Consider the following 72089-nt stretch of genomic DNA (forward strand, 5'->3'; position numbering starts at 1 on the left):
TTAAAAACCTGAAAAGTATAAAGCGTTACAAACGCGAAACGATTTTATAATTTGTAGAGTTTTGTTGTTATCGTTATATTTTGTGACATTACGAAGATTGATTATATAATGTATAAAAAACACGAATCACTATGTGAACACGGATGGCCGATTGGTGTTAGTGTTAGACTTTTACTCCAATAATCAGTGGTTCAAGCCTAGTTGAGGTATACTTTTTTCTTTCCTTATTTTATTCTTGTTTTATACTTAAGCTATTTAGTGTAAATATTAACATGTATCAGTTTCAAGCATTTAATGACAAACTTCAATACAAGCCCTTAGTCTGTGAAAAGGTCCCTCTAATCTGTGAAAAGATCGCTGTAAGATCATTGATATCATGTACAGAAGTGCCGGCTAAAGATTTAGGCCACACTCAATGGTTATTTTTTGAGCTTCCTGTTCTATGTCAGCTCTTTCTCTTATGTATTTTGAAACATTTTAAAGCAAAAATAAGTCAATTAGAAAATGTGCTAAACGCATGTGTCAGTAACGCTGGTTCAATGTCAAAGTCACATCTTTTAAAAACATCTGTATCGGTATGTGATAGTGTTATTGGTCCGTGTCGCGTGCTTTTGTGTTGTGCTAAAAATATTTTGCAATTGGTCACTTGCAACAAAGAACGGAAATCGTGTTGATTTTTATCATTAAATATCTCTTTTTTTCTGCATATTGAACTTCGTGTTGTGTAGATTGGCTTAAAATTTAACAATATCTAAAATGTTGATGTAATTGTTTGGGAATTCTTAAAATATTCACAGGACGCCGACGTTTTTAGAGTGTCCATTTCAAAGAATGCTTTGTTCAAAATGTACATTAACGGTAACATGAATCGAAAACAGAATCACAAACAATATAAAGTATTTATTGTGTCATATGTATATAGTATATATTATGAGAATGTAACTTGTATGGAAATAGATTTAACTATTAAACATGGGCTTCAAATTTAATTGAAATTTTGGTTACAAACAAAGGCTACTAAAACGAATGAAGATAAGTATGTATGTACACAATTTAGCGAGCCATTGATATTTACAATTCTGACTTGATATTTGTACTTCCTTACCATTTTATTTTGCCATAGGAAATAACACTTACTTATGCACTCATAAAATGGTAAAGTGCTTATTTCCAAACTACTATCAAATTGTGTACTCAATTTCTAAATACGATTCGACATGATACAATATGATACATATACACGAGCATGAACTGCACTAGTTTTTTAACACGTTACAAAACCATACATTTACATCCATGCGTGCACGATAATAACTTCACAACGGTTACAACGTAGCTGCTTACAACACTTAAACGCCAACGCTAGTATTACTTGTTTTAGTTCATGTTTTACATGCCAAGTACTACAAGTTTATTATGCTATGGAAAGCAGTAACAAGCATAAATATTTTGATTATAGTCTTTGAACAACATAAACAGGAAATTTTATACAATACTAATGGTATACATAAAGCACTATATCAATATTCACAATATTTCCTAATTTCACAGACGTAATATGTAATTTACGTAAAACACTTCTCGATGATATTTTGAAACTAAAACTGTCAAAATGAGGTTTCTGTATCAGAGATCAACATCAGTGTATTTCGACTCTCTAAATCTTCATTTGAACTTTTGTAATCTTCAAATATGCACTAACAGCCACATCTAAGATGAATACCGTATACAATTTACAATAGCATTTTAACTTTTACCTTTTTCAATCATTTATTATCGGGCTTTTCTTATCAAAAATGTCCCAAATCCCAACTTCACATATTCTAGCGTGATTTTGTTATCACGATCTTGCACATTCGCAATGTTCAGGCGTTGTTTAATCTGCCTTCAGATTCACTTTAATAATAATAGTTGCCTCGTATGGATAAGACGTCTTTTTCCTCAGTACTTTTATGCATGCTCAAAATTCAAAATGTCAGCCACGTTATAGTAACGTCGCGTTGCCTTACGTTAACATGTATCTCTCTAGCTGCGTCGATATTGTCCGGCTGTTATTCATGTGGTAATGAGAGATGAAGGTTCGTCTTGTACCCCAAGATTCATTCAAATACCATCACACAGGATTTATGACGTCATCTTGCTCAAACAGAAGTGTTGGCGTCCATTTCAACGGTAATTAGCGGCGGAGGACTGCTAGGGACTGGGTCATAACTGAACTAAAAACATACAGACACAAGTTAAGTAGATTATTTCTGATTAGACATGCATTTCAGTGTAAACAGCAGACGGAGAATGATAAAAAGGAATACATTCTACGCAAAGCAGACTTTTATGGTGATTTTGTTTTCCCAATTATATACATGTTTTAATAATTTTAATTTTAACAGATAATACATACAATTACTATCGGCAATAACGAAAAGAAAAGGTTATTATATTTGCAAATATTTAACATGAAACATCTAGACAAAGCTAGTTTAATGATAAAAATTGCAATTGGCAAACTCTCGATAGTTTGTTATCTTTAGAACACCAAATTATATTGAATGAAGTCCAAAATCTAAAATACAATTCATAACATGACATAAACGATATGCTCAATTGTTCTTTGTTACAAACAAAACAAATCAGCAGACTAAATTGCAAAATATCGGCAATTTAAATCACACAGTTTAAACAAATATCATAGTTATTATAACAACTTACACAAAAAAACGAAAATAAACAATTCAATAATATATCGAACTTAAACTTACATCCCGACAAAAAGACTTTACAAAGTTGTGACTACACCTACATCAACTTTAACATGGCGTTAAATGTGTGTTTTCTACATTGTATATATACACATTTAAAAAACCATTTGATATACTGTATATACGTATGCCTACATAGCTTACAGTCTATGCATTTCCATTGTATTGCTCTTATTAAAGTTTGCAATATGTGCATTGCTATTAGCTATACTGTATATAATTATGCCTACAAAGCTGACAGTATATGAATTGCAAATTGCTATAATGTAAATACTAATGCCTACATAGCCGGCGGCCTGTGCATTGCCATTTGCTGGAGAAGACGGTCCATTCTGTGTCTTGTGATTTCCTGTTTCGTCATCTGTGGCGTCATCAGTTTGCTCAAGCGTGTCAGTTCCAGACATCATAAATACCATCTGCAGAATTGAAAAATTGCCACTTACATTAACACTATACTTTAAGATGTGAATAGTAAATAGTATCATATTTAAAGATAAGAATAGTGCGGCTGATATAATCAAGTACTTTGTAATGATCTAATTTTACATTAATTTATACATATTTTATTGAGATCATGCATGAAACGATAACAACGCTAAAACTTCAACAATGAAATATGTACTACTGAAAGGTTAACATGCAAATGTTAATACTTTTGGCCGTGTGTTTGCGTTTATTCAAATATAGGTAAAACACACACACTAAAATAACGTCATGAAACTGACAAGTCCATCCATGTATATGTATGGTTCATGTACTTAATACAACCTATATTATCAATTAAATCGCCAGAAGTATAATGCTGCACAAACATACAATAAAACAAAACTGAGTAACATTTATTGTTTAAGTTGAAATAACAACTAAACGTGTGTTTACGTAATATTAATGTGGCTCTTCCTTATTTTCTCTATGGAAAGTGCGCATGCGTCAAGGAACACACCTGACATTTTTCGAAGGGTACATTTTTTATGTTTTATAAACTGTTAAGTGTTTTTAAATGGAAATGTTAATTGAAATCATAACTAAAAGCTGTAGAATGTGCGTGTGGTGTGAACTGGATACTTTTTACCGAGGAATTTCTTAAACTTTGAATTTTAACTGTGTCGCGGTGTTAAAAACAGGGTAGCCTTGTTTACATTTTAGAGGATAAAAATATGTGGACTTATGTGTTATTTCAAAAGTTTTATTAACTATAAACAGTGGAGATACAATATATAAAGTGTGTGTGAGATATATGGATTGTCTAGAAGGTAAAACTTTTGACTTTTGAAGTTTTTATGAGTTTAAAACCTACCTGTGCTAACTGAATCGTAGCTATTTATAGTAAAGGTCACGGAAATGCTATATATAAGAAAAAAAGATGTTTAATAAGTATTTAAGAAACAAAAATGCTGTAAATTGGGAAAACTCTTGAAAAGCAAGAAATTTTGTAACTAAAATTAAGAAACAATCTGTTAAAAATTATTTTCTGGATAGATGTGCAGGAGGTTGTAAGCAGTCTGATTTTTGGAAGACTATAAAGCCTTTTTTAACAAATAAGGGTTCTACTTTGTAAAAGAATTTTGTACTTAGTGAGAATGATGTTTTGATATCTGACCAGGAAGAGATAAGCAATGTTTTCAATGACTTTAACATAAATGTTGCAAAAATATAGGTGATAGCAATGTATCATGTGATGAAAATCATATTAGTGTAAACAAAATAAAGGAAAATACCAGTACATGTATTACAGATGATAAGTTAGTTTTTAAGCCTGTTTCTGAAAATTTTGTTAGTAAACAAATAGAAAAAATGAGTACTAAAAAGGCAACAGGGTGTGATTATATCTCAGTTAAAATGCTTAAAATAGCTTCACCTGTTGTCACCCAACCACTTACAGATATGATAAATAGATGTTTAGATCAATCAATTTTCCCAGATAACATGAAAAAGCTCAAGTTGTACATATTCATAAGAAAAACAGTATTTTAGATAAAACTAACTACAGACCAGTGAGTCTTTTACCTGTAATGTCAAAAGTATTCGAGAGAGCCATCTTTGAGCAATGATGTCACATTTTGATAATGTTTTAACCCTTTTCTTAGTGCATTTAGGCCCGGTTATGGGTGCAATACTGCTCTATTAAAATTGTTGAAGACTGGAAATACTTCTTGGACAAAAATCAGTATCTGGCAGCAATTCTGATGGATATCTCAAAAACCTTTGACTGTTTGCCTCATGATTTATTGTTTTTAAAAATGAAATACTATGGTATTTCTGATCAGTCTTTAAATCTTATTGAAATTTATTTATCAAATAGGAAACAATGTGTTAAGATAGGAAATATATGTAGTAACTATAAAGGTATCATAAAAGGTGTTCCACAAGGTTCCATACTTGGACCTATTCTTTTCAACATAGTCAGTAATGACATATTTTATTTTATTAACAAAAGCCAATTATACAACTATGCAGATGACAATACTCTTTCTTACTCTAGTTCCTGTGTTACAGATTTAGTTAGTACATTAGTAACAGATAGCTTAACTCTTATAGACTGGTTCTCAAAAAATCATATGCAGGCAAACCCAGAGAAATTTCAGGCAATATCTCTGGGAAGAAAACCCACCAGCAGAAAATTAACTTTAAATTTAATAATATAGAAATAACATGTGAAGATGAAGTGAAATTACTTGGTGTTAATCAAGATTTTATGTTAAATTTCAATTCTCATGTATCAAGTATTTGTAAGAAAGCTTCTAGACAGCTGAAAGTATTGAAACGGATTGGTAGACATCTGAATAGATTAAGCAGACTCACTATATATTACTCTTTTGTTATGTCAAACTTTAACTATTGTCCTTTGACTTGGCACTTTACCAATGAATCTAATACTAGAAAGATAGAGAAAATACAGGAAAGAGCTCTGAGATTCATATATGATGATTAATGTAGCAGCTATGATGAATTACTTGAAAAATCTGGTCTTATCTCACTGAATATTAGAAGGTTAAGATCTATTGCCTTAGAAACATACAAAATTCTTAATAAAATGTCCCCAGAGTATCTACATGATTTACTGCATCTAAAAAATGTTAATTATAATTTTAGGCACTCTAATACTGTTAAGATACCCCTACCAACGACAGAAAGATATGGTAAGAAATATTTTAGGTATGCTGCTGCCAAACTATGGAATGACCTTTCGGAAAACTTCAGGAAAGCATCCTCTTTTAACAATTTCCGATCTCTAGTAAATACTTGGCATGGAGAAAACTGCTCTCGTTCCTCGTTCGATGTCACATAATTGTCTTTTCAATAGCCTTGGCAGCGATAAACCTGGATTTCTGTCATTTCGTTATTTTGCCATGTTATGTTGCCAGCTTTCCTATATGTTATATTGTTCTCTGTTGCTCTAGTTTATAGTTCATAGATAGCTTAGCAAAGTCGAGAACGATAAGTTGCATGTTCATAATAGCTTTATTAGTCTGCAATGCTTTAAATGCTTTACATGTGCTTGATTATATGTGCTAAATACTAGTCTATCATACGCGCCAAGTCATACTTGTACTAGTTTATGTCTATTTTGAATGTCCGGTTTTAACAATGTGCTATCCTTGCTTATAGTGCATAAATTTAAGTATATGTATACTCTGTCATGTGAGGTACCTGCTGCTTAGTTCCTCGCAAATCTAATTTGTGGGGATAGTCGATCTCTTATTACATTTTTTACTTGTCGCACTGTTGTGTCCATTTCGTCATCAGTGTTTTTACTCTCTTTCTTTTATGGCGGTTTTAGACATTAAGTCAAGATCAGCAGCTACATCACAAGTTTTAACTCTGCAATACTATTATAGTGTTTGTAGGTCAGGTTTTATATGTTTAATGTATCTATATCCTACCTAGTACCTTACCTCTTTGATGTACTACAATAGCATTATACTAACATATATATATATATAATAGTGTATGTGATAATACATGCATTATTTATTTTGTTTGTCTTAACGTTATCTTATCAGTGATCTTAACATGCTTTATGTGTATGAATTTACATGTACCCGTAAACCTTTTGGTTTAAAAAGCTCATTAGAGCTTATGTTACCTGTTTGTGTATCCGACTTTGTAAATAAAATTTACTTGACTTGACTTTGAATGAACAAAACAGCTCTCTATATTACGGACACCTTTAACGTCATTGTGTGATCTTTAGCCCATCTCCTTATCTTATTTGAGTTTCCAACTGTTCCAAGTTATATAAGATTTGCCGCGCCTAAGGTGCATTATGAGAGGACTCAAATTGTGTCTCAGAACTACCTAATACACTTAACTTATGAAAGTTGGGATGAATATTTGAATCATATCTGTAATTTCCAGCTAATTGATTTTTCATGTAAAGTATGTACCTTGTACCTATTGTTGAAGCCACATTCCACATTGTTTTTCCTCTAGTAAAATTAACATATATCTTATTTCAGAGTCACTTACCCGCTTAGTTATCCTTCTAGTCACGTACATACCGTACATTTCGTGTTGGTGCCACTTGTTTACACATCTTATCATTGCAAACTTTATTTCCAGTGATTAAGCAAAACAAGAGCTTTTAACGTCAACGGTTCCAGTGTGGGGTTTCTTGCATCCTTAGGTTCAGACAAACTGCAGTGAACACATGCAGATCCATCAGTCGAAGATCATTTGCCAATCCAAGAAAACGCAACAATTTTACAAGCTAATGCTAGCAATATCTTGAAAAACCATGATGAAATTAAAACTGATTTAATTCGTAAATAATCTATGGCCATTTAGAGTAATAGCTTATCACAGAATACGTACCCGCTCAGTAAATGTCGAGTATTTTTCCCTTTTCTGGAATGATGCAAAATACGTAATGTTGAATACGTCGTTTTATTATTTATATTATAAGGACACGGAGAGAAGATTAAACTTTGCATTTCAGGAGTGCCTATTTTTTTAAAGAAGTATCTGTCTCCATTCCAACAATCTGAGGTTCATGTGAATGCTCGCATTCCCAAGAGCAGAACCTTAGTGGTCTTATACTGCATAGTGATTTGTTTTAACCCATTTATGCCTATCGTCTAGAAAAAAGGCCTTGGGAAACAGCGTAGACCCAGATGAGACGCCGCATGATGCGGCGTCTTATCAGGGTCTATGCTGTTTGCTTAAAGGAATTTATGTAAGAAATATTCCAAATATAGAAATAAATATACTAGACATCCCTAATTTTGGAAATAAAATGATCCAATTTAGAAGGATGGGACAGTCCACTAGGCATGAATGGGTTAAATCTTTAAAATACAAACATGTTATGCTACGGGTCAGTTTCGTGCAATCGATGCTTTCCGAGATAAGACAACCGTATCCACGTATTGACAGACTTTAGAAGTTATGTTACGTACTGTTTAAAATGTATATCTTAGGAAACATTCAATCTACTATAAAAAAAAAACTTACGTTCTTTAGTTTTTCCTTACTATAGATGTTCAAAATCTCTAAAAAGCATGTTATTTACATTTTAATTCTAATATCATAAAAATTAAAAACGTTACTAAAATCATCAAACGGAAAGAGTTTAATCTCTGTTACAGTTTCTGTATTGAGTGTGTATACGTGATATTCAGTTATATATTCAGTACAAATCGGCATTTTACGTGTATAGCTTCAGGTAATGCCCCCGTGTCATAGCGAACGTATTGTTCATTTTATGAGCATTTCCCCCATGTTCAAAGCTGATTTCAATTGCTTTTTTTCATAAAAGGCAATCAATACTTGCTATATATCGTTGAAAAAAACATTATTTGGGAAAAGCCTTACCTTAACATACAAAAGAAGCAGACGGTAATTTTCTATATTTACATGCTGTTATCAAAAGAAATCGTTTACACTGAGTCTTGCTAACCGGGTTGAACTTATCATGTCGATGACTTCTCGATTGTCGCTACGTTCATTAAGGTAAATAAACACATACACGGATTTTGATCCTACTATGCTTTAGTAAAGGTTGAGAATTTGTAATAAAAAAAATTAATTGTGGATGCAAAAATATGCCATTAAATTTAATTTAAAAAATTCCTAACCATCAAATCGTAGATTGAAAAGACAATTCTTTTTTCGTAACATACAGTATTTGCGTCTTTCAATAAGACATGCTAAGCGTTGAAATTCAGTCATTTAAAACGAGCCAATGAGTCGTGTTATGATACATTTCTTACTTATACAGCATAATCTGTTTGATTGATCCTTGTTTTCTGTCTTGCTTGAATCGGCCATGACGAAATCTTTCGATTCAAACATAATTATGCTGTCGCACACCTTTTTAAAAATTATAAATAAAGGCGAATAAATAACAACGTAATGTTTTTCCAATAAATTCAAATGGAAATACTTCAATGGGTTTATGTAAACAAACTTTGAAAACGATGCACGTAAAATGAGAGTCAATTTAAGTAAATTTAAACTGTTTCATTGGAAGTGATACGTGTTGCATTTATTTTTTGAAGTGCACTTACTACTGTAAAAAAATATATTTTTTCGCTTGAGTGATACGCCATGGCGATTTAGTAAAGCGTGGTCAAATGTATCTGAATCACATTAAAACAACCCATTATTTTAACAAACACTTACTGTAAAAAAAACAAGGTATTAACTATTTTAATGTTAACAATAAGAACACAACACACATCCACTCGGATGTGTGCGTGCAAATCAAAAATATGATATGCTTATTGAAGTCAACGTAATCAAATAAGATATCGTTTTAAATCTGGTACAAACATACATGTCATGTACCATTCAACGCTATCTATTTTAAAAGCGAGTCACGACGGGTCACCAGTCGGGCGTTGACCTCAAGTACTATCGGATGTTATCTTTCGTGCGAGTTTACAGACCGATTTAATGTTCGTATTTGTAATGTTCGCGTTATGCTCTGCGTATGTGACGTTGACATATAGCTCTCACAGTGCACTCACAGTAAGTTGTACATATACAATATCATAACATTAATATCAGTACATGTTTACCGCAACGAAAAGAGTTATGATAAACCGCGTGCTACTTTAAGAAGAAGGAAGTTAACAAAAAATACACGAAAATTAACGATACGGCACTAAAATGGCTAACGCGATACCTATTATAGACTTCGAACAATGTGACCTTGATGTCGAGACAGAAAACTTAAAGCAGGAACATGTCGCACAATGTGGCAAAGAGGTTAAAGAGGCTTTCAGTACAGTTGGGTTTTGCTACTTGAAGAATCACGGAATAAGTCAAGAAATGATTGACAGGTATATGCGACTTTCAAAAGAGTTCTTTCAGCGACCTGAAGATTTTAAAGAGAAGTTCGCCAGAGGAACTGCGCTAAAAAACTTCTTCGGCTGGATTGCTTTTGAACGTGAAAAGTTGAATCCATCGCGCCCTGGCGATCTAAAAGAAACATTCAACTATCATATAGCATTTGATCCCGACACCTGGCCTTCAAATGATTACAGAGATTCAAGTCGAGAACTGTTTCTTACGTGTATTCGCTTCACTCGCCGCGTTTTAGAAGTGCTTTCCGTGGGTCTTGGAATTCCTCGGGAGTTGATGACCGATGCCCATCGTTATCTAGGAGAGGGCAGCAACCCTTCTTCCCTCCGCAGTTTGTATTATCCGCCAATTTCCGAAGGCGCGGTACTGAAACCTGGGCAAATAAGACTAGGTGAACACACAGATTACGGTACCATAACGCTGTTGTTCCAAGACGACATCGGTGGACTTGAAGTGGAAATTCCGGGACAGGGATTTGTTCCAGCGGTTCCTATTCCCGGGACTGTTATTGTAAACATCGGTGCTCTTATGCAAAGGTGGACGTCAGATAAACTAATTGCGACCAACCACCGAGTGGTCGTACCTGAAGTTGAGTTCAAGAAACGATCGAGTCGACAAGCTGTGGCATTCTTCATTCATCCAGATGATGAATATATTGTCAAGTGTCTTGATGGCTTCGATAAGTATGAACCGATTTCAAGTATGGACTATCTTCGACAACGCTTCGATGCAACCTATTAGGAATTTTAATTTTTGTAGTTACTAATTGTATTTTTAAGTACATCCACACTTCTATCGCTTTTTGTCTACATTGTAGTTCGTGCCTTTAACAATCGAACTTACCGCAGTGATGACACAAAATGAAAGTTATTATAAAGAGTGTATGTTGTGATAACTATATTATTGCGCTGATTCAAATGTTTGTATTTTTACAAGTCGGTTTCTTGCTTTAGTAAATGAATTATGTATATGCTTTTCGGAATGGTTAATGTCTGTTTCGACTTCAGTGTTCGTACTTTCTTCATTTTCACATGTTATTGTATTGTACAGTGTTTCTACAGTTGGTATTCCCAGTAAAGGTCATAACTGAAAAACTGTAATAAGCATAACATAATAAATAGAATAATACAATGTAAATTACTGTTTTTTTTTATGTTTTATTAGTTTCTATTTTTATTTACCATGTCAGCATTTATCGGACATTCTTAATTTTTAACTCACATCAATATAGCACAACTCGCTTGATGTGTTTTGAATCAGTGTTTTGCTGAATACAGACCTGGTAAATTTACCACTGTTATAGTACTAAATGTTTCCAAATATTGATGTGTTTTGTTTCAATCTGGATTGTCAAGTATACGAATACATAATATTGAATTAGTTCACAATCATGTATGTTAATTCAAAATAACCAGAAAGTCAAACTCCTAGTTATTAAGGGAGAAATCATCCTAGTTGCGTTTCGGCATTGACTGTTCAGAAACCGTGTTTCAATCATTGATAGTGCGTTAAAACCGTTAATTTGGCGTTGTTCGTTCGATTATTTCGTTTGCGAAAATTGATCTGAAGCAGTTCCTGTCGGGTATCCGCACAGGTAATACACATTCGATGCGCCCCAACCATGAATTTACGTGGACATTGATCTAAAAGCGGTGTTCCCACCTGCATTGAAAAAGTATTAAAAATTGAACTCAAGAACATACTGTTAACAAAAGAAATCGTGTATACCTCGTCTTGTCAACCGGCTGTGAACTTATCATGTCGATGACTTCTCGATTGTCGCTACGTTCAATAAGGTGAATAAACAATATTCACCGATTTTGCTGCTGCTGAATGCTTTAGTAAAAGTTGATAATTTGTAACAAAAGAACTTAATTGTGTATGCAAAAATCTGTCATCAAATTTAATTTAAAAATACTTAATCATCAAATCGTAGATTGAAAAGACGATTCTTTTTTTTTTGTCACATACCATATTTGCGTCTTTCAATAGACATGCTTAGGATTAAAATTCAGTCGAAAATTAATCTGAAGCATTTCCTGTCGCGTATCCGCACAGGTAATACACTTTGGATGCGCCCCAATCCTGAGTTTACGTGAACATCGATCTAAACTGGATGTTCCCCACCTGCATTGAATAAGGATTAAAAATTGAACTCACGAACCGATATTAAAAAAGGTTCTTAGAGAAATCTAATATTAAGTTTTCCTAACAACATCGGCTGACAATTGTATTGTGTAAATGCTATGTCTTCTACGTGAAAGATGACCTTGTAAATGTTCGTAAAGTTTCATACTCCGCGGCGCTTTCGTGGAATAAACACTTTACTATTTAAACGCTTTTGTAAACATATTTAATTTACAGTATAGCACTTGTAGCAGCATATTCTTACTATTGTCCAAATGTCAAAACGTTCGTAGTCTCCGTGACATTTCATTCATAAACTGTAAACATTGTCTCGCTCTCAAGATATCCAGCAGTCAGACAAAATCTTATTTTGATTTTCTATTACTGTACTTGAACGAGAAACCGTAGATATGAAACAAGCAAACAAAGATGTCTAGACGCAGAATCCTTAGCTTGTATTGTTGGCATTGTTATTTACGGCAATGTCTTTTAGAGAAGAATAATATACAACATGACTTTCCAGAGATTTCTCATGGAGTCACTCTATGAAAATTCATACACTCGTTCTTGTATCAAATCAACAATTGTAAAAGCGATGGCAACAAACTGCCTTTGGTGGGAAAATCAACGAGCACATAAGGTTCATAACATTCTCAAACTGGACAATATGATCTCGTCAATTATAGGGCGAGAATGCTATGAAAAGTTCAGTCAATTAAAATATTTAAAGAAAATAAATTTTAAAAAAGCGAAAATATCTTTATTAATTTTATTATGCATTTGATTTGCGCGGAAAAATGCACAATCTCGAGTGTTTCAAGAATGGAGAAAACCTTGTCAGTTTCTTTAGGCCTGTAACCATAAAACAGTGGCATTATTTATTTGTAATGTTATTTTTTTGCATATAAAAACACATGCAAGGGATGCTGTATTTTACTTTATCAATATTTTATTGTCCTGACAAATGTCAAATTTAAATACACGCTTTCACTTTTTACTTATTGTAAAAAATACTTTTGTTCAAAACGTAAAATAGTCAATTCTAAATAAAAAAAACAACAACAACGTAAAATTGATATGAATCACAGGAAATATACGTATTATGATTATAAACCATTTATAGCTTAAAAACTGATGTCAAATTCTGTTTTAAACACAGATACCAATTATTGTCAAATTCTGTTTTAAACACAGATACCAATTATTTATAATATGTTCTATCAAACTTTTCTATTATCGGAAACTAAATTAGGTTTATTGGTTGAGCAAATCGATTCCATAATTGGTTCTTAGACTTCACTTTTATTCGCTCAGACATGAGGAATTTCGTTGGGGATTTATGTTTCCTATGTTGGCTGCTTTAATCGTTCTTTGGTATGAATCTTGTTTGACCTTCATCAATTGTTGTTACAAAAATCAACAAAAATTCCATAGAAACAATGTTTTGTTTAGTCTGTATGATCTTTCTAGGAACTAAACATATGTAAAACAGGTTTATCTGACCCCTGCAACGTACGTTTATTATAATATAATTGTTATATAATCATTATATTAAATTGTACTAAAATTGATTGATGAAATGTTGAAAAAAAAGTTATAACGGGACTTTGACTATACTTAAAACTTCGTGACCAAATAACTGTGCCTGTATAAAAATCACTTGTAAATAACAATTAGGAGTACTCATGAACATACCGCATGGATAACGACAAGGACAATATCGGGTTAATTAAAGTTGCATGTTCGGTTTATCGCGTTGTGGCTACACAATCAGTATCTTTTCTTATGTTGGTTTAACGACTATGTGAGTGAAACGAAGACACATTATACACAAATACAGTGATAACATTTAGAAGAGGGGTACATGGTGGTATGTAAACTATAAGTACGTATGTACTTGTTAATGTTTACTATAACTAATTATTGTATTTTTGTTTCTTTAACACATATTTTACCATTCGTTTTTATTTCGATAGACCTGTGTATTCTGCTAAAACCTAACAACTCTCAACAGGACAAATGTATATAAATTAACGTTTGTATATTGATTGGATGCAATAATTTATCTTCCCATTAGGTTTTCTGTTTATAATAAACTTGAATTTTAATATATTGGTAGCACTTGTCATTGTATTTACAGTATTGACTTCCATATATCCTAGTTAACGTAAAATACAGGCAAATTATAATTTATAATCATTTAGTACCGGGCCGTGTTTTGTTGTCAGCGCTCATTGAAGAATGGTGCATATTTTACGTTACTCAATTGAAATCACGCACGTTAGCAAACATGGCTGACACACATGTTACACAGTTATGAAACTTCACGCAGTGCGGTGTGGATGTACACATTGAAAGTAAAAAGGGCGGGCATTATGGTCAAAGATTTAGATTTAAGACACGTTTATTACGGTTGTCTTTTGATACCTAAATACACACGTGAAAAGTATACATAATAGACAGGTACATGTGGCTTTTGAAACGGTTCTTTCAACGACGTGAAGATTTCACAGATTAATTCGGAATGTATAAGGCGTTGAAATACTTCGTGTATACGTCATAAACCTTTACTGCTACAAACCACCTCGTAATAGTACTAGAGCTGAGTGATGCTATGCAAAGTCATGCCTACGATCTATTACATTCTCTGTTAATCCTGGTGGTGAATGCATTGCGAAATGCAATTCAGGATTGAAAGTTCAGTAACATATGAGCCAATCTCTTCGATGTTACATATATATAACATTTTAAGCCTTCTTGAAAGGAAAATTCCAAAATTTGTTATTATGGTGCCCTTTACTCCTATTGACATTCTTGAAAAAGATAAGAAAAAATATGTGCATTAAATATGCTCATTTACACGCACTGACAATACATAATCTATTGCATGTGTAGACTTATGCATACATTCGTTTTAAGCTGCATGAGGTAACATAACGACGTTGCATTGTTTGAGCTTTAAACAGTATTTTTTTTATAAAGGCAATACATATATTAGTTTGGTTATTTAGTTTTAACATATTTATTTTAGCTCGATTGCATCGTTAGCTTATTGAAACGCTCTCGAGTCCGTTTCTAGGGCCTGGCTCAGGACTTGGTGTCTTTGGGCGAGATGTTAAATACGCTCCCACTGTGGGGATCGAACCCTTGACCTCCCGGTCGCTCGGCGAATGCCATATCCATTATACCACGGCGACCATTTATACTGATATTACTTTTCATACCGGGATTGTAATGTTGACTTTGATAAACATCGTATTCTTGTGAACGGTGTAAACTATGTATAAATAAAACTTTATCCAAGCTAATGTTGTTGCTAAAAGTTTAATAGATTTATTGAAATGCTCATGTTACTTTCATATCTTATATTTCTCACCAATGAGTTTGCCCGAATGTTAAGCAAATTGCCGAAAGTCATGTCAACGTAAATTACGTCTGTATAAATCAAAAACTTTTGTTTAACGTTGTTCAAATTAGTTTAAGCATACTGTGTACTCGAGCGATGGGCATATTCGTAATGGTCAACAACTCTTGTGTAAGCAGTGAACTCGTGGGATTTATTATCTCCCTTTCACGGAAGTAAATATTATGAGCGAAAGCGCTTTTAAAGCGATTTTTTTCACAGATGTTGGGATTTTTTCTAACTCTAAGTTTGGATTTAAATGCTTTAAACTGATAATATCAACATCGGAACGAAAGAGCTCCATTATAAAACAAAAAAGAATTTAAGAAAGAATAAAGGTTACTCAACGGGACTCGAAACACTTACCTTTGGATTGAAAAAACTGTAATTTTAACCAATCGGACAATGTATTTGTTAAATCTCGTTTTACAGTTTTCACTTTAGAAAAGTAATCAATTTAAGTCACAAAATAAAACGGGAACAGCAGAAACACTCCTTCATTCCATCCTTTCTAATGGCTATTACGTCAGCCCTGATGTTCATTGTTCTTTAAATTATGTGACAATAAATGGAAAATTCGACATTCCGACAATCTGTGAACACGTCCCTTTAAGTAAAGGTTACTGATATTTTATGGAATCGTCTTTTTGAAATAAATCTGGATTGGCATTAAGATATCTCATATAATATTTAACATCACTCACTTTTATCGTGTTAAATATGTAAAAACCCACTCTACAATGCTCAGTCATGTTTAAGATGTTTTTTAAATACATGGTTAAAGTATGTAAATGTATTCAGGCCGTCAATTTGTGTTGAATAAATAAGGTTTACGACCGGCCATCGCATAGCCACTTCTTAAAGTGAAACACGTAAAATAGAATCTATGTAGTTGCTACGAGATTGTGGTCGCCGATAGGTAGCATGTTCATTATTTTAGTTTCATGTTTCGCTGCATTTGAACGATATAGTTCAATGCTAAAATGTTTAGCGTTTCAACATTATTGAAAGACGAATTGATTTTCTTTAAAATGTGTTTTGCAGATACAACGGAGCAATTGAGGAAGGACACCCTCAAAGAAAACCCAATTCCAGTAATTGACTTCTCGAAGCTTGGGTTGAACGTTTCTCAAAACGCCTGCGATGAGGATTCGTTAAAAACGGTCGGTAGTCAGATTCGAGATGCCTTTAGCAAATCCGGATTTTGTTATTTAACAAACTATGGTATTCAGCAAACGGAGATTGATCACTTCATGGAAGTATCGAAGCAATTCTTCTACCAAACAACGGAAGAAAAAAATAAATGTGTTCGCGGCACGGAGCGAAATTTCGGATGGGTGGCCGTCGAGCGCGAACATTTGAATCCAGAGAGACCGGGTGACTTAAAAGAGGCGTTTAATTACTGTCCCTCGGATGACCTAAACAACTGGCCAACACCCGAGTTTTAAAATGCGTGTCAAGACATGTTTAGAAAGTGCACCGAGCTTTCTTTACGTGTTTTGGATGCTTTGTCTGTCGGAATGAATCTAGATAAAAGCCATATGCGAGTCGCGCATGAATGTATTGGTATGGGAAACAATGCAACCACACTTCGAAGTTTATATTACCCCCCTTTGACGCCAGAGTCGCCTATAAAACCTGGCCAGATTCGTTTGGGCGAACACTCCGACTATGGTACGATCACGCTCCTTTTTCAAGATGAAATAGGGGGTCTGGAGGTAGAAATTCCGGGACACGGGTTTGTCCCCGTCACGCCCATACCCGAAACAGTCGTTGTAAACATCGGCGATCTGATGCAAAGGTGGACGTCTGACGCGTTGGTTGCTACCAAGCACCGAGTCCTCATACCGGAAGTAGAATTAAAGAAACAGTTACACAGGCAGTCGGTTGCGTTCTTTGTTCACCCGTATGACGAATTTCTCATAAAATGTATTGACGGCTCCGACAAGTATGAACCAGTTACGAGCGGCGACTATCTTAAGCAACGATTTGGCGTCACGTACTAAGCGGTGCTTGTTTTTATGACTAACTCAACACTGCCCTGTATATCGTCACACAATTTGATACATTACTTTCTGATATATTTAGATTTCAATTATATAAAAAAAAAATCATGCAATTTGTAAATTTGATTTTGTTTAAATTTTATGTCCGGTTATTAGCTCCTATACCTTTTAAAGGATGGTCTTGAAATTTGGTTAGTAACTTTCAGATTATTGAGGTGATGTGCAGAAGGTTTTGGTCAGTCACGCCGCCTTAAGGTCAATGTCACTATTTTCAAACGTTCGTGCATAAATATGCATGCACGCTACCCGCTTCCAAGATTTTCATTTAGCTTGCATAGTATGTTAAAAAGACCTTTTGGCGAATCGACAAAATTGAAAACAAATGTTTCAGATATGCGAATTCTCGTTTTATTTAGGGATCTTTGTGAGGAAACAGTAATACTGAACATTTACCATGCTCTAAAATATCCATAATATGCATCTTTAAACGATTTAAAAACCTGAAAAGTATAAAGTGTTACAAACGCGAAACGATTGAATAATTTGGATAGTTCAATTGTTATGGTTATATTTTGTGACATTACGAAGATTAATTATATAAAGTATAAAATACACGAATCACAATGTCAAAAACGGCCGGCCGAGTGGTGTTAGTGTTAGACTTTTACTCCAATAATCAGTGGTTCAAGCCTAGTTGAGGTTTACTTTTTTCTTTCCTTATTTTATTCCTGTTTTATACTTAAGCTATTTAGTGTTAATATTTACATGTATCAGTTTCAATCATCTAATGACAAACTTTAATACAAACCCTTAGTATATGAAAAGGTCCCTTTAATCTGTGAAAAGATCGCTTTAAGATCATTTATATCATGCACAGAAGTCATGAGTAAGTCATGCCGGCTAAAGATTAAGGCCAAAATCTACGGTTATTTTTTTGAGCTCCCAGTTCTATGTCAGCTCTTTCTCATATATATTTTGAAAAATTTTCAGGAAAAAATAAGTCAATTAGAAAATGTGCTTAACGCATGCGTCAGTCACGCTGATTCAATGTCAAAGTCACATCTTTTGAAAACATCTGTATCGGTAAGTGATAGTGTTATTGGTCCGTGTCGCGTGCATTTGTGTTGTGGCCAAACTGTTATGCAATTGGTAACTTGCAACAAAGAACGGAAATCGTGTTGATTTTTATCATATAATATCTCTTTTTTTCTGCATATTGAACTTCGTGTTGTGTAGATTTGCTTAAAATTTAACAATATCTAAAATGTTGATGCAATTGTTTGGGAATTCTTAAAATATTCACAGGACGCTGCCGTTATTAGAGTGTCAATTTCATGGAATGATTTGTTTAAAATGCACATTATCGGTATCATGAATCGAAAACATAATCACAAACAATATAAAGTATTTATTGGGTCATAGGTATATAATATATATTATGAGACGGTAACTCATATGTAAAAAGTATTTAACTATTAAACATGGAATACAAATGTAATTGTATCTTTGCTACAAACAAAGGCTACTAAAACGCATGAAAACAAGCATGTACACAATTTAACGAACCCTTGATATTTATAATTCTGATTTGGTATGTGTACTATTTAACCATTGCACTGTGCCATAGGAAATGACACTATTACGAATGCATTCATAAAAGGGTAAATCGACTATTTTTAAACTACCATCGAATTGTTTACTCAATTTCTTAATACGAATCGATATGAGTCGTGTTCTGAGAAAACTGGGCATAATGCATTTGCGTTAAGTGTCGTCCCAGATTAGCCTGTGCAGTCCGCACAGGCTAATCAGGGACGACACTTTCCGTTGTTATGGTATTTTAAGTTTTAAGGAAGTCCCTCCTTACCGAAAATCAAATTTAGGCGGAAAGTGTCGTCCCTGATTAGCCTGGTACGCACTGCACAGGCGAATCTGGAACGACACTTTACGCACATGCATTATGCTTAGATTTATCAGAACACGACTCATATGATGAAAGTGATACATATACACGAACATGAACTGCACGTGTTTGTTAACATGTGACAAAACCATACATGTACATCCATGCTAGTACGAGAATAACTTAACAATGGTTACAACATAACTGTTTACTACACTTAAACGCCATCGCTAGTAAAGCTTTTTTTAGTTCATGTTTTACATGCCAAAGTACTACAATACAGTTTATTATACTATGTAAAGCAGTTACAAGCACCAATATTTTGATTATAGGCTGTTAACAACATATACAGGAGATGTTCTACAATAATAATGGTATACACAAAGAACTATATCAATATTCACAATATTTCCTTATTTCACAGACATTATTTGTAGTTTACGTAAAACACTCCTCGGTGATATTTTGAAACTAAAGCTGTCAAAATTCGGCTTCTGTATCAGAGATCAACATCGGTGTATTTCGACTCTTTTAATCTTCATTTGACATTTCATAATATTCAAATAGACGCTAACTGCCACATCTAAGATGAATATCATATTCAATTTACAATAGCATTTTAACTTTTACCTTTTGCAATCATTTATTATCGGGCCTTTCTTATCAAAATTGTCCCAAATCCCAACTTCACATATTCTAGCGTGATTTTGTTATCCCAATCTTGCACATTCGCACTGTTCAGGCGTTGTTTAATCTGCCTTCAGATTCGCTATGATATAATTATAGTTGCCTCGTATGGTTAAGACGTCTTTTTCCTCAGTACTTATATGCATGCTCAAAAGTCAAAATGTCACCCACGTTATAGTAACGTCGTTTTGCCTTACACTAACATGTATCTCTCTAGCTGCGTCGATATCGTCCGGCTGTTATACATATGGTTATGAAAGTTGAAGGTTCGTCTTGTACCCCAAGATTCATTCAATTACCATAACAACGGAATTATGACATCATCATGCTCAAACGGAAGTGTTGGCGTCCATTTCAACGGTAATTAGCGGCGGAGGACTGCTAGGGACTGGGTCATAACTAAACTGAAAACATACAGACACGATTGAAGTAAGATTTGTTGTGGATAGACATGAATTTAAGCGTTAACAGCAGACTTTGAATAATAACAAGGAATACATTCTACGCAAAGCATACTTTTTGGGGATTTTGTTTGCACAATTAAATACATGTTTGAATAATTTTAATTTTAACAGATAATACATACAATAACTATAGTCAATAACGAAATAGAAAAAATGTTATTATATTTGCAGATATTAAACACAACATATCTAGACAAAGCTAACTCAATGATTAAAATCAAAATTTGCAAACTTTCGATAATATGCTATCTTTAGAACACCAGATTTTATTGAATGAAGTCCAACATCTAAAATAAAATTCATAACATGACATAAACGATATGTCCAATTGTCCTATGTTACAAACAACAACAAATCAGCAGACTAAATTGCAAAATATCGGCAATTTAAATCACACAGTTTGAACAAATATCGTAGATATTATAAAAACTTACAAAAAGAAACCGAAATTAAACAATTCAATAATCTCAAACTTAAACGTACATCCCGACAAAAAGACTTTACAGAGTTGTGACTACACCTACATCAACTTTAATTAAATGTGTTAAATGTATTTTTTCTGCATTGTATATACTAATGCTGACAAATGTAAATTGCCATTTGATATACTATACAGTCTATGCATTTCCATTTGTTACTCTTATTAAAGTTTGCAATATGTGTATTGCCATAAGCTATACTGTAGATACTTATGCCTACAGAGCTGACAGTATATGAACTGCAAATTGCTATAATGTATAAACTAATGCTTACATAGCCGGCAGCCTGTGCATTGCCATTTGCTGGAGAAGACGGTCCATTCTGCGTCTTGTGATTTCCTGTTTCGTCATCTGTGGCGTCATCTGTTTGCTCCAGCGTGTCAGTTCCAGGCATCATAAATACCATCTGCAGAATTGAAAATATTCCAATTAATTACACCAACACTATACTTTAAGTTTTTGAATAGTGAATAGTATCATATTAAAAGATACGAAAAGTCCGGCTGATATAATCAAGTACTTAGTAATTATCTAATTTAACATAAATGTATACATCTTTTATTGAGATCATACATGAAACGATAGCATTGCAAAAACTTAAACAATTAAATATGTACTATAGTAAGGTTAACATGCAAATGTTAATTCTTCTGGCCGGGTGTTTGCGTTTATTCAAATATTAGTAAAAACACACACAAAATAACGTCATTAAACTGACAAGTCCATCCGTGTATATGTATGGTTCATGTACTTAGAACAACTAAACGTTTGTTTACATAATGTTAGCATCTTGGCTCTTCCTAATTCTCTCTATGAATAAATAAAACAGCTATATTACGTACACGATTTTAAGTCATTGTGTGATCTATAGCCCATATCCTTAGCTGATTTGGGATTCAAACTGTACCAAGTTTTATCAGAATTGTCGAAGGGACTCTGACAATATTGCTTCGTTACTAAATTTGCGCAAACGTTCCCTTTATGTAGACGTATTAATATTCTACCTTCACCTTGAAACTATGGGAATAAATTTTGCTCTTGAAATATTAACTTTTTTCCAAATTAAATACGTTCCAATATCGATACGAATTGAGTGTTGAATTGCTAAAGTTACCATATCTACTTGATTTAATGATTATTGTGGCATTTTACTTCGAAATATCATCATTCCACAAATAACTTATTGAACAGACATGAATATACACATACACTATATCAATATTAAGAATATGAAGTAACCTCAAACGATCATGTACCTGTTAGCGAGAAACATGGTATCGCCTACGACATATTGTTTTTATATTTTGGTCATTTTTTCAATTAATTTCGAAATGCCACTATGCAAAATAAACCTATAGGCTTGCTACGAAATATGTCTGGACCAACCAGCAGACAAACGCACCAATAAACCGACACACCAGTTAACCGCACCTTACCAATATGTCGGACTCCACCACTTTGTGAAAAAACATAATTTTCCTTAATACGTACAAGACTTCTAACAGCGGAAGGCACTCCATCTGGCTTGGATTTGATGTACAAGAACTCGCATACACCCACTATTATGGCGAACACCAGCCCTGCTATCAGAATGAAATAGATTCCCGCAACGTTACTCAGTGAGAGACTCTTCTTCTTCGACTCCTGAAATATATGTGTCTTGTTCTGAGAAAATTGGGCTTAATGCATGTGCGTAAAGTGTCGTCCCAGATTAGCCTGTGCAGTCCGAATAGGCTTATCAAGGACGACACTTTCCGCTTTTATGGTATTTTTAGTTTCAAGGAAGTCCCTCCTTGCCGAAAATCAAGTTTAGGCGGAAAGTGTCGTCCCTGATTAGCCTGTGCGGACTGCACTTGCTAATCTGGGATGACACTTTACGCACATGCATTATGCCCAGTTTTCTCAGAACGCGGCTCATATAACAAAACTCATGAAACTTAAACACCAGGAGAGCATGACGCCCCCTTGTTATCTTATAAGTAAGATATATATCTTATGCCCCGTTATGAAACAACTCTCCCACTCCGCCTGATCATGATATGATTGTCTTTACCTTATGTCTCCTGGTGTAGCCTAAACGCCCGCGTTATCATACTATTAACGCTTACGTCATGTCTTGTATTTGGAGCCACGCTTTCCCTCTTGTTATCCATCATATTACATAGATATATTATGTCCCGTGTTAAAGCCATTTTCCCTCGTCTTATTCCATTCGAAAAAAATGTCCGCAGGTTGAAGCTAAACTTTCGTCATGTTTTTCTTGTGTTTGTTTCGAAGTTAATGAGGTCCTTCAGCGCCATTATGAGACGACTAATATTGTGTCTCAGAACTACCTTATACACTTTACTAAACTTATGAAAGTTGGGATGAATATTTGAATCATATCTGTAATTTCCAGCTAATTGATTTTTCATGTAAAGTAAGTACCTTGTACCTCTTGTTGAAGCCACATTCCACATTGTTTTACCTCTAGTAAAATTAACCTATATCTTATCTCAGAGTCACTAACCCGCTTTGTTATCCTACTGGTCACGTAATACCTTATGTTCCGTGTTGGTGCCACCTTTTTATACATCTTATTATACAAAACCTTTATTTCCAGTGATTTAGCCACACTCTTCTTTTGTTTTCCTCCATGTAACGTACGTACGCACCTTATGTCCTTTGTTGAAGCCACACTCCCCCTTGTTTCCCCACCAGTCCTTCTTCATACGATCTATGACACCTTCTTCCGTCAGTTTCAGAACGCCTAAAGTGATTTCATCTCTGAAAAATAACTAAGTTAAGAAATTTGTCTCACTTCGTACAAAAGCTCCTTTCCTCTTTTCTTAGTCACGTCAGATGCCGACAGTGTTATTTCCGTATAAGGTCAGTTGCTATGTAAAGTCAGTAACGTTAAGCGACATCACGGATGTAAACAAGATGGCATCATGAAATTTAGTATAGCTACTTTTTCCTGTTATAACGCGGATGCTGTAGACAAACATGTTTGCCAGTAATATAAATTATTAAAACTATTTTCGATTTACCTCAAACGGTGGGATATAGAGTAGTATCTTTATATTGGGCTCGAGAAACGCTACCCCACAATATAAATCTTCTAACCCTGTATACCAACGTTCTTCTCCAATATTAATTAACTGACCCTGTATCCTACCACCCTCGTGAAATATTAATTAACTGAAACTGTATAAAACTTCTCTCACCCAAAATTAATTAAGCGACCATGTATCTCATCGCTCTCGCTCAATTTTAATTAACTGATTCTTCATCCCAACGCTCTCGCCTAATATCAATTTATTGACCATGCATCAAACAGCTCTCGCCCAATCGTAATACACTGATATTTTATGCCAACGCTCTCACAATGTATCTCACCGCTCTCGCCCAACTGAAGTTTACTAATCCTGTAAGCCACCGCTCTCGCCCAATATTAATTGAGTCGTGTTCTGAGAAAACTGGGCATGATGCATGTGCGTAAAGTGTCGTCCCAGATTAGCCTGTGCAGTCCACACAGGCTAATCAGGGACGACACTTTCCGCCTAAACTTGATTTTCGGTAAGGAGGGACTTCCTTGAAACTAAAAATACAATAAAAGCGGAAAGTGTCGTCCCTGATTAGCCTGTGCGGACTGCACAGGCTAATCTTGGACGACACTTTACGCACATGCATTATGCCCAATTTTCTCAGAACAAGACACAATTTATTGACCCTTTTTGCAACTGACCCGCCGAATATAAAAGCTTTGACCTTGTATCATCAGCTCTTGCCTAATATAAATTAAATGACCCTGTATGCCACCGCTTTTGCCAAATTTTAATTTACTGACCCTGTATGTCACATTACGAGGTCAGAAAGAAAGAGTTAGTATAAGTATCGGTCGACAGCAAAACCAAAGTGAAACAAAGTCTACAGCCTACTAAACAATGCGGAAATTCAACAAAGAATCCATTCATCTACGTTGAGCTCTGAAGCGTAACTTGTTAAACTTTGAAAATGTATCAATTATGTTCATCAATTATGAATCGCATTATATAATGTTATTTAAGACAAAATATATACCTTAAGATTGACAACTTTCTTGTCGCTATTCCGTAATGGTTGGAGTTTATATTGTGACCCACTTTCATTGTGTTGCAAGGTTTTTGATTATTCGCATATTCATTGTATACTGATTCCATAAGGAAAGCGTACTTTCCCTTGGACTCCCTCACACGTTTTATACCTGAAAGCAAATATGCATTGAGTAAACTGTTTACATATTGTTTGAAATTCACAAGTTTTTACCTTACAAGTATTTATTAACATTGCATTAAATACCACATTGATCTAATCAGTCAAGGTCAAAATCAAATCAAAATCTGCCAAAATCATACTTAAGATCAGAAAGTCTAAGATTCTTTAATACAAACAATATTGTTCGATAATAACTTTAACTATGTCGTGCTTACTATAACCCTTTATCCCCGCAGAGTCGCTTTATTGTAGGACATTACCACTACTGATTGAAAAATGTTTGCTTTATTAATCGGCTCTAGCAGGGAAAATTAGTGAAGCGTTTATTTTATGCGTCAAAAAAGTTGAGATATAAAATTAACAAACGGCAATAACCGTGAAATTATAAATAAAGTTATTGTAAAGTGTTAAATGTTAAAGTTATTGAGTACATCTATGATGTTTCGTGTTGAAATATCATACAATGGTCGGTATTGCTAGTAAAGAACTGAAACATATAGCGTACAATAAGTCTGAAGATATCTGAAGCAAGAGTTAGTTCTTAGTCAGTTCATCTCCCTACAATGAGATCTTAATTCATACCAATACATTATCAAGTTGATACCTCATATACTTTTCGAATTATGATATCGACAAAATGTGTATCATCTTTGTTTTGAATACCGGTGTACTTTTTATTACATCTCACTTTTATGTTGAAGTTAATATTTCCCTCAAATGTGCAATCTTTTGTATGCCATTGGTTTGTGGTTAGAATGCCATCTTGTCATCGCATACGATTATGATGAGAAAATAATTTACTGACTGACATATATTTCTAATTCACTGAAAAATGATACATTGCGTGTATCTTTTCAGGCATACCTTCCTCCATACTTTGAACGAACACAGACGGTGTTGCTGACTCCATATAATACCACATGCGCGTGTAGGTCGGCACGTTTGAATTCTAAAAGGAACAAAAAAATGGCGAGACATTATGTTATTGCATTCTTAAGACCATTTGCGATGTTCATAAGGGCCTCGTTTTGTGACAACTGCGCTTAATGCAAGTGTGAACCGTGTAGTCCGAGATAAGCCTGTGTACAGGCTAATGAGGGACGACACTTTCCGCTTTTAATGAATTGTTCAATTAAAGCAAGTCTCTTCTTCAAGAAAACCAGTCGAGGCGGAAAGTGTCGTCCCTGATAAGTCTTTGCGGATTTCACAGGCTACTATGAGACGACACTTTACGCACATGCATTAATCCCACATTTCCCAGAATGCATCCTATACATTGAATTATTCTTATTTCAAGGCATGTACTAACAGAGAAATCACAAACGATCAGAATAGCATGCCTAATTGAATTAAACGGTTATAATATATCAGAAATAATGTGATGCTGATGTAAACAAGTGTATTGCTATATGTGATAAGATATCAATATCATAGCGAATTTGTTTTAATTAAACAAGTATCGAGGTAACAATCCTTTTAGACACATATACATGACGTTGTTATATGAGTATTTAATACCATGTAATCTAGACAACATTTCTTAACAATACCTTAAAGAAATCTTGTGTTGACCCAGAGGCCAGCGTCCCATAGGCAATTTCAGTTTGCTTGGCTAAGTCATCAGCGCCTTGTATGGGTGTTAACAGCTTCTCTATCGTGAGAAAGGCGGCAAGATTGGCGGTATACGACGATATGGCAATCAGAACGGCAAACCACCAGGCACCGCCTAAAATACGGCCCGGTACTGACCTGAATAAGAAAACGATGATTGATTACGAGTATCAGGATGGTGACAAATGGAAAATGTGTGCTAATAATCTTGAGCTGTGACGAGAAAATAAAAGGAAAGCAATTAACTGAGTTTATATAGGGTGGATTATTTGTGCCAATATTATTGTTCATGCTATTAAAGGACAGAAACGAATCATGTATTATTTTATTTAAAAAAAAACAACTTTATTTATACGCAATAGAAAAGGGGAACAACTAATAAACCACAACCTGAATAACTTGTCATGTGTACGTTTTAAAATTTGACATTTGAGTGTAATTTTATTCCAGAGAAAAACACACATTTTTTCAGATTGTTTGTGTTCTTACAACTATCGTCCTGTAAAGGGATATAACCGATCAATTTACTACATAAAGACCTTTAGAATCCAGAAACATTAATATCAAGTGAAGCTGATGGATTATCCCCGACAATGCACTGTGTCAATTTATGGGGTAATTGATATCATGGGATCAAGACAGTGAGTCAATTTCGCTTGTGAATGATCAGTTCAACATTTTAATAAGTCCCGAAGATCTTGAACAGCAATAAAAGCTGCCCTTCACGTTTTTTTTTAATTGGTATCGTTATGTCGAGCATTGGCATAGAAACGAAACATTTCTACAAAATCAATGTACAATTACTCGCTTAAAACTATTGTGAGAGAACTCACAGTGCAATATGTGTATGCATCTGCAATTTAAGTTTCAAATTTGGATAGTTGTTTTTGGTTAAGTGTTTGTTTTAATTCGTATGAAAATTAATACATCTCCTTAGAGACTGTCCTTTTTGTCATCAAAAGACAATACATTCCTGAAAAAATTGCGGGATGGCGTACCTGACAATATGTTTATGTTTACAATGTTAAGAAACTGCATGTTATGTTTTATTTCGAAATCTTAGTTTTCCTGAGATGCAACGCATAACAAACTAAACACTTTAAAAGACTAGTTTTCATTGTATTTGTTACAAACGTTTTTTTTTCAGAGTCTGGATTCAAATCATCTGATTGATTCGGTTGCATTGGTTATAAACTATTCATTGCGTTGAACATGCATCTGGTTATTACTATGATTAAATCAACTGTTTAATTATGGTCGGTATACTAAATGAATTATATTCAGTACATATTTTCCTGACATAAAGTAATTATTTGAAAATAAATTCGAGTTAATTTTTAATATTGAATCGGTATATCTCGTGGTGCATTTTGTATATAAAATATTAAATTGTTCCCATATTCAGCAATAAATTCCGCGGTATTATCATTAAAATAGTTATATACAATTCAATCATTCCATTGATTTCAAAAGGGCAGATAAACCGACGACTGCAGCCATAAAACTGACGTTCATACAATTACAAACTATTTACAAGCAACAATAAACACTGATAATGTAAATCGTTAATTTCACAACAAACATCATTCTCGCTCATGTAGAGATGTCACGTGCAACTACCTTGGACACGCATCGTCGCAACCTTGCAGCATAAGCGAGCCCATCGCGAACAATAGCGAGTTCGGTAGGTTGAATTTGTTGTAATCAATCTTGCCCGTTACCGGGTGGCGCCTCCACTCGGCCCCACTGACGCGACTGACGAAAAAGATGCCAATGCCAACGGTCGCATAGCCCAGAACAAGGCACAACCAAAGTTTTAGCTCTAACGGTTGCATGAAGGAGAAGACTCCGGGCTTCTGGACTTCCGGCTTCTTGATCATGATGCTTAATCCAACGTCCATGAACGGTTTAGAGAAATCCACAACCTCCTCGCGTTCACTGGTGATTGTCAAAGGGGCTACAGCCACCTCAGCTTCCTGTTGCACAATATAAAAACGAAACGATGAATAGTATACTAAAAAAGAGGCTTCTGAGGATCCTAGAACGCTTAGCTGAAAAACTGTAGCACTGTTGTATATTTGTAAAGACTCTTAAAGGGACCTTTTCACAGATTTGGGCAGATATTGAAGTTTGTTATAAAATAGTTTAAATTTATAAATGTAAACATTAGATGTAAAAAGCTCGTGTAAAAAAAACAAGATTAAAATTAAAAAAAGAAAAAAGTAGCCCTCAACTGGGCTCGAACCACTGACCCCTGGAGTAAATGTCAAACGCTTAGACCACTCGGTTATCCTTGCTCATACAATGGGTGATGTATTTTATACTTAATATAAGCAATTCGCGTAGTGTCACAAAATATAACAACAACAGACCGTTCCAAATTATGTAATCGTTTCGCGTTGCAACGCTTTATAATTTTCAGGTTTTTAAATCGTCAAAAGATGCATATAAGGGCTAATTTAGAGCATGGTAAATGTTCTGAATTACTGTTTCCTCACAAATATCATAACTACAACGAATATTTGTGAGTGAATCTGAAACATTTTGTTTTAATTTTGACAATTTACCAAACCGTGAAAAGGCCCCTTTATTTTTTTCTACTTTGGATGACAAAGGTATAGTTTGAAACCTTTTGAACCACCAACGGGTGTGGTAATTTTTGATTCCAGAGGCAAAGTTTGCTTTGTAGACGACCACGTTCAACATTCCCAATATGAAAGTCCTTTGAAATTACATTAAGGCTTTTTAAGGTTATTCATACATGATCTAATGTTCAAATAGTGACCGTCGGGTCGTTGCCACTTTTTACACTAGGGGCATGATTTTAACACACGTTTTTGGTATGACTTTATACAGTCCATATGGGCCCCAACGGTGCATGTTTGCTGGGGATATAATTATTACAAAATCATATATCACCGAAGTAGGAAGTATTTAAGGAAGCTTTACGCCTTTTTTAACCAATCGTAATTTGCAAGGACTAAGTACGTTTTACAAACTTACTCCACGCAACAACTCCCCTATCATTCCATTCCAGCTGGTCTGGTTGTTCGAGTCGTATTTTTTTACGCCATACATCCCATCTTTTACAAACATAAGCCTGTACGGTTTATCCAAGTAGTGAAATAGTCGACGTGTCAACTCAGCGCAAAATCCTGGAATAAACCAAACATGTGACTCAAAGAGTAATGATTCAACTTTCATTATATAACAAACAATTTTGTAAGTGATATTTAAATAACAAGTAATTAAAAAAATAGAATAACGCCATGTAGTGTAAAATAAAATACTGTGTTTTCGAATGAATATAATTATAGGTGATATTCAAACAAGAAACTGCTGCTCAACTGTTTTGACAAAGAACACAATTAGGAATGCAAAATAGTTGTAAACAATGCGGGATGAAGCAATAAACCTGGGCACGGAATGATACAAATACACGAAGAGGTAATCACGTTATAGTCAAGATGACAACGTCCATGTCGATACAGGTATTTTTCGCCGTTTTAAACCCTTTATTACATTTTTTTTTAATTTGTAAATGCTGCTCACTTTCCAGCAATATCATTAAGAAAATGATCAGCTTTTATTTCGTATTCATACTAGCTTTACATTTCGACTTTACTCGCTACGAATATTCTAAGCATGAGATGTAATTGTGTGATCCCGTATAAAAATTTCGTAGCGAGTAAGGTAAAAATATAAAGCGAATATTAATACGAAATACAAATCAACGCTAATCATATTATTGCTGATATGGTTGGAAAGAGAGCGGCATTTAAACAAATGATAAAAGTAATAAATGGTATAAAACGGCGAAAAATGTGTCGCGACCTTGCCGTCGCAATCTTGACTAGCATGTTATTACCCCCTCTGAAATACGGTCCCCATTTAAAGTGCAGACACATTAAATAGCCGTCATCAGAGGTTAATCAGGGAATACACTTCGTATTTATGGAATTTTCCTTTTAAAACAATTTCTTAAAAACGGAAATCCATTTAAGACGAAACGTTTTGTTCCGGATAAACATGGTCGGACTGCACAGTTTATTCTAGATCGACCCTGTACGCATATGCATTAAGCACGTTTTTCCCAAGAAGCTTAAAGTGTGCTTGAATAAAACTTTTTCCCATTACTAGTTTTTATCAACAAATCTTTAATGGTTGAAGCGGGGCTTTTTAATATCCGAGTCTAACATGATCGAAGTTTTATTTCAGAACTCCAAATCGTTGTTTACTGACTTATCAAAAACGTGAAATACAAATCACACATAATTTTTCAACAACAAAACGCGCACACGTGGTCAATAGACATTGACATGCATAACGAATTTGAAACAAAGGATATAAGTAGTCACTTAAAGGTGTGCATATATGTTGAGTTAAAAAAGCGAATTTTCTCTATCAAGTATAATTTTTCACTGGTAAAAACCATTTCAATTCATATTATTTGTATACGTTTGCGTTAAATGTTTAATAATACATTATGATGAATGATGATCAACACTTATTTTATGGAAATATGATAACATTACCAAAAAATTTACCATGCTCGGCAGTCTGTTAAACAAATTAGAGCCACATAACTAGATTCTGCTTAATTCAATCATTCTGTTCATACCTGTTGTACAGCATTATTATCCTTACTCACTTTCGTGCTTTTAATTCGTTATAAGGTATGCATAACCTCACTCAGTGTTCAAGCCATCATTCGTTGCACAATTTTACTAATTTTTATCAATAATAATACATTTTGTTGCACAGTATTAATAAACTTACTTCGTCTTCATACCTACCGTTCGTTGTACAGTATGCTTAACGTTACTAAATGTTCATACAGACTATTCGTTGTTACGTATTAAAAACCTTTCTTACTGTTCATATCAACCATTCGTCGTAGAATATTCTTCACCTTTCTCAGTGTTCATATAAGTCATTCGTCGTTATAATTCGTTATAAGGTATGCATAACCTCACTCAGTGTTCAAGCCATCATTCGTTGCACAATTTTCCTAACTTTTATCAATAATAATACATTTTGTTGCACAGTATTAATAAACTTACTTCGTCTTCATACCTACCGTTCGTTGTACAGTATGCTTCACGTTACTAAATGTTCATACAGACTATTCGTTGTTACGTATTAAAAACCTTTCTTACTGTTCATATCAACCATTCGTCGTAGAATATTCTTCACCTTTATCAGTGTTCATATAAGTCATTCGTCGTAGAATATTCTAAATCTTTCTCAGTTTTCATATCAATAATTCGTCTTAAAATATTCTAAACCTTAGTAGGCATTCATATCAACCATTTGTCGTAGAATATTCTTCACCTTTTTCATTGTTCATATCAGTCATTCGTCGAAGAATATTCTAAACCTTTCTCAGTTTTCATATCAATAATTCGTCTTAAAATATTCTAAACCTTAGTAGGCATTCATATCAACCATTTGTCGTAGAATATTCTTCACCTTTCTCAGTTTTCATATCAGTCATTCGTCGTAGAATATTCTTAACCTTTCTCAGTTTTCATATCAATAATTCGTCGAAGAATATTCTAAACCTTAGTCAGCATTCATATCAACCATTCGTCGTAGAATATTCTTAATCTTTCTCAGTTTTCATATCAAGCATTCGTCGTAGAATATTTTAAACCTTACCCAGCATTCATATCAACAAGTCTTTGTAGAATATGCTTAACCTTACTCTGTATTCATATGAATCATTCGTCGTTGATTTTTCTTAACCTCAGTCAGCTTTCATATCAACAATTCTTCGTAGATTATCCTTTACCTTACTCAGTATTCATATAAATTATTCGTGATAGATTATTCTTAACCGTTCTCAATTGTCATATCAATCATTCGTCGTAGATTATTCTTGACCTTTCTCATTGTTCATATAAATCATTCGTCGTATTTTATTCTAAACCTTTCTCGGTTTTCATATCAATCATTTGTCATAGATTATTATTAACCTTTCTCAGATTTTATATCATTTATTGGTCGTAGATCATTTTAATCGTTCTCAGTTTTCATATCAATCATTCATCGAAGATTATTCTAAACATTTCTCAGTTTTCATATCAATTATTCGTCGTAGATTATTCTTAACCGTCCGCAGTTTTCAAATCAAATATTCGTCGTAGATCATTCTTAACTTTTCTCAGTTTTCATACCAATCATTTGTCGTAGATTATCTTCAACCTTTCTCAGTTTTCATATCAATTATTTGTCGTAGATTATTCTTAACCTTTCTCAGTTTTCATATCAATTATTCGTTGTATATAATCATTTACCTTACTCCGCATTCATATCAATTATTCGACGTAGATTATTCTAAATCTTACTATGTATTCATATCAACTATTCGTCGTAGATTATTATTCACCTTACTCAGTATTCATATCAATTATTCGTCCTCGATTTTGTCATAACCTTTCTCAATATTTATATCAATCATTTGTCGTAGATTATTTGTAACCTTAATCAGTTTTCTCACTGTTCATACCTACGAGTCGTCGTAGATTATTCTTAATATTACTGAGTATTCATATCTACCATTTTTAACGTTACTCAATGTGTATATCTACCATTCGTTGAACAGTATTCTTAATGTTACTCCGTGTTCATATCTAAATTAGTTTATACAGTATTTCGTTACCTTACTCGGTGGTGCGGTGGTCGAGTGGTAACACACAAGTCTACTATTCCAGAGGTCCCCGGTTCAATTCCTGACCGGGACACTGGAAATTTCAGAAATGCTTCAAGTGTTTCCCACCCAACTAGAGATGTACTGGTATGAAACCCAGGTAATTCTAACGTGTATCGGTGCTATACACTGAGCACGTAAAAGAACCAAGGGATCTATTCACAAAGAGCTAGGGTATCGTACCCGAATTCCTTGTATCTCAATACTGTCTCTTCTACTTGCTGTCTCTTCAGCAAAAACCAAAGGACCCCATTGGAAATAAGTGCTTGCACTTTCATGGGTTATCCTTGACTGCAAGGTCAAAAGAAATACATACATACATACTCAGTGTTCATACCTTCGTACCTATCATTTCCCAGCCATGGTTTTCCATCTGACATAACGCCTTTCTTAACCATTAGAAACGGTTCATCCTGTAAAAAAGCACTCAGGACTTACAGGATAAAAAAATAGCACGGAATGGTTTTATTATTTAAAATCTGTATATAACATGAGTCAATTTTTCTGGAATTTAACATACTGTTTAGTGTGTGTTGTGATTTAAATGTAGAAACAAACACGCTTCCAAATCTTCATTAAAGTACGTATGGTGTTTACCACATTCTATTACTCTTAGCAAAATGCGTGTATAGTACATGTTGTACATAACAACTTCTTTAATCGTTAAGTAAGAATCCAAAACAAATAACAGATAACATATGATATACAATGACAAAACATTGGTACGTTTGGTTTCAACAGTTTTAATAGTGTATGGCCAATACAGCAGGTTGAGAAAATCGTCCGCTTTCCTGTTTTCAATGCGGATTTAAGTTTAAATAATGATTTGACCGCTTATATTAGTGAACGACGACGATCGGCGAACTGTAAATGAACAACGGGAACAAGTTTGAACTGGGAACAATATCTTGTGAAACAGTTGCGTGATAATAACATGCATATAAATAAAATACAATCATATCGTGAACGTTTTAAGTCTCAAAAAGCAATTTTAATAGGCATTGTAGCACAGTTATGTGCACCTACCTTGTTTATAGTAACTTTTACACTTTTATTTCAACAACATCTCAATAGCACTATTTGCAAACAGAGTATAGTTACTACTTTGCTAACATATCTATCACAACCATTTACAGCAACATAATCCAAGTCATCTGCTGACGTAAATAACACTTCCGATACGTTATAAATTGATTTACTAGCATTTAATGTGATGCCATTGGTTGTCGCTTTGAATGTGAATTTATAAGTGTTATGAAACTCTTCAGTTTCAGACGATTTGCTTTCAACGACTGTGGTCTTTGCCAGCTTCTCTGAAGAATCGAAGAAAAACTTCGTAATGTTGCCGCGCTGTCGCCCTGCTTTACCAAGTTCCGCGTTCATAGCTCGGACAGTTTCAGCGAATGACATACGGTCTTCCATCGTCTCCGTGTCAATTCTGTCATCGGTTTCTAAGCGGTGACCGTACTGATGGGAATTATGACCGTGTCGGTGGAGAACAGTTCGTGTGGACTCCTTTGCCGAAGGATGTGGTGGCTGGAATACAAGCATTATTGAGCGAACATATTCAGTAAAATGCGTTTATCATTTTTCATTGATAATTTCATGGGTTGTTATTATATGTAAAATAGCTTTGTGTAAATTAAATTATTCATATTTCTGTAATTAAAATATTTACGCATAAATTCTCAAATTATCATGAATTAAATGTATAAACTGTAATATTCGTGTTTGTGATATATAACAAATAGTGTGTGAAAGTAAAGTGATTAATTGCAATATACATACGTGCAAATTGCGCTATAAAATGTTAAAGGTGAAGCTTCGCGCATCGTCTTTGTTGGGTAAAAGATGTGCTCGTGTAACAAACATTCGATCTTTCATCGAGCGGTGTTCATTATACGTGAAGGTGCGAATGTGTTTTAATAAATATGATAAAAAAAACAAAGTTTTTACTTCATGAATCTATGGGTATAGTATGATTTAAAACAATTTTTAAAGTATAATATATAATACAACAAAGGTAATCAATGAATAATGAATATAACTTTACTTACGTTTGGAGCGTTTCATCAAAAAAACATTTTTCGTCATTAAATATTTGAGGGGTTTTACGTAAAATATCACCCTTTTATAAAATAGAAAATGCGTTATACACTGTAAGCAGGATAATGGCAACATTGATGTCCCATACAGCAGTTTATCTTGCAACAATTTGTGAACATTTATCTCATAAATCGGATTATGTGATTGCGATATCCATTCAATTTTTATCCCTATCGGCGGCTTACGATGTAATGCATTTTTTCTTTATACGTTACTATACAGGTCGAAAGTAATACAATCAGTGCATGATGACAAATGAATTTATTTTCAAAGAAATGTGTTCTGAATGATGGTTCTGTAAACCGAGGCGTACTAAATTACAAAAACCCTTGGCAAACAGGTTTCCCCTACAGTCCTATACGCCATAACGTGTGTGTACAGCTATATTTAGACGTGTTACGTTTATGTCAGTAATTAACAATTCGTTATTAATAGGAAGTGTTTCGTGTTCCATAGACTGGATAAATATATACATATACGAAGTGGTTATTTTATATTAATATAAAACACGCGATATATGTGTGACGAATTTTGAAAACAAAATGAGTGTTATTTTGTTGTAAATTTGGAATACCGGTAGGTAAGTTTGTTGCTTAGAACTTACGCATCCTTTAAAACAGTTGTGTGTAAACTTGGTTTGGAAAGAATTTTTCATAATTGCATATTTATCGGAAAAGCAAATAGACCAACATTTTAAAACATTCGTTCTGAACAGTCCTTGCGATTTTTAAAACAATCGTGTTTCTAGTAAGCACAGGTTGCTACAGCTCGCTCTATTGTCTTTTTCATATCATCACCTGATAACTGACTGCATCTCGCCACCAGCCATGTACGCTCTATAGCGGAGGGGGTAATCACGTGATGATGAAGGTTGCGAAGTCCATGCCGAGACAGGACGTTTTTGCCATTCTAAACTCTTTATTTCTTTCATTAATTATTTCATTAAGCGAGATCACACAAATGCAGCTCCCGATGAGAAAATTAGCGAGTAAATTCGAGACGGACGTCGCCATCTTGAATTTTCTTTTGAACGTCACGTGATTACCTACTCGGTATAAGATTATATACACATTGCGGTCTTGTACTGTATTAATGCTCATATTTATTCATTCATGTACTTTAGAATGATGTACTCCAAGATTAAAAAAATTGAATCACGATTTGTGATATACACCTCTAAGCCCATTGTGCAATATAAGTTTACAATAGTGAACATTGCAAAACTGATTGAATCAAAATTTTGTGGCGAGGGGATATAACAGTGATATATGATAGGTCTCAGAAAAATAATAGTGTTTTAAACGTGCGAAAATAGCAAGTGATAAAATATACCAACTTGCAGCATTTAACATAATGCTCATAAAATTATGTATCATGATATAAACGACATAGCCAAATAATATATCATTTGAAACGTGTGACGTTTGCAAGTGAACAAATGAATGACTGGTGTAATAACATAGAACACTTTTGCTTACCAATGTAGATGTGACCATGTATACACCGCGATCAGTGGAGGTAGTGTTTGTCGTAGGGAACTCCTCTCCTTCCGTGTACACCCCACCCCGAATTGACCACTCGCCTATCTGCAGTGAATCACGTGTGTACGTGTATATACATAATTCCAATAATGGGAAAGAATTAACGCGGGAAGGAGATATTATTCAAAGAGCGAAGGCCTCTTAAAAACATTGGAGCGGAACGACCTGACAATATGCGCATGTATACCATAAAATGGGAAGTGCATACATATTAAAAAAATATTCGGATCCTTAGTGCGTGATATATCGCGCAACAACAAAAACTTTGTTAGAAAATGGCATATTTATCACAGTACCCTACCTAACTAAAACACGATTGCACCGACACGGCTAGTCAACGTTGTTTATGTCCACCCTATATTGATACATAATATAAGATATATCATTAAATCTGAATCATTGGTGTCTGAGATCCCACGCGGAAACAAAACGTGACACCTTAATAATCAAAGTGTCATTATTCCATGACAAATAATTGGAACAGGAACAACCTTACCAGAGGATGCTTATTCCAACCTACATATATGCTGTCTAACAAGTTTAATCAAATTGTTACGGAATGACGGAGGGATTGACAGAAAACGAGTAGGACGGAAACAGTTATGAAAGGCATCTGTTCCAGACCCATGTACATTCAATTATATCAAAACTAGGATTGGAACGGACACACAAAGCGGCGACTATATGCTACACCCTCGTTGGATTTATATATTACTGACACAAATCGATATCTAGACAAATACAAACTATCAGTTTTACGGTCACCGCAATAAGGTTATGCGTTTGAATCATATTCTGTAGTACTATTTCTGTTTTATTCGAGTTTTGAGACCTCTGATGAATTTCGTTACCCAGAACGTACTCCGAGTGTGTGCGTAACACTACGATTATTTTGTCAAAATCAAGATATGTGTTCTAGTATTCACCTAAAATATGAAATTTTCTTTGTGGTGTAGAGATCATTTCCGCAAATATTTTAAGTTTGTTTGATAGTATTCTTATTTTAGAATATTGCATATACATTAAAGTACAGTACTTTAAAAAAATGAAAAAAAAAGACATTTTAAAAAGTATGAACAAGTCCAATTATTTCGCAAGAATTTTTTTCCATGTGTTATAACTTAGAACATGGTTTTCAAATCCCTAGGCTTAGGTAGAGTAATTAGTTCCTATCTCATAAGTACTCCATGTAAACAAATTGTTTGTTGAAATATAAGTTTATTATTATATATGTGCAAAATTAGTCTTGCTTTGTCAATATTTAGGTTCATTAAAATGAATTTGTAGTTAACTGGTTAAAACAGCGTTTAAACTTGGAGGAATGTCTGAGCATTCTTAATTTTTCGGAAATATTTTTCTTTCACTTTGAGATTGGATACAGACTACCATGACACTAGGAACTAGGAACTAGTCGAAAAAAGAACAGTATTCTAAATGTCGTGTATGAGTGCTAAAACCTTAAAACAAACAAACCTACTTTGTTCGGTCCAATGTTCAGGCCAACATTGTATACGTCGAATTTGTATTGCTTCCTAAATCCATATTCATCGAACTCGATATTTCCTGTAACGCCATCAAAGTGAAGCTAAAAGTAAACAAGAACGTGATTGCCTTATCGTTTTGCCAGACAACAGAAGGGTATAATCGTGCAATTATTGATATTGGAGTGCCTCCCAATAGTGAATAAAGACACACACACGCTTCTGGCTAATACAAACTGTGATTTGGAGAGCTCTTGATGGAGAAGAGGTATTACTGGAGGTTTTATAAAACTAAGTGGAAGAACGTAAAAAAGAAAACCCTCCCAGAAAATGAACTACGTTAAATGGCATTTTCGGCTTATAAGACGGAAAAATTGATTAAAAAAAAAACACTAAAAATTAGTTTCCGGAAAAACGCGTTTTTTATTTTTGCGCATTTATCATAGTTCTAATTGTATTAAGTAACAGTCGGCATTTTATGGTGTTAGACTTAAGATTAAACGTTTTGCTTCAAAACTTCAAAAACAATTCTTTTATACTTCAATCATCCAAATGCATACGTTTATCTTTTGAACAAATAATTAACGCATACTTTAGACATATTAACTGTAAAAAAAATATTATTACAGTGTAGGAATTAACATTGAAATATAATGTTTTAACGAATATTTCTACTAGACGACTGACCACACACATTCTACGACGTATGCCACATCTTTATGATGTGTAACCCACCTTCTTCATTCCTTGCGTGAGCGCTTCCCCATGCATCCACGGGACGGGTGGATCAGCGTCACATGGTACGCCACGTGTTCTGTTGTGGTTGTACACTTCACCACGGCGGAACGTGTGCTAAAACAGTGTAGGTAGGCGATGCAGCGGGCGTTGCATAGATAAACATAAGGATATATAGTGCAACTCGAGAAACGTGATAAGGGGAGCAATTCCTGATACCATCCGCTTATTATATATTTTAACAATGTACCACTCGCCTAGCTTATTAAAAAACGCAATATACGATATACATAATTGATTAAAGCTTTTGCCATCGATTTGGAAAGTATTTAGGGTTTAAAACCGGTTGAAATCCAGATTACAAACCTTGCTATAATAAGCATGAAATGTATGAATAAAGGAGTTTTGAAACGGCTTATTGCTAAGTTCGACTCATAACTCGTCCAGAAATTATTGTTTAGACCTTAAAATAACTGAAACGAGTTTATTTGGATCACATAATTTATGTTGAAACGCATTGATGCACTATTTATGTGATATAATTGTTGTAATTTGTTCTGAACAATATTGCATCGTTGCTCTGCATACATCTGAGCAAGTTACAAGAAGCAATAGTGTGTTATAAGTCACTTAATATGTCCGCATGCTTTTACCCATTTACATAAAATGCAAAGCTAAGATAAAAACGAATGATTTACTGTTTAAATTGTTTTATACTTCTCTGAACAATATGTGAAGTTATTTTTTTCATAATTAGGTCATGTACTTTTCTAGGGAATTCAATTAAGAGTCAAGGTTTATATTGATTCAGAAATAGCCCGCTGGGAAATTTAATGATGTTATGCAATTCAATACTTCGTCCACAGTTGATTACGAACGAAGGTTCACATAGCAATCGAATTATAATACCCCCTCTCTAGTCGTTGGATTTGTTTATTAAATCTCTTGATCGCTTTGAAAAGTACAAATACATTTATGAAACACTCTCTCGCGTGCTCTGCTGATATAATAAGACAAGTGTAACTAGTTCGGGTCACGATAAATATATTCAGCAAGATCGATTGTGTATTGGCTGAACAAATGTATCATTTTATTCACAGGAATATCTTAGTTTTGACATCGAGAGGAATACCATTTTCGGATATTGTAATGAACGGCTTCTGTATGCCTGTATTTGTGAGTGATTGGTTTATGCTTACAGTAAAAGAAAAACAAAGCACTCCGTGTTACTTTTCTACACGTAGCTTCTGTTATAAATTACTGAGTATACTTAAAACGGCTGCATGCTTATTAAGCCTTGAATATGTAACATACAGTGACTGTGACTTATAATTATGACAGTTTAATTCATTAACCCATTATACAGAAGCGTTTCTTGATAAATAAATTATAACTCAATCATAATGGTACATTTTGTGGTAAGATAATCTTATTCTATAATACATAATCTATGCCACTATTGACATAAATGCAGCAGATACGTACATGGGAATACACAATTTAAATAGATATTACAAATAAACACGGCAGTAACATCCGTATAAATACTTCATAACTTTAACTAAAACTTGATATGAATGACTTTTGGCAAAATGCACCAGTCTGTTAATCTTAAGTATGCTGAAGGAATTCTCTTTAAGCTGGCGTAGTTTACCTTAAATATGCTGGAGGAATTCTCTATAAGCTGCCATAGCTTACCTTAAATATGATGGAGGAATTATCTATAAGCTGGCGTAGTTAACCTTAAATATGTTGTAGGACTTCTCTATAAGCTGACGTAGTTAACCTTAAATATGCTTTAGGAATGTTCTATAAGCTGACGTAGTTTACCTTAAATATGCTGGAGGAATTCTCTATAAGCTGGCGTAGTTTACCTTAAATATGATGGAGGAATTCTCTATAAGTTGGCGTAGTTTACCTTAAATATGCTGGAGGTATTCTCTATAAGCTGACGAAGTTAACCTTAAATGTGCTGTAGGAATTTTCTATAAGCTGACGCAGTTAACCTTAAATATGCTGGCGGAATTCTCTATAAGCTGGCGTAGTTTACCTTAAATATGCTGGAGGAATTCTCTATAATCTGGGGTAGTTTACCTTAAATATGCTTGAGGAATTCTCTATAAGCTGGCGTAGTGTCCTTTGAATGACCTCTATTGCGTCGACAGCCAGTGCGGCATCTATCTATTATCAAACATATGGGCCGTGTTCTGTGAAAAAGGGGTTTTATGCCTGTGCATTAAGTGTCGTCCCAAATTAGCCTGTGCAGTCCACACAGGCTAATCAAGGACGACACTTGCCGCTTTTATGATATTTTTTCGTTCTAAGAATGTCTCTTCTTTGCAAAAATGTACGCACATGCATTAAACCCCTTTTTCACAGAGCACGGCCCATATAAATACTCAGTTTAAAGAAAATTTATTTTAGCTCGATTGCATCAAAAAGTTAATAGAAACGCTCTCGAGACCGTTTTCTGGGCCTACAACCAGTACTTGGTGTCTTTGGGGAAGATCTAGAGAACGATCCCCGAGTGGGGATCGAACCCGTGACCTCGCAATCGCTAGGCGGACAACATTTCCATTTTTGCCAAGGCTAACTTATATAAATACTTGAGATTTCTATATTAAGTATAATAAAATCAAACTTGTGCGGCCAATGAGCTTCTTTTTTAATATGTGAAATGTTTCAGGGAATTTATAACTAAATGCTTTTATGGATTCACCCCCTCAATTTCTAGAATGAAAACGTTTCCATTTGTAAATGAACACACCTACAATATATACGGAATAGATAAAAACAAGGACATCAACCGTTACTTGAGACAGAAAAATATGTCTAGTTTACTTATGTTTGATGTGACGATGTCTCATTTCACATATTGTGTATAGTGCTTTTAACTTACGTGTATACTGTCGTTGCCTGCGCCGGGAAACAAGATTGGATTTAGCCCCCGCCAGAGCTTCAGGAAGTTCTGTACAAATGTTGACGAGTAGTTAACGAGCTGGAATCCGGTGATATTGACGCCACCATAGCGATATCGCTCCATATTAAGATTGAGAAAATCCTGAAATATGCATAAAGAATCTACAAGCATTTCTCAAGATTAGAATTTTTTATATAATAGTATATGTCGTTTTATATCTATGATTATCGGAAATTTGCGCCACAAAGAATAAACATGTTTCCCAAGCAAAATTAATAATCCTTTCTTATTAGTTTTGCTGCGATCAAATCGATATGATTATTTTTTCGAATACCGTGTTTTTTTAGCCAACACATATTCGATAGATAGGTTATGCATTTTGAAATGATCTCATTAAAAGACGTATCGTGTTATAATGTACACAACTTGCTTTCGTCATTTATAAGTATGTAAGTACAAGATAAATTGAGTATAAGAAACACAAAACATGCGAACACTCGGCAAGAATCATGCTCTTCTGTTTCAAATACTTTATGACTATTTTTATTTTTGTCAAATACTAGCATTACACATCTTTTTATAGTTCTTAATTTTAGTTAAGGGCATGTTTTATCAAATTAATAAATGCTTTTACGCAATATCTTACCATTGTACCCATTATATAGTGGTAGCCATGTTTGTTCATGCCTACTTCTCGAATCTACAATATGTATAAACATGATGTAGTGGTTAAAACTAGGTACAATTAAGTAAATTACCTTAGAAAATACGGCGTTCGGGTATATGCTAACGTTTGTTTATTTTATATCAATGATTATCATATCATATCAATTATTGCAAACAGAAAACAGACTGTCACTTTGCGAATCAAAACAGGTATTGGTGACCTAATTATATGTGTACAATTTCGTTTATCTTAAAAATATATCTAGTATAACAAATGTGTCCGCATGCGCAGTTTCCCACTATCAATCTTTAAAAAAAACAATGTCGTTTTACAACGTTAACAGTAATCAACACCTGCGTTGATATGCATATACCTGTCTACTGACCTGCTTCATAATTTTATAGTAGTGCGACTCCTTGGACAAATCTAGAAGAATATACTTGTTCGGGATGTTGTCATCGTCCGCTTGCTTATCCAGTGCTCGGAGATCCTCATGCGCGTTGTCGATGTCTTGTAAACGGCGCATGCGCACCGTTACCAGGTAACGCTTCTTTTCAAACGTCCGAACCAATTCCTGCATCCTGTACAATCCTATATAAAATAAGTTAACTTTAAAAGTTGCCTGAGTTTCATAAAACCTTTATTTATTGCTGGTTGACAATTGCTTTTTGCATATTTTTACAATGGTTTAATAACATACGTGTATCTGTTATCTACATAATTATATTGTTTATGCGCTGTCACATGTGCTGGTATTTGTGTACTCAAGTTCGTCAGTGAATTGTTTATTATAGCCGTATGGACATCAAAACTATAATATCAACACAGCATACGTTTGAAGTATATAACAATCTTGTCTTGGGTAGGGGCTTAGGCAGCTTACACACAAATGAACACTGAGAAAACACAATAATCTGAACTTACAACGATTTTTTTCTCAAATATCTTTTAATCGGCGCTTTGTCCTTACCTAATTAATTTTTGTTCGTTCATACTGAAATATTTATTAAAAGTAATCATACATTTCACTCCCATCGCTTTTTATATTGTTTTATTCACGCATAACGTAAATTTATCTTAAGCTGATAGCATTTGGAATTACCAACTATTATAGACAATTCAATAATATCATAAAATTATGTGAATTACATGCTAGCGTAATATCTTGCTCTGAAAGATCAGTTCCAATTATACGGAGGATGTACATAGTTATAGGCGCATGTGTTGTTTGACGAGAATATACAAAATGATCAAGCATGTTTCGTGAGATGCAGTACAAAGATTTTTATTTACCACACACAAAACTCCCTAAGCTCCATGCAGCGTTTAACAAATGAAGTCTCGAAATTGGAGACTTTTTTTACCTAGCTAACGCTAGGACATGAAAATCCATGAATGTGTCAATACTCATTCTGATTAACGACAAATCGTTCTTACATGTCCTATAGGGAGAAGAATATTGTCAAGGGCGTATACAATGTTTGTTCCAGGTCTCAGGATCACAACAAAACTACCGTATGTAGGCAGGATTTTATTAATGTGTGCTTTAGGATACCTTAACAAGAGTTTTTTTTTGCAAAATATGTTCCATAGCATACCGGTTTTATGATCCTTAAATATAAATGTTAAAAGAATGAGATAAAAGCAAAACAATTATTTAACCAAATCCACAATATAACTCTTTGAGCAAGTAAAGAGTTAAAAAGTAACAAACAAAGCTGACATATTCAATAAATTGTTCTATAATCGGGTAATTGTGGAGAAGAATTAACAATTTATTTCACAAACCCAAGCTATATAAAATTTTACAAAGCTTACTATATTAAACCTTTATGCACTTCATCGTTTATAAAATGTTCGGTGACATTTTCGCGTAAAATAAGAGTAAAATGTAAATTTGTAAATTGGCGACTGTCTGGGAATAACGAAATACTCGAAGGCACTTACATTTGCCGATTGATTAAATTCGATTTTCTTAACAAGAAATGAATCCATTATGTAAATGATCTTAGACTGGAATGGTCTTAACCGTTCGAAATGTAGTGTTGAATATTATGTATGAGACAATCTCTAAAATTCTGTATTCAAAAGGTGATATTTATCAGTCTGGTTATAATCAAAATTTGGAAAGAAAAGGAGTAGTTCTCAAAAAATTATATTTACCCTCTTCAGAATCGTACACATAATGGTAGTTCCTCCATCCAAAGTGTATTATAAGGTCAACCAAAGCTTTGGTGTGAGAAGGTTTCATATGCAGCTGGAACGTGGACAGGTGTCGTTGAACATTGTCCGCGAAACTCGGGGACACGTAGGGGACGTGAAAGGTCTGCGAATAAGCCTCGATGATACTGCTGGACTCGAACTTGCGTCCGCCAAACAACATAAAGACACCTTTCTCCATGTGAGAACATACTGAAAGTAAATCAACAAACGCATCAAGTTGTCATAAATATTGCGTCATGTACACATTTTAAAGGCTATATGTTTTTTATTCATTTAGAATCTACCAAAGATGATGAATCAGTGCTCTGCGAATTACATCATTCTCTCGATGTATTCGTACAACCTTAAACATGTCTGTTGTCGCAGCTACATTCTTTGTTAAATGAACAGTAAGGTCGAAACTTAAACTGTTTGCATTCAATGTAAAAACATTAGCTTATCTCGAAGAAACATTAAAAAAGCAATAGTACAGGTATGACCACAAAGCCCTTGAGCATTACAATCTTAAACTTTCCGACGAAAGACTCCAAGAGAAATGACCTGTACAAATGTCTCTCGTTCTTCATTTATAACTTGAAAAATGTGTTAAAAAGCGTACATGTAACATGTGTTTTCCCAGGTGGGCAAAGGGGCATGGCGCATTACTTTCAAAAAGGGCATTTTAGCGCGCAGTTTAGGCAAAAAAAGGCAAAAACGTTCCGTGCATACCTGAATTAGGGAGAAACATGTAAACGCATCAGAGGCAGTTGTGAAAAAAATAAACAAGCACATTAAATGGTAATTGATGTATTTAACTTACTTTGATTTATATTAATATATTAACCTTGCAATGTACATCCATGTTGTTTCAAAACACTGTACAGCCCGACAAACATAATAAAACAATATATGAATCTGATAATTCACAGATGCACTAACATATAAATGAAACCATGTTTGTCTTATCCCATTTTCTAACGATAATCTTGTCAGATGTTTAACATTGCGAGTAAACTGATCGCTAACAAGATGCTAACACTTGTTTCCATGACATACATCCACTGAGTAGTTTACAAATAAATATGCTGTTGCTATCTAAAACATGTTTATGCATTGTTGATTATCACAAACATTTCATTAATTTCTTCTAAAAGTATGATCTCTATCGTTAATTCGATCGTTTACGACGTTATATGCCATTTTTGCCGAGTCACAATTTAATTCTGTATGTCCACCATCTTGTTAAATGAAGTAAGCGACAGGTACGCATAGCAACGTAAAATCGTATAATACACGTACGTCCGCCTAATACGCGATTCGCATTTTGTTTAATTAGTATACGTCTCAGTAATTATTTTAATAATTAATAATCTTACAGACGATAACGCTAAAGAATTAATTTGATTGTGTTTTTAAATGTACATATGCGTAAAAATATAATGTTTGATATAACTGAATTATGCATAAAAGGCACAATTTCCACGAGCATAACATCGAGTTTTTCATCAAAAGTCTCCGAAGTAAGAGTCCACGATTTTATCGTGGAGGAGTACACATCACCGACCGATATTTTCGCTTAATATTACATAGCCTCTGACATTATCGATTGATATTGACACGGGGTTATTCACGCATGACTAATTCACAACCGCGCGAATCTTCGCTGCCTTGTGGCCATCATCTGATACTAGTCGGCTTAGAATTTTAGATAAGGGGCAATTAAGATGTTATCAATAAGGGCGGAAAACAGCGGGTGCTCATGAAAGGGCAGGGCTGCGGCATTTGGAAAGGGCAGCGTGGCGCTAAATGGCTTTGAAAGGGGGCAGCGTGGCGCTACAAAAAAGGGCATGGCGCCGTGCCATCCTAAAACAGCCTGGGAAAACACATTGACCATAATTAAGGCAGATGTCATTTATATCAATTTAAGACAAACACTAATACAATGTGGAGGTCAAGACGGTTAACCGGATTACAACGCAAAACATGTAAAAGCCATGCTAGGACACTCACCGCCATGCTAGGACAGACCTATTGATGGCATATGCTTACAAATGAAACGTTTAGACAGTCATGTCAGATAAATAAGTCATTACATCCGACTTGAAAAATATCATAAAATTGTTGTTAACCTGCCATAAGAAAAGCATAATAGTTTTCATTTGTTTTGCTTTACTAACATTTATTTTATTTAATCGTTAAAAACTGCATGTCGGGCTTACATAAATACATATATAATCAAAATACACGCACAATGCTACTACATTGTAATTTCTACCAGAACATAATGCCATAAGATAATTTACGTTGGCTTCAAATGAAATGCTGATTACAAACCTTCCTACGGGTTCTTCAGTTTTTAGTTTCACAATCCCTTCATTAAAGATTCTAACCAACGAAGGGCCATTAAGACAATGTAATTAACGAAGAAGGAAACGGGTCTTTTAATCAATTTAATTTGTAGGAGTCTTGCAAAATTCAGGCAACAACCTACACAAATTCAATTATAAGACGCCTCAAGAAAACACTTAATTGGTACTGCTAACTGCTAGATTAATAATCAAACACCACGACTACTGTATGCATAATGTAATTTGAAAAGGTTTCTTTCAATCGTTCAAACCGTTTTACTTTAAAGTAAAATGGAAATGCAAATTATTTTAATGCTGCATTCCACACAAGCATGTGTGACTGTAATCAGCAAAACATGTTTAAAACACATTTATGTTGTGAGACAAGAGGGTATTTTGCTTTCTTGCATTACTTTCTGAAAAAAAAAGTACGAAATCCTGAGAAAAAGGCAAAACAAACTCTTCTATATCAAAAGGTACACACGAACTTAGTTTTGCAGAATTAATGAATTCCTTCTTGACAGAAATAAGTGGAACGCTGACAATATCCATTCATATGCTTTGCTTCCGAGCGATGAGTTTTAGCATAGCCATATCCTAAAAAAGATGCGCTCTGTTATGTGTCATCAAAACTACGACACCCAAAGCCTTCGCTTAAAATGTAATCTGACAAATTATGTAAATTACACACACGTCAGATGCGGTGCAAGCTGTGAGTGAATGGTCTCACGGTGCGTTCATGTATAAAAGTCTCAACAATTTGGCGTGTGCTTGTGTTCTTACATGACCATTTGGACGGCAGATTTATAATAAGATCAGTGTTTTCTATGTATTGACTCTAAAATAAGGAATGTGTTCAATCAATAAGAACATGTTTTGTCTTAAATACCAAGCATAATCATAAGATATGTATTTCCATTGTGTGTGTATCCGTATCTAGTGTATGGTTACCTTGTATTAGTTGTTCTACTCAATCGCCATTTCTCAAACATTCAATTTGACAAGCGATGTGCTTTCCACACCTAGTTATAACATGAGCCTAGAAACCTCAAAACAGCAGTCGCGTTTATATTGTCGGAGTAGGGATGAGTACTTTATGAGTTGCCACAAGATCTATATGATAGTTTTACACACATGAATGTAACCATAGGGACCACAAGTGTGTATGAACTGGTGAAATAACGGGCATATTACCCATATGACCCTCTTTTCTAATTCATAGTTTAATCAACGTTTTAATGTACTTTCTGAGGTTTTGGAATATCCAGATTCGGAGAGAAAATAGACAGGCCGACGAAAGGTCGATGGTAAACCTCCCCCCCCCCCACCTCTACGGTTCTCCAATAAATATATTAAACAAGCGAAAGTCAGATTTGGCTTATTTCATACTACTCAAAACTGAAATATCCCTGAAGATCGTAGTTACCGAGCAGACACCTTATAGCAGACAAACAGCTATCATTATAACACGGTAATGAAGCAGTGAGACTCAACAACTCGGTGATTTTCAACTATACACGCACGTGAGCTTCGCAAATCAATAGATGTCTTACAAGAGGCGTTTCGGAAATGCCATTAATGTCTTCTCAGAAATTCTTTTAGCCAAGGCATAATTAGTAATTGGTGGAATTCATGGCTGACTCCTTAATTGACATGTTTATTTAGTTCGATAAAATGGCGAGATGTCTCGACAGTTTCTTAAGTTCATCTTGCATAGTGTTTTTATTTTTACACTGGAATATGCATACAATTTGTAATTATATTTTCCGTTCAAATAAAAAGTATGCTATTTATCGAACAATTATTTTAAAACAGCACATATGACGAAATAATTTAATGCATACGTCTATATAAAATGGTTATACCACTTTTATCATTTTGTCTTTTTTATATGTTAAAGCGAGACTATTCGATTTTGTCAAATATTTATGAATTTATATAAAATGTTTAAATAACTAATTATACAAATATTTCAATATAAATTAAAATTAAAGTTTAGAAGATCATGTGTCAAAAAAATGCGAAATAAGACAGATATTTAATTCTGAAATCGAAAATGTCTGTACAATCGAATTCGCAAGCATGTATATCATGCATGAACGATGTGAATCTAAATTAGTTTAACGGTTCATTTTAAATTCCTGCAACGATATCTATTCATAAGACACAAGAACACTAACTTCGATCCTAATAAAAACACGAATGCTTCGGTTTTTGTAGGAAAATATGTACGAAATATCTTCGTCACAATCGGCTCGGGACGCTACTTTGTCTTTGTGCATTTTATGAAATTCATCTTCAATGTTGACTTTTTCTTGCCTATTTTGTGTTATTGCAACATATTTTTATCAATATATTACAATTTAAAACATACACAAATCGTATAGTCTCGCTGCTATGCCAACTAATTTTTACATTAAATAATGTTCACAAGTGCATGAGTGTGATATAGATCTGGTTATATCATTTTGAAAATATTCTTCGAAACCATTTAAGTATTTACGTTATGAAAGCATGCATCGTATGCAATAACGGCTAGTCGATGAGTAACAAAATACTGTCAACAACAAGAGAGTTGTTCATTTTTATTGATGCAACGTGATGGCCATCGCTCCTGCAGTGTGCTGGGATATACTACGTCGAACATTGCGCGTTAGTTATGAAGCTTCAAGAGATGACAAATCGATCTAGTCGGTTTAGGAGGAAGCGCTAGAATTAATAATCATGTTATATTTAGCCTTATTTACTAACCGACGTTATGTTATATTAATTAGGCACATTACCTATCACTAATATGGTGTAATGTACCGGCTAAGTAAAAGAAAATGACACTTTAATTGCTGATTATTAATGCACAGTATTCCGTCGCATTTAAACGTTCTCTTGAAAGCGTCGGAAGCGTTCACCTTCGTTTTTACCCGTGCTGTTGTACAAAGGTGTCTGAGAAAATTTGGACCTCACATCTATTAGAAGATGCAAACAACGCTGATCCATTGAACATAGCAACGCGTCAGTTTTGATTCGTCAACATGAGTGGGTTTTGATATTGAGTACATTCCAGGTTAAGACGATTGGAAAATCATGTAGTCCCAAACCCTACGTGTCGAACGAGGTCCCAGAAGTGCAACTGTCATGCTGTCATTTAATCCAACATGTTCATGTCTCCAAAGAAGTTTGTAAGTCGCAAATGGGCACTTAAGTCTAATATTTTACAAAATAAGACACGTGAAAGATTTTATAAGGTTTTGTGCAATTAAGAACATGTAAAGTGCATTCGAAATGTTACAGAACTCCTAACTTAGGATTTATTTTTTACATGAAATCAATAAGTTTTGTTTCAGGAACACAATTAACTCAAGAAATACACGTAACGCAAGCTTTGATTATTGCTTTCCAAGTAATTTGTGTTGATCGGTTGTTTTCATTTCTTGTTTACCAACACTCTGAATCGTCCTTGTGCTTGCACGAATACTTTTTTGTGAACAAAACATTGCACAATACAGAAGACAATATTGGGTTACTCGAAATAATCTTGTTTCTGGACCAGAGTCAAGAGATTACTGAAAGTCTTTAACGTAAGAACTCATTTAGTTTAGAACATTCTCCGATAAACATCAATAATTTCCTGGAATGTAGGAGTTCGTTGTTTGTCATGACCTTTTTTTTGTCAATATATATTTTCGCAGTCACTACTCGTAACGAGGGCATATTGTAAACAGAGAGTCTTTTCAAGCATTGAGCCGTAATCGTTAGCAGGCTGACAAAACACAACATTTTAAAGTCAAATTAACAATGACATTAACACTGCGCTTAAAAAAAGTGTTGTAGATTTTTTTTAAATCAATGATAACTCACACTGTCCAGCACACGGTCTTTTTTACAGCTTTCAAAAACTTGAGTTTATAATTGTGAGAATGAATAACACAGCGAAGTGGGTGGGGGTAAAATTTTTGTTCGATTACGTTTAGTTAGTACAGTATTAACTCGGTTTTTGATACAAGTATGATGCTTGTTTTAAGAATTGAATAGCAGTTTTTAGCATTTCATCGGTGTATGAACTGTCGGGAAAATTACGCCTAATTTGCAGTAGGCGTTTATGCATAAATTAGGTGTATTTTTCCCGACAGTTCATACAGCGATGAAATGCAGAAAAATGCTATTCAGTTCTTATAATTACAACATAAAATGATCTTAAAGCTGAAATTATATTGTGGTAAGGGTCATTAAAGTCCTTTTTAATCTAGCGTATGAATCTATTTTCAGTTTCGGTTTAATCTCCGTCAAATGGGTATATCGTTGAAGTTCGCGCAAGAATATAACGTCATTTCGCTATTGACCAATAAAAAAACAACGCCATTAAGTTTCACGCAAAACATAACGTCATTTGGCAACTTGTTTATGACCAGAAAGTAGCGCCATGAATATTCATATTTAAATTTGCATTAGACGTGGGTCACGTGAACAAATTATCCATTCGGAATGCAGCATTCATATGAAAGTGATAGAAGTTGTAATTATAAAAGCATTATAGAAAAATTTATTTACTTAAACTTCAAAAATGTTCGAACGATAAAGACGCCCTCAAAACCAAACTGTAATCTCCACTTATTTAAACTAAATGTGCCAAACTTCAAAAACTGACATGGAGATAATTTTGAAGATGAAGTTTCATCACTCTAGCAGTAATACGTTTCGATGTACATGAATATTTAACAATAATCTAAATAGGTAGTTTAATTTGCCAATATTCAGCTGTTGTTGATATTTAAATAAACAAAAAAATACACTGGTGCGCACGTTCACACATTTATTAATATGTTTATCAACTAGTTAGTATTTTACACTCTTATAATAATAATATTATCTTATAATATTATAATTATTATACTAATAACAATAACACAAATACACGTTACCAATACCACCAATGGCCAATATCAAGTGTGAGCAGTTTTGTCGCGCACGACTCATAGCCGCATCATAATAATTTAAATTAACACAACTAACAGCTATCGTGCATTTTTTCTAAGTTAATTTGCTTCGAACCACACACAAATAAAAGTATTTAAACATAAATAAATATCTCAAGTAAATACATACTTTCATAAAATCGTGTATTATTTTAATCAATCGGCTGATTGTGTCTTTTTTATTTATCTCATTTCAAAACGCATTGACTTTATATTTGGTGTACTGGGGCTTATAGTATAAATAAAACAGTTTAATCGTACAGAAATGATGTTCGAATAACATGCGTCACAAATTCAAAAATGTTATTGCTCAAAATCCATAACCCCGCAAAACACTTAACCGGGGACATAATTTATAAACATATATTTTCTTTGTTTCTACAATATACGAAAGCTTTTCGTTAACATTTCAATTTCATTACATTTCATTTACATTACGTAAATACAAAAATCACCAACCGCGAATCGTTATTTTCGTGAGAAACCTTGAACGCCCGTATACTCAAAGTACTTTTGTAGTCTGGTCAGAAGTACGTTATAGGTGTTAAACAAGCACTTATTGAATGAGATGTGAGCTCAAGAGATGAAAATAATCTCCGAAAATAATATTAGTAATACCCATGAGAAATGAAGCTCATTCGAAATGTGGGAATTACGAGATACCGATGGCTATTTTGCAATTCTGGTTAAGACCTGGAAGTAATAATTATAGTCATGTTTTCTATTTACTATGATACTATATTCATTCACAATTCATTGATTGTAAATTACGGTTACGTGAATGTGCTGGAACATTTGAGTCATACTGAATTAAGGCAATAAATAATGATGTTGAATTAACCACTACTGCATTGGTTATACACAATGCGTATACAAAAGGCGACAATAAGAACAAACTCATGGAGCTTTTGTTTACAATAAAACAAAACAATATCCGACTTGTATCCACACAATTTTGAAAGTGAACATAATTCTCCAACATGTATTCATTTTATCTGTTCCAACAGTGAAGCGTATGAGGAATACTACCGTTAATTATATTATGGTACTCCATGTTTATCAAATGCCAATTACAGCTATCGACGATTTTTATTTATTCTTAGGTATTTCATCATAGCTCGAGGATAATTAACATAGCCCTTATACGACAGCAATAATTTATCGTATAACGAGAGAGCACCTAGTGAAATCTTAAATGGAGGTCTAAACACTAACCGGAAATAATAAGCAAAACGTACTAATGCTGAAATAAGCCTGTGTTTTTCAACAAGACTATTACTATTCCGACGTAGCAAACAAACACATATGAAGCAAGCCAGTACACAAATAGACCAACAAAGACATAATAAACGAAATGCGAATGAGAACACATCAGAGGACATGCGCACTAATGAAGTCGTTATACAAACCACAACCACAATGCTCATAGAATATAAATCAAATTGTGCATTTGCATACTTGTTGAATTTCCCAGTTTCTTAAAGCAAAGCTTTTATAAAATATGTTTTTTTCTTAATTTAAGAGAACGAATTGAATCGGAATAAGATGTTTGAGTTCCCAATTCCTTTAAGCAAAGTTTTATAAAGAAAGTGTTCCTTGATTTTCCAGCATAACATAAATGGCCTTTTGAATATGGAACATCTATGAAGACTAAAACGCAAACTGAAGACGCTTTATCCGAATGTTTCGTCACTGTATGATAAACTATATTTAATATATGCATACACATTTTAATATTAAATATATAAACTGCAAGCCAACTTGCATCTATACTTGTGATTTCACATGCTGTCTCACAGTGAGACTGGAGTTTGAGTCTCATCCTTTTGAATCTGTATGTTAAACAAAAAGCAAGAAGGCACTAACGAACTTAGAGCATATTCAATTCAACAGCGCCATAAAAACGTCAATGTTAATCACAAACTTATACTGATTTTTATTTGTTGACTTACTTGAAGTGGCCAGATTAAAGCTGTCACTTATGTCAGTCACATCAACAACAGGAGACAATTGAAACGCCTCTTCCTTCCGGTTATTGAAAAAAGTAATCGCGGACAGAAATCCAGTTTTGGCGTCTGCGTCGTCCCAGTCAAATATTGCGCCTGAAATCGTAAAAAGCGAGGGTCAATAAATGTAAAAACGAAGGAACGCTTTCTTGTACGACTAACATCGGCCCGAACAACAAATTATACAAATGTGTTAATTTCTTGCTCTTTTCGATTAACAGCGAATTAATACCAAAAACCTTTGTGTTGTGTTTGTTGTCATATTAGGTCAGTGCAATGGAGATTAATTATTCATGATAGAATTACTAAGATTTTGCTGTGCTGTAATTGTCAACGTGAAGGGTTATGGATTCTATTTACTGTGCTTGATTTATATACTATAATAACAATACAGTATCGAAATTCTGGCGTCTTAAAGCCATAACTTCCGGAGCATTATATTTGAATGTCACCATCATGGTCAGGAGACTGTCAGGTTATTTTACCTCAGAATGTCAGCGGGCACCTTGGTTAAAGACGCGAACGGTTTAATATCGCGTTATGTTTTGCAAATATTTTGCCAATGCTTACATTTAATGAACGAGTTTTCGCCTTTATATCGTACAACAGAAAGAAAGTTGATGGAAGGTCAATTAACTTACTTAGCGCGGAGAATTTCTTTTAGATCAATGCTGCTGAAAACCTCTACATCAACTATCCATTTATCTTGTTCCAGATATTCATGGCGTGTCATAATTGTGTTATCAACATTGCAATAAAAAGTGGATTCTTTGATTAATCCTGTATCAAATTCCTAAGGTTAGGGCGAGTCAATAAGTGTTTGTCGACATAAACAAAGATCAATGAGGTGCATCGTGATTATTGCCTTTCCCAAGGTTAAAGCCATCGAAATAATTCATATTACTGAATTGATCGTTTTGGTGTGAAATCTTGACTGAGACAGACATTTCGATAAACATTATATTTGAACTATTAACAAGTATGTATATAATGCAATGTTGATTTCATTTGCAAACATTATTTTTACAATATATGGTTATTTCGTCTTGTTGTGATTGTATGGTATGTTAGGTTTGATTGAATACAAGACACTTGAATGTTCACCAACATCTCTGATGATATTTCGGGTTTTGTTTTGGAATAATTCATATTATATTAACTTTGAAACCCATCTATTATAACTCTTTTCGACTCAATCGATTAAACAACCCAAATTGGACTCCCATGTTAGTACTTTAAATGTAATTAATTTGGAATGAGGCAGATGTAAACGATTTATTATTTTGGTTTTCACCTAACCACAGCTCTACTTCACGAGGAAGTTTCCAATAACGTATAGCAAGTATATATATTTATCCTCAGTAATGAGGGAAGGAAAGTTATAGATTTGTTGTTTTCTGATTAATCAGCACGAGGACGTAATAAAAAGGCTATTTTTGTTAAGTACGTAATGCGAATATATGGCAACCGATAGTCACATATTCATTTTTTGTCAAATATGCGACGACTTTGTTTATAAAACGTGTACCACTTCACGAACATAAAATATCAATATTTAAAATACCGAATAAAAGCGTTAGTCATGCATAGTGCTGTTGAGCGTTACAACATTTCATTTAAGAAACCTGTTCCTGAATATCTTATGGTTTTTCAGTTGTTTGAGATACAAAATGTTTAACATCGTACATTAGCAATCCTGATTAAAGGGTCTTTTGAATAATAGTATTTGACAGCGTAAACACAAACTTAAATCATTCATGCATTGTTTTGGTTTTAACAAAACATTTAATGTAATTATTACTTGTTAATCAATTATTCGATACTATCAATTATTAAAAAGTATTTATTTCAAGTTGATCTAGATTTAAATGCTGTATTCCTATGTAATGCTACATCTCAAATTAAGAAATTATTTCCAGAACATAATTTTATAAGACAACTACATAACCAAACTTATTTACAGTTGGCGTATACATTTGGTTTAACCGTTTTATCCGAGTACAAACTTGATGTGAAAGACTTATTATGCGCTTGGTTTGTCAATAGATTCCCACATTTTCCGGTTCGTTCCATCCAATACGTTTCCAATTATGTTGAGAACACTAACATGTAAGGTATAGTTGTACATGTTCTTTAATGGTAAGTACATTTATTCTAGTTTTAGTAATTTGTCATTTCCGGATAATGTCCTTTTGCTTTAATATGACATGCACAATTATAACACATACGCAATACAGCAAAACGAAAACATAATACAAAACAAGTTCACTCTGAGTCAATGTTAAATTTGACCACAGGGACATGCTTTCAACACACGCGATCGAGGACCATTACATGATGCTAATTAAGAAATAGCATACCTCTAGGCCTTAGGAAAATCAGACTATTATATCGTTTAAAATGTTTGTTTGGTTACATAAATACTTTAATTTAGCATAGCAATAGCGAATATCCACTCCCACATGAACTAATATGAAGCAAAATTGTAAACATGTCATGTTGGAACCTCAGGCGTGGTCAGGTCTGAACCAAGGGGGATTATTAAAACGCAGTTTTGAGAGGTCCACACTACAATAGGACATACCAAATATTAACAAAATTGGGCTTCGTGTCTCAGAGCAAACGATGTTTAATTATTTTGCTTTAAACGTCTATATTATTTTTTACTCCGTTGGTGTGGTCAATTATATCCCAGATTTCCCTTATTAGAAGATAAAAACATAACAAATATTACACATCTGGGCTTTGTAGTTTGTGATATGCATATTTTACCAATAAAGTCCTTAGTAACAATCAAAATTTAAAAGAAAACAACAGTCATACACACAGACGGACGACGGAAGTAAGCGGCCCCCATATGCGCCCTGATATGCATAATGAGATTTTTGTGTATGTAGAGCATACGATTACACGACGAGATGTTACGGGCTTAAATCCCGCGGGAGGTTGATTGTTTAACGTTGTATTTTATATTATAATTACTTTATGAATTTTAATTTTATAACAATATGAATAAATTCATGCAAATTCAATACATACAAAAAAGTGTGTAATTTCCTTTATTACCCCAGTCGATGTTTTCCGTCTCTTTTACAGTAGTGTGTGTTGCACTATGACTTGGTTGTGAAGTATCCGAAATTTTTACATAATTTTATTCAAGCATAATTATGTTTGCACAATTGTAACATTCTGTATGGAAAATATGTAATTCTGAATATCATTGCTTAGGGAAGCACTCTAAACTGAGCAGAATGAACTTTTTATATTTCACCCATTTACACATTTACCTACCGTAATTACTCTATGTTTTCGGACACTTAAAAATAATCAATTTTTTTCGTGTCCGAAAATTTAGATACGATAAATATTCAAAAATTACGAGTGTCCGAAAATTTAGAGACATACATGTTATGGTAGTTTGTCAATTATTGTAATGAAATAAAACCAATTATAAATGTGCAATAATTGTATTGTGTTGTACTCTCCTTTCCCTGCTTCAAATCAAGTACAACTTCACTTATTTGCAATCGCTTACCTGAAATGGTTTGTAAAAAACGTCATAAAAACAACCATACTGCTTCCTGAATACTATAAAATTTCAAACGCTGTTGGGTGAAACCATTGTTTGTTTTACAGGTATACATTGTAATCTACCCAATAACGCAATTGTAATGGTCCATTGCCCTCAGGGCATTCTATGCCAGGTTTTATCACGTTAATCCGGTTGTAAAACTCCATGATCGAAGGGTCCCAGATACTAGTAAGCGAAAACAGGGCAGAAATCGAGTAAACTAGCGCTGTTAAATATAGTGTCCGAAAAATTGGAGTCATTAATTATGGACGAAAATCCGTATGTCCGACAATATAGAGTCAAGAAAAATAATTATTTTGGCTAAAAAAGAGGGTCCGAATACTTAGAGTAATTACGGTACATCTGATTACTAGTTCTATGCAGTTAATAATAAGTGTACATAAAATTCGATATGTTCCTCAGCATCTTCAAAATCTGAAAATCTCAACTGTATAAATAACAAAATATTCATAGGTAGCATACGTGAAGATAAATGAAATTCAAGCATGCATTTGAACGATTCTTTGCGATGAAACCAAAATATTTTCAATCAAAAATACATTATAGAACATGTCTATGTTCAAAGTATTAGTTTGAAATTTCCCTCTGCCGTTTTAAAACAAGTACTTCTGACCAACGAGAGAGTTTTTTCTGATTTGCTGGGTGAGATAACACCACTTGAGACCTTAAATGTTGTTTACTCGACTTGTTTCACATAAGATACTACCATAAATCCATAAATGATACAATCATGTAGAAATATTTACCAAATAAGTCTAAACTGTTGAATACTTATGTTCATAAAAATAAACGTGTAAGTAAAAAGTTTAAAAGAATGAAACAAATAGTTTTGGTAAATTGAGGTGTCTGAGAATCCTGGTTCTGTATATTTATTTTTATTCTGAATTAGGAGCGACAAGGAAATATACGAACAAAGAACATACAATCAAAATGTCGCATTACAGTCCTAGAGCCTAAAACTTATGTATGTTTTGTTTGTTAGTTGTTTGATCACTTGCAAATGTGTTTTATTAATGCTTTAGTTTGATAGGCGAAACACGTTTCTTTGTACTGCTAAGAAAATGGTAATCCCGAAAGCACGATGATGCTAATGGTATTCTGCTATTTCTGATTTTGAAGTATACACGCACATGAAGAAAATTACTTGTGAGTGTAATGGGTTAATTTCATTTTCAACGTTTTAAATCGCTTAGCTACGTAGATACGATTATACAAAACGCATATATTCCCTTTCACTAAGGCTTCATGTTTATTAAGGCTTCAATAGCATTAACTTTATTGGTTTGTTAACAATAAGAAAAACTCACCAAATTTCAATCGACGCTTCTGTAAACAAAGATTCTGGTGCAACATTACAAGCATAAATAATCCACATAAATGGTATTTCCGTATCATTTCCTGAATATTTTAGTTGTGCAATTGTAATTTTGCACTAGTTTAATTTTATTTTCGTTAATAACTATTAAGATTTAGACTCTGTAAAATAAATCTCATTTAATGAAATTCCGGTCTCTATGAAAATATTTTGTCCTAAAATGTTTAAAAAAAAACACTCTAGTCTTTGTTTCTTGTTCAACAAACGCACATTGTCCTTGCGTTTACGAAGTAAGCGACCAACTAACTACATCCCGTTGACTCCGTATTTGTCGTTTTCTTATGCCCTCAAATCAATTTTCGGCTTGAATTCCCTTATGTTCTTAACAAAGTCTTTTTGTCTTCGATGAGACTTATAGAAATAAGGCTAAAGGGCATTAAAAAGAAATAAATTACAAAGTCGGCTTACTCACAAACTACTAGTTTAATCAATCACATTAGGTATACAATATCCCGTTGTCTTAAATCGTATTTAAATCACCCTTTCGGTTTGACCAATTGTCGCTTAAAGCAATTTATCACTCCTAAGCTCTCTTTATAGGACTTTGATGGCGATATATAGCGTGTTTGGGATTACCAGACTTTGCTTTTCGAGATTTACACCAAAACTATAATCATCCAACACATAATAGGTGGTTTAAGGACAAGTTTTCTACACCGTAATGCGTACCTTTGGGAAATAAATAGAATCCTTGAAGAAAAGCATACACACAGTACACTTAAAGGAAACAATATAGTGCATGGTAAACATACAAAATTGTAATTAGACTTCATTAACCAATTTCTTTGCAAACCTGCAATCTGATCCAGAATTGGTTCTTAATATATACACACATGTTTCCTTCCTCAATATTACACAACTGTTGTTCGTTTTGATATTGAAGTAATTATGTATAATTGTCTTTGCATCCATATGCCATACAAGATTATACAACACATTCATGTAATTCACCAAATATGGCGAATGTTCTCCAATATGCTAGCTGTTCATTTTCTATAAATAAAATAAAATCTTCAGAGTTGCTGAAATATTGAGTCCCACCAATGTCCATTCACATTTTAGCGTACTTGCATGTTTGTTAGAAACAAATATAAAATACAAATACATGTTGCAATGTTCTTTTCATGTAAAGTTTTAATATCCTCGTTTAAAGTGTTATAATATAGAAATAAAGCAAAATAAAATAAAAAAAAGTATAAAGTATTTATAACTGCACAAGTATTATATCGTTAGATTCCAAATGTTTTCATAAATTAGATTATTTTTCCAATAAATGACGCAAAATTATGTATAAATCTCATAAATTAATCATACAATTCTTTGTTGATTTGTAACTTACCATACCCAACATTAAAAATATAAATCATATACGAATATTATAACCCATTATTAAATTAAGACAGTATCATTAACCTTACCGAATCTCATCTTTTCCTTACTAATCACTGATCTCACTATCACCATGGTAACAATAATCCAGACCTCGTTTTTCATCTGTGTCATCATTTTCTTACAAAAAACATTTAAAATTCCGAAATGGTTAAGGAACACTTCGAATTACTTCGAGCAAGAAATCTCAGGGTTTAAAGTCTAAGAGAGCTTCTCTACAGCTTTGAAACATAATCAATTTAATACTGGACAATATTGCACGCTTCTGATGTCCTGCGCGTTCTCAAATTTATCAAAGGCATAAAAGCAATTGCGCTCCGTGTTTTTTTCTTTCGAGGACTTTCCAAGCATTTATCAAAGTAAATTCCAATTATATTCGGTCATCTATGGTTGCATTTAATAATAGAAAATGTCACTCTGAAAAATGTGTCTTGGATTATCGTCCAACGATTAGCGTCTCGAGTAAGAGAATCACTATTTTTTAGACAATCTTGCAACACAGTCTTTTGTTTTCCTGACACTATGTCCATTTAAGTTGTGTTCCTTTCCAAGAAAATATCTTCAAAACGTTTCAGAAAACAAACCACGTCATTAGTAAAATGTATTTTATGAATATTTTGGGGAGACATTCTTACACGAAATCTGCGCTAGAGAACCAACTTTATCTCGCCAGGTGGCGTGTCGAGTGCCATTACGAAGAGCTTTATATCCCCGGGATGTATACCATTGCAATTTTCATAATGAAAGGTCCCGATCTAATTTTCAGGATGTGATGTGAGTTACTCTTCTGTGCTTTTTTGTAAGTGCTTTCGTTTGTATCCCTGATTAATTCATCAGTAAACTGAAATTGCTGCCTATTAACTCTAATTATACGCTTGAAATAAAAACACTTCCATTAAAAATCGGAAAGACCATTAAATATGTTTTCAAAATCAATCAAAGAAATATTAAATTGCATAATATCCTTGTTAATTTGTTGGAATTTCTTCTTAAAGAGAAGAAGAAATTAATCTATTTCGTGCCCGAAGTCCTTAAAAGATTTACCATCTTTTTTATGGATTCAATGGCGGATTTTTGTATCAATCACCCTAAAATACATATTCACTGTAACGTATGGTTGACATTAAGTTCATACGGCAGCGCGGATCAATCCTAATTATTTGCTTTGACTGGACTGCAATATTCATTACGTTCAAACGATTTTCAAGGAAAGTAAGACATTAATTCAAGAACAGGGACATACAATTAGTTCGAGTATATTTTCTAAGCCTTGTTCTGAAAACACTTGGCTCCATGTTTGTGCGTAAAATGTCGACTCAGATAAACCCTGTGCAATCTACAGGGGCTAATTAGGGACCGCTTAAAGAGTCTTCACAGGCTAATCAGGGGCGACCTTCTGCTCCAAGACCGGGTTTTCGTTTAGAAGAGACCTCATTTAAACACAAATTATATAAACGCGGAAAGTGCCGTCCCTGATGATGTTAAACCCGGTTTCCCCAGAGCGCGGATCAAATACTCAAGATGCTTTTTTACATTTTATTTATTGCAATTTCGTCGCCATTAATCGGTTTACGCGCTCTTATGAAATAGTCATAACTACATTAAGATAAGCATTGCGTGATTTATCGATGCTGTCTATTAACAAAACAACTATAAATGGAAATTCTCGTTCCCATTTATTAGTTTTCAAGACAAATTTCCAGAAGAAAAACAGTTTAAAGAGCCTTTTGCATGCGTGAAATCTTTCTTAAAGGAAGGTTATTATGAAATATAAAAAACATAATGTTTCAGGCAATAATGTCATTAAATGCTTCAAACGATTCTTTTTTCGAAATCGGTGATAATCAAAATCGTTTAAAAATTCATTTCAGATTAATTAAAAAATGGTCTTGTTGTTTTTCACAAGGCATATGCAATTATCATAAACATAAAATGTATTATATAAAAAAATAAATATATATTCAATGTTTGTACAAATCGTTTTAAATAACATATACAGGCCATTGCGATAAAGGTTTAAACAAAAGACAGCAGTTGTTTAGTAGTAACCGATACTACACTTCAATAATGGAATACAATAACAAAATATTTCATGGTTATGCATATAAGTATATATGAATAACACTGCTAATTATATCATTTACGTATAAAGATTAAACTTGATACACGTACTTCCACGTACTTCCGCACATACTACAAAGAATTGAATAAATTCATGTTTATAAAACAATAATATACCACCACTAGTCATGCTGAAAATATTCCAGCACAAAAAGTATTACATTTAGCGCGTTCATTCAATTTTGCATAACTTTGTGTACAGAATACGAGGGTAGAATTTAAACACGTTGTTCATTACTACATAATGGAGACGTAAATATAGAATGCTTAATAGCCATAATTTGTGTCCTTTTAAAGCATCTAAAATGTTGCCTACAATATCAATTTAAGTGAAAAAATAAATAAAATGTTCATATCATCGGACAAACAGTGCAGTCCGTTACCTCTAATTGACAGACACTAAGTAGAATACTTGTTAATAAAAAATGAGCAGCTTTTAAAACAGTCTCATATACATTGTTTGCACGTACAATGAAAACCAACACAACTAATACATATATTTCTAATGGGGACATAAATACGCATAATGTGACAAGCAATTAAACTTATTGTATTACATATAAAGAAGCATGAGACGAACCACCATCAATAGCCCAAACATATTTGGACAACGATAGTGTAGGAGATATTCAAATGTGCACTACACTCAAGGGCACTTCTTGAGTATGGTAAATGTTCTGTATTACTGTTTCCTTGTAAATAAACAACTACTACGCAAATTTGCAAATTTAAAACTTTTTTGGGTTCGAATTCGCCCCATAGGTAAGATAATATACGTATACCGACGAATGTAGTTCGTTACTGCATTGAGCCACTTTGCATATTAAGATTCTGCATTCGCAAACAAAATAGCTCCGATGCGCGCATTCCATCCATGGCAACGTCTTTTCGCTGTGGCATTAGCACCCGAGTAACATGCAGTCCTCATGGAAGGTGTATACAGCGACGAAATATCTGTTCAATACTGAACTATCTACAATTAACCGATACAGCGCATTTATGTTTTTTCGTTTTAAGAAATCAACTGCGTTCGCGGTATGGGCGACACAATTTAATTACCACGCGCTACATTTTAAGCTGGACTATTATATATGAAATAAATATAGTGAAGCTATCCTACTCACCCCGGCGTCGGCGTTAGCGTTGGCGTTAGGGTGCAAATGTTAAAGTTTGCGTACTATCCCAAATATTTCCAATGTCCCTTGACATATTGCTTTCATATTTTGCATAATTGTTTACCATCATAACCCCAACCTATAAACAAGAGCAGACTACTGTATCAAGCATTTTGACAGAATTATTGCCCCTTTTATACTTAAAATATGCATATTATTGATAAATCTATGTTAAAGTTTGCGTATTACCCCAAATATTTCCTATGTCCCTTGATATATTGCTTTCATATTTTGCATACTTGTTTACCAACATGACCCCAACCTATAAACAAGAGCAGACTACTGTATCAAGCATTTTGACAGAATTATTGCCCCTTTTATACAAAGAATATGCATATTATTGATACATCTATGTTAAAGTTTGCGTACTACCCCAAATATTTTATATGTCCATTGACATATTGCTTTAATATTTTGCATACTTGTTAACCAATATGACCCCAACCTATTAACAAGAGCAGACCACTGTATCAAGCGTTTTGACAGAATTATTGCTCCTTTTATACTTAGAATATGCATATTATTGAAAAATTTATGTTACAGTTTGCGTACTACCCCAAATATTTCCTACGTCCCTTGACATATTGCTTTCATATTTTGCATACTTGTTTACCAACATGACCCCAACCTTTAAACAAGAGCAAACCACTGTATCAAGCATTTTGACAGAATTATTGCCCCTTTAATACTTAGAATATGCATATTACTTGTTAACCAACATGACCCGAACCTATAAACAAGAGCAGACAACTGTATCAAGCATTTTGACAGAAGTATTGCCCCTTTTGTACTTAGATAATTGAACAATTGCGTACATTTCCATAACTTCTTTATTTATGATCAGATTTTATTAATACTTTGACAAAACAACACTTACAACTTCTTTATTTATGATCAGATTTTATTAATACTTTGACAAAACAACACTTACCTGAATACCACATTGGATTCCACCCAAACAATACCCCACGCCCCAACCCAGAATCCCTGCCCCCCCCACCTCCCCCCCCCCAAAAAAAAAATTAAATTTATTTTTCCTTTTTTTATTTACCACACCCCACATTATACCCCCCCCCCCCTCTCTCAACCCCCCCCCCCTACCCCACCCCCCCAAAAAAAACTTTTTTTTGAAAGATCGTCTAATAAATGACCACACCCCAAATTATACCCCCCTCTTTACCCCCTACCCGTCCCCCCCCCCTCAAAAAAAAATTTGTTTTTTCCTTTTTTTATTTGTGAAAAATCGTCTAATAAATTATTGAATATGAACAATTTCTCCATGATGGCTTACGCTACGCTATACTGTCAAGCACTCGAATAGTTGAGCGCGCTGTCCTCTGACAGCTCTTGTTAACTGTCAAAGTAAACATCTCAATTTTCTCTGCGCTACAAAGTTTTTATATGACAATTCGCCCGTGCTTTTCATGCCAGTCTTGAACTTTTTCCTTACACACGAAATACATGTTGCGGTTGTCACTTTCACAGAAGCTAATTAATTTGCATTAATGTTTTCCATGTAATCAAAACAATCTTGTATATATCCGTCCTAACAATTAAACATTATCAATATGTATTGTTTGTTCCCATAAAGTCGCTATATGACCTAAACTGTGTCGGTGTGACTAAAAATCCAGCAAATTAATGTAATTGAATATATATATATATGAATAAGAATTGAATCAACATGATGTATAGAAACCTTATGACAACGTATGTCTTCACGAAATCTCAGATACATATAACACTAAGTGGTCACCAGCTAGGTCAAATAAGCTAGGTCACCAGTTCAAATGACAATAATCAAAATTGTATTTACAAACGTTTCGCAGTTATGAATTTGCACGTGCGACAATGATTTGTTTTAAAAAGCAGCATTTACTTTTAATCCCAATAGCTAAATCATATATTATGTTGACAGCCTGTAACCCTTCCTTAATTCCATCTGTTTTATTCAACAAAGTTGATTGGTTGGCATCACGGTGTATAGTGTTTTTACGACCACAAAATTTGAGCAAAATCGCCCCACCAGTACTTTCAGTACTTTGATTTTCAATATACCAAAATGTGAAAAGGTCCGTTTAAAAGATCATCGTTATTTGTGAGAAAACAATATTATACACTTTTCAAGTCTGATGATGAAAGTTGTTGTATTTTCTTTCTTATATTCAAACCCACTCTTACTGAAAAATGTTCTCTTTAATGCTCACTTAAAGCAACATCAATACTCAAAATTAACGAAAATATTTCGTTTAATACGGTTACCCCTACAAAAAATGAATGTTCCTTATAGCAATAGCCAAAATTTAAACGCTAGATGTGGTATGGTAACATAGATTTAACGTGATACCAAATCCTCGTTTTTTTACTTTTTTGTGGCACAATATATTCCACTTTAATTTCCTGCAACGATATCTATTCATACGAACATTATTTTGGTACATTGTACATGAACGTGTGTTCAATATATTGTCATGCAAAAAACAAAAAAAGGAGGTTTTTGTATCTTGTTACCAGACCACATCCAGCGTTGAAATTTAGGCTATTTCTATAAGGAACATTGCTTTTTTATGTGATAACTTTTTTTTTACAAAATATTGTACGAAATATTCGTTGAGTTTGAGGGTTTATGAGTTTTAATAATTACAATGTATGCTATATAATATATTAAAGTAGATTGCGTTTATTTACTGCATTTATTCGAAGTATTTATAATTCGCCAGTAAAGCATCGTCGGATACCAGCGTTCGAAAAAAAACAACCTTTGTCTCAATTTATCTACAATTAAAGTTTAACGGAATGATTTGTCGTGGGTATCAAACGACTCCAGAACAATGCTGTTATATTCTTCTGCAAAAATGAATCTTTATAATACGAAAGTAGGTAAAACCTTATTTTCTGACAAAGACTTATCAAAAATATATCATCTGTAAAACGAAGCATGGATATGTAATTCAATACAGTGATAATGGTACTTTGTTTCTATATATTTTAAAGAGTTTTTCATTTCATTTAGAATATATACACAATTTAAATAATATTAATAGGAACCATGTATTTTAAAGTATGTAATTATGCACCTAAAATAACATATGACTGAGTCATTTTTAAATTTAATTTCACATTTACAATGTCTTTTAAGAAGATGTTGCGTGGTTAAACAACTCAAGCCGCATTTGCTTAGCCATAGGTGTGGGAAAACTGATGCGCATTAGCGGTCATCGCTTAACAATGGGCATTTGCCTGCTAGTCGCCATCCGCAGTGTAGGCCGTCGAAATCATTGCAGAAACACAAGAGTAACGCCCCTTTGAATATCAAAGATTGACATATTGATATGCACTTGCGAGAGAGCATTTCTTCAAAATATATCTGAGACAACAATTTTGTATTATTTTATTGTACGAATCTGTTTATTTTTGTTGTTTTGTTGTTATTTTGCGCATGTGAAATTCACAAAATGTAAGTAACTCTTATATCTAATGCAAGTATACATTACACGCATATTTTGTCGTTTCACTGTAGATGATGACAAAATGATGCAGACTATTTCTTTATATCGATCTTGGTAATGTCATTAAACATATTTTAAGCAGTTATTATGTCTAAACATGTCTGCACTGTATATGGGCAATAAAGCTGTACTCGTAAATATAAATAAGAAGAACTTAACAACCCATTGTTTTAATAATAAACACATTGATACAACAGTGTGCTTAATAGGTTTATATGTTACCATATTGATTATTCATAAAATAAATTTGAGAATGACTTGTCAGCACTGTGAACTGCTGATGAGACCTTTTGGCAGTATTATATTTCCCATGAGTCTCTTTGTCTAAATAAATATATGCATTTTGGGCAGTGTAAATTTCATCAAAGTAAACAACTTTGCCAAAAAAATTATATGTTAATACACACTTTATTATTTTTTTGACATGAAGAGACTGAGTATATGATATTTACCATTAAAATTGTGTGAAACATATCGAAATCGACTGCAACGTTGCTGAACCATAATGCATTTAAACGATGAGCGTCTCTTTAATTCCATAAAAGCAGAAATATATGTTTTAAAGTTATAAGAAAAAAAACGGTCATGGACTTTAGATTTGCATTGAATATCATGTTTTGAAGAAACTGTTTATTGTTTATTTTTCATTCATATCTGTATTGGTAACGTTTATGTGTATGCATTACAAATCCATTTTAAAACTCATACAAGTAATGGAATAAATGACATGTTTAATTTTAACTTATAAACACTTTTGAAGCAGAATAAAAATGTAATATTCAATGGTCAGTTAAACAATGTCATAATGACTCGGCAGATCTAAAATGCTATTCAGTAATTGCGTAAACTATACCATTACTTAACAGGTTAAAAGTAGCTACTTTTTACACTGATAAGCATGTTTTGTTTGTCTTAAGAAATTGCATTGATATGCATAACAACAAACAACACTCTGATAATGCCATTTTCTATGAACAATTGCGTTTAATCAATATATATGTTTTAAAATAAATTATATTTTTTTAATACAATTCAATCGGTTCTGTATGATCTACTTTGTATTAATTATTTTAATACATAATATTTTTCTCGAAGCAAGGCAAAGTATTGACATAACATTCAATTAAATGAGATATTCGATGATATTGTCAGACACACGCCTTCACCGCTTCAAAGCTTCATTAGATACATTGGAATAGAAACTACTTGCTGTGAAAATGAGGTTCGGCACTCTCTGCTCCAACTGTGAACCGAAGCAGCGATTTTGAACTAACGTACGTTGCACGTTGTTACTTGGAGGCAAGACATTTGTATGAGAGGTCTAAATCAAAGCTTTAACTTTTAGATAAACAGCATTGGTGTTGTAATTGTATAATTATTCGTACATTAAATTATTCAAGAGGTTGTTCCCTATGCCTTATTCTAAATTAGTAGTAAAAGTGTATTGATTGTATGAAATAAGATGGTGGATTTAAATTGATTTGAACCCGTAATAAATATGAGTGGATATCAGTTAATGAAGACTGAAGCTGATGTTTTTGAAGTTACTATAGTCAAATTAGAGTTTTCACGTCATTATGTTGGTATGTTCAATATCATTTGGTTCACACTGAATTCTGGATTGGAGACCGATTTCGAGATTGAACTTTTAAATTGTATTATGTGCGTACATTGACATTCACGTAAATGTATTTTACACTTAAAACAAATAGTTTCAAAGGGTGATTTTTTAAGCGCGGTTTGCAATATTTTCATGTTTACATTGTTAAATACATTTATTTTATTTTATGTTCGTTCTTAATATGCAGATATGCATACTTAATGCTCTGTACTGAAATGTATGGAGGCTAAACATGTTGGGAGACCAATATCTTGTTGAGCGTTTTTTTTACAATCTTTTGAACTTTTCAATACTTTGTTCGATAAGTTTTAGAATACACGTATTTAATTTTAAAAGTTCAAATAAAAGATAACTACCGTATGACCACTCATGTGATGTTATTTGATAGTTTGTGCCTTGGTATAACGTTACCAATAAACAGGCTGAATCAAATTGTAGTCAATGCAATTGTGGAAATTGTGGATCTTTATTCTAGAAGCCTTTCAAATAAACAGTTATTTGTGACTGCTTCCTATGATTTAATAACACTTGCGGAGGCGCTTAGATGGTATTTGCCTAACTTGAAAGGCCTAGATGAATAATGTTTTCTATTTCATTAGCCAAACACAACCGCAAGGTCAGCAATTTGCGTACTAACTATTTCGTCACCGTTTGGAATCTGATTTGTTTGATTAAGTTGGACATTCGTTATCTGTCGAAAATTCTGCTGCATTGATTGTCAAAAACGATACAAGACAGTGACGACTTCACACGATCAACGGAATACGAATGTCAGATTTGTTATGTCCGCGAAATTTCAGAGAGTTATCAGAGTCTGCGAAAGCATGGCTAATATGTATCTCATCAATCAGTCAATCAATAATATTCATATTGCGTTCCTTAGACAAATTTATTCTTTGTAAGACACTAGGACGCCACGAGGGTCATAAATAACTCCCATGAACGTGAATTAAGATGAACCCTTGAATAATTCGAAGAAAAAACACACGTAGAGAACTCGTGGATAAACTTTAATGTTAACCCACAGGCGCGACAAATTCCCGTCATTTGTTTATCATTATTTTGTTGGCACAGTCATGCCTACACTATTCATTACTTTTTTATGCAAACATACATCGTGTAATCCTACTGCATCAAACGTTTGTTCAACGCCTGTACGTGAATCATTATAAAGTGCGTAAATCTATTACATATTTTTTTTATAGACAAATAATAAATTAACTTATACTCTACTGTAAAATTTAAACAAATTGTTGGGTTTGTTAGGTGCTTAATATGTATGGCTTTAGCACATGATTTGTGATATATTTAACGATCATTTTATGACATTGTATAGTTGTAGTTTGTGCAAATGAAATACTATTGAACAAGCGATTTAAACCAATTGTTGGATATGTTATGTGCTTAATATGTACTACATATTAGGGTTAAACACTAGTTTTATGTGATGTAAACACTCATTAAACTTTGTAGTGTTTTGCATAAGAATTTATTTTATAAAAAGGGATGTACGATAAACTTTGTAACGTATAATTTACTTTCTCTATCATTTTACCACATAGTTGTTGGATATTCATAAATTGATTTACAACATTTTATTTCAGGAGTATGTCGGAATGAATAATAACTGATGCATACTTTCATTTGGATTTAACGTAATGTTGGTATTGTATTCATTTTTATACCGATGGCTTTATTTTAGGTTTGATATTATGGGTCGCCTTTTAGTAGATAAATAGTAAGAAAAAAGAAACATGTTCCAGAAAGTATGTGTACCATATGTCCTATTGAAACATTTAATATATTATTTTCAAATGTCAACAATTTCAAAAAAAAGGTTTATAAACACATACTACCAAATATGTTCGTTACTTCTTACCTGTTGGAATCCTTATGGTATTTAATTCCACAACCATCCAACAAAGAACAAAAATCCATACAACACTAACCGATTTGCTCGCAGACATTCTCAAACCTTCAAAGTCCTAAAATGTTACATGGCTCAAATAAACTTGTTAACCAAACTCTATAAAACCACATTCGTTCAAATTACAATACAATTTCGGTCTCTTTTAAACGCAAGCGACTGTTTAACTGAAATCCATGTCAACACTAACCTAAACCAACTCCGCACATTCTTATAGACTCAACCCTTCCAATCAGGCATATTAATCCGTTAGGGCGATTTTCCGATTCCCGATACGTTTGTCACCAGTTGCGTTAACATACTTTTTGTATGAACTGCTGCTTGGAAGAAATCCTCAAATGAGAAGCATATCTTGGCCGTTCAGCTTCCAATATATATGTGTGAAATTAATGAAAGGCAAATCAGTTTTAGCGTCAGTCGCAATGTCCCTGATGGTCGCTTGACGGCAGACGGAATTATAGATAATGTGTGGATCTGTGTTTGTTCAGATTCCTCGAATGGCATTGCTGTCGATCGAATTGCGTAACGGCTTACTCAATCGCTCGGGAATATCATATAAATTGTATAAATATAACGGTGTTGACCGCGAAAGTATATGTACTTTATATAAAAATAATTACACCTATTTTTGCGATGGTGGTGATATTCATATTGCGTCATTACATGTAACTTCACGAAACTTTGGTATATTTGAGTGGTTTAATGCCATTTT

The 72089-nt window shown here is 33.7% G+C and overlaps 4 protein-coding genes across 6 annotated transcripts in view; 3 read left to right on the forward strand and 1 right to left on the reverse strand.

Moving 5' to 3' along the window:
* Positions 1-964, forward strand: part of LOC127878231 (uncharacterized) — a 5028-nt gene extending 4064 nt beyond the window's left edge. Inside the window, exon 2 of the mRNA XM_052424750.1 lies at positions 1-964. This exon is cut by the window's left edge and continues 1376 nt beyond it. The gene's annotated coding sequence lies outside the window, so the exon portion shown is untranslated.
* Positions 1-11287, forward strand: part of LOC127878232 (uncharacterized) — a 26417-nt gene extending 15130 nt beyond the window's left edge. Inside the window, exon 2 of one of the 3 annotated variants that reach the window (XM_052424753.1) lies at positions 10078-11287. In XM_052424753.1, coding sequence (XP_052280713.1) covers positions 10078-10805 — 728 coding nt within the window. In that variant the 3' untranslated portion in view covers positions 10806-11287. Of the gene's footprint in view, positions 1-9602 lie in introns of those variants that run through there. The other 2 variants (XM_052424752.1, XM_052424751.1) reach the window with 2 other exon arrangements.
* A 2680-nt stretch (positions 11288-13967) lies between these two features.
* Positions 13968-18304, forward strand: LOC127878233 (uncharacterized). Its single transcript, XM_052424754.1, is given in 2 exon segments — positions 13968-14076; positions 16639-18304. A coding segment is annotated over 1 exon segment (753 nt). The 5' UTR covers positions 13968-14076; positions 16639-16847; the 3' UTR covers positions 17601-18304.
* A 918-nt stretch (positions 18305-19222) lies between these two features.
* Positions 19223-45543, reverse strand: LOC127878758 (glutamate receptor-like). Its single transcript, XM_052425286.1, has 19 exons — positions 45306-45543; positions 43528-43733; positions 43122-43175; positions 42455-42616; positions 41650-41736; positions 39556-39672; positions 38817-38924; positions 37277-37384; positions 34986-35228; positions 34030-34105; positions 29984-30135; positions 28601-28956; positions 26920-27118; positions 26234-26318; positions 25185-25358; positions 23788-23897; positions 22625-22774; positions 21408-21539; positions 19223-20594 (listed from the first exon to the last, which is right to left on the reverse strand). Exons 1-19 carry the CDS (start codon positions 45541-45543, stop codon positions 20520-20522), a joined length of 2832 nt encoding a protein of 943 aa, XP_052281246.1. The 3' UTR covers positions 19223-20519.
* Positions 45544-72089: the final 26546 nt, after the last annotated feature.

The sequence above is a fragment of the Dreissena polymorpha genome, chromosome 4 (assembly GCF_020536995.1).
Source record: "Dreissena polymorpha isolate Duluth1 chromosome 4, UMN_Dpol_1.0, whole genome shotgun sequence".
In the NCBI taxonomy this organism is placed as follows: Eukaryota; Metazoa; Mollusca; class Bivalvia; order Myida; family Dreissenidae; genus Dreissena; species Dreissena polymorpha.

Bases quoted from the DNA above. Each gene is read 5' to 3' on its own strand.
- LOC127878758 (XM_052425286.1), bottom strand. From the start codon at position 45,543: ATGGAGAAAGGTGTCTTTATGTTGTTTGGCGGACGCAAGTTCGAGTCC. The intron at 43,176-43,527 runs GTCAGTAGACAG...TACATATTGTAG, and splicing joins ACTATAAAATTATGAAGCAG to ATTCGAGAAGTAGGCATGAA. The intron at 21,540-22,624 runs GTACGTATTAAG...TCAATTCTGCAG, and splicing joins CTTCCGCTGTTAGAAGTCTT to ATGGTATTTATGATGCCTGG.